The sequence below is a fragment of the Salvelinus fontinalis genome, chromosome 6 (genome assembly GCF_029448725.1).
Source record: "Salvelinus fontinalis isolate EN_2023a chromosome 6, ASM2944872v1, whole genome shotgun sequence".
In the NCBI taxonomy this organism is placed as follows: Eukaryota; Metazoa; Chordata; class Actinopteri; order Salmoniformes; family Salmonidae; genus Salvelinus; species Salvelinus fontinalis.
In genome coordinates this window covers 39,058,561-39,130,649 of record NC_074670.1, presented here as the reverse complement: position 1 = coordinate 39,130,649, position 72,089 = coordinate 39,058,561, and the positions used below count along the sequence as shown (strand labels likewise).

The 72,089-nt window shown below is 43.0% G+C and overlaps 1 protein-coding gene across 3 annotated transcripts; it reads left to right on the top strand.

Annotated features, from left to right (window-relative positions):
* Positions 1–33,400: 33,400 nt before the first annotated feature.
* LOC129857811 (vascular endothelial growth factor A-A) lies at positions 33,401–50,041 on the top strand. Of its 3 annotated transcripts, none has more exons than XR_008759943.1 (7): positions 33,401–34,134; positions 35,414–35,456; positions 40,207–40,403; positions 41,023–41,099; positions 41,628–41,660; positions 45,368–45,663; positions 46,998–47,078. XR_008759943.1 is itself a non-coding variant. In XM_055926406.1 (7 exons), exons 1-7 carry the CDS (start codon positions 34,066–34,068, stop codon positions 48,429–48,431), a joined length of 573 nt encoding a protein of 190 aa, XP_055782381.1. In that variant the 5' UTR covers positions 33,404–34,065; the 3' UTR covers positions 48,432–50,041. The 3 variants fall into 3 exon arrangements, 2 of the variants coding, with proteins under 2 accessions (XP_055782381.1, XP_055782382.1); XM_055926406.1 differs by lacking the exon at positions 45,368–45,663 and adding an exon at positions 48,410–50,041 and having other exon boundaries at positions 33,404–34,134; positions 46,998–47,129; XM_055926407.1 differs by lacking the exons at positions 45,368–45,663; positions 46,998–47,078 and adding an exon at positions 48,410–50,041 and having other exon boundaries at positions 33,404–34,134.
* The last annotated feature ends 22,048 nt before the right edge of the window (positions 50,042–72,089 follow it).

The window sequence follows — 72,089 nt, the reverse complement described above, 5'->3', positions numbered from 1 at the left end:
TATTCTGTGGACAGATGAAACTAAAGTTGTGTTGTTTGGAAGGAACACACAACACTATGTGTGGAGAAAAAAGGCACAGCACACCAACATCAAAACCTCATGCCAACTGTAAACTATGGTGGAGGGAGGATCATGGTTTGGGGCTGCTTTGCTTCTTCAGGGCCTGGACAGCTTGCTATCTACAATGGAAAAAATCTATTCCCAAGTTTATCAAGACATTTTGCAGGAAAATGTAAGGCTTTCTGTCCGCCAATTGAAGCTCAACAGAAGTTAGGTGATGCAACAGGACAACAACCCAAAATACAAAAATAAATCAACAACAGAATGGCTTGAACAGAAGAAAATACGCCTTCTGGAGTGGCCCAGTCAGTCCTGACCTCAACCCGATTGAGATATTGTGGCATGACCTCAAGAGAGTGGTTCACACTAGACATCCCAAGAATATTGTGGAACTGAAACAGTTTTGTAAAGAGGAATGGTCCAAAATCCCTCCTGACCGTTGTGCAGGTCTGATCGCAACTACAGAAAACATTTGGTTGAGGTTATTGCTGCCAAAGGAGAGTCAACCTGTTAATAAATCCAAGGGTTCATATACTTTTTCCGACCTGCACTGTGAATGTTTACACAGTGTGTTCAATAAAGACATGAATAATTATAATTCTATGTGTGTTATTAGTTTAAGTAGACTGTGTTTGTCTATTGTTGTGAAGATCAGATAAAAGAAGATCAGATAAAATGTTATGACCAATTTATTAATTCTAAATGGTTCACATACTTTTTCTTTCAACTGTATATGTACGCAAACAGACACACATGCACACACACGTGTGTTAATATTTATACATTTTAATAGACGAATTGCTTAGTGAGGTATATATGCATGTGAGGTACAGTGCCTTCGGAAAGTATTCCGACCCCTTGATCTTTTACACATTTTGTTATGTTAACGCCAAATTCTAAAATTGATTAAACCGTTTCCCCCCTCATAAATCAAAACACAATACCCCATAAGGACAAAGCAAAAACAGGTTTAGACATTTTTGCTAATTTATTTATAAAAAAACTGAAATATCATATTTACTTTACTTTTGTTTATTATCTACTTCACTTGCTTTGGCAATGTTAACATAAGTTTCCCATGCCAATAAAGCCCTTGAATTTAAAGAAATCATGGCTTGTGCCATATCCGATTGCTCATGGGAGAGGGAGAGAGAGAGAGACTAGGTATCTCAGCAGAGCAGGCCAGGAACAAAAAAGAGAAAGAGACAATGAGCTAAGACCCTTTCATAACCATTAAAACATGTTAAGATTAAAAGTCTGTGTTGTTGACCAATAGCATTACTGTAAATTTAACCTCCAATCAGATATCAGACCTACAGACCTGTAAAGACAACATAACCTCTGCTTCTCAGGAGTGTGAAAATAGGGGTTGGAAAGAGCAATACAGAGAATGCTGAATTCCTAAGACAGTACAAAGGAAATCCTTGCAAACAGTTGAAGCACTTCCAGGGCTACACACTTACAGTGGCTTGCGAAACTATTCACCCCCCTTGGCAATTTTCCTATTTTGTTGCCTTACAACCTGGAATTAAAATAGATTTTTGGGGGGGTTGTTTCATTTGAACAAGAGATTATACAAAAAAAAACAGAAAACTTGAGCATGCATGACTATTCACCCCCCCCCCAAACCTAATACATTGTAGACCCACCTTTTCACCCTTTGCAGCAATTACAGCTGCAAGAGTCTTGGGGTATGTCTCTATAAGCTTTGCACATCTAGCCACTGGGAGTTTTGCCCATTATTCAAGGCAAAACTGCTCCAGCTCCTTCAAGTTGGATGGGTTCCACTGGTGTACAATCTTTAAGTCATACCACAGATTCTCAATTGGATTGAGGTCTGGGCTTTGAGTAGGCCATTCCAAGACATTTAAATGTTTCCCCTTAAACCACTCGAGTGTTGATTTAGCAGTATGCTTAGGGTCATTGTTCTGCTGGAAGGTGAACCTCCGTCCCAGTCGCAAATCTCTGGAAGACTGAAACAGGTTTCCCTCAAGAATTTCCCTGTATTTACCGCCATCCATCATTCCTTCAATTCCGACCAGTTTCCCAGTCCCTGCCAATGAAAAACATCCCCACGGCATGATGCTGCCACCACCATGCTTCACTGTGGGGATGGTGCTCTCGGGGTGATGAGAGGTGTTGGGTTTGCGCCAGACATACGTTTTCCTTGATGGCCAAAAAGCTACATTTTAGTCTCATCTGACCAGAGTTCCTTCTTCCATATGCTTGGGGAGACTCCCACATGCCTTTTGACGAACACCAAATTTGTTTGCTTACTTTTTTCTTTAAGCAATGGCTTTTTTCTGTCCATTCTTCTGTAAAGCCCAGCTCTATGGAGTGTACGGTTTGGCCTAGTGGTCCTATGGACATATACTCCAATCTCCGCAGTGGAGCTTTGCAGCTGCTTCATGGTTATCTTTGGTCTCTTTGTTGCCTCTCTGATTAATGCCCTCCTTGCCTGGTCCGTGAGTTTTAGTAGTCGGCCCTCTCTTGGCAGGTTTGTTGTGGTGCCATATTCTTACAATTTTTTATAATGGATTTAATGGTGCTCCGTGGGATGTTCAAAGTTTCTGATATTTTTCTAGAACCCAACCCCAATCTGTACTTTTCCACATTTTTGTCCCTGACATGTTTGGGGAGCTCCTTGGTTTTCATAGTGTTGCTTGCTTGGTGGTGCCCCTTGCTTAGTGGTGTTGTGGACTCTGGGGCCTTTCAGAACAGGTGTAAATATACTGAGATCATGTGATAGATCATGTGACACTTAGATTGTACACAGGTGGACTTTACTTAACTAATTATGTGACTTCTGAAGGTAATTGGTTGCACCAGATCTTATTTAGGGGCTTCATAGCAAAGGGGGTGAATACATATGCACGCACTACTTTTCATTTTTTACATTATGATATTTTTTTTTTTACTTCACCAATTTGGACAATTTTATGTATGTCCATTACATGAAATCCAAATAAAAATCGATTTAAATTACTGGTTCTAATGCAACAAAATAGGAAAAACGCCACAGGGGATGAATAGTTTTGCAAGGCACTGTATGCACACCAAAATGCATACATTTGAGTCACTAGACAGCCTACTATCTACAGCACTATGCAGTGGTGTAAAGTTCTTCAGTAAAAATACTTTAAAGTACTACTTAAGAAGTTTTTTTGGTATCTGTACTTTACTATTTATATTTTTGACAACTTTTACTTCACTACATTCCTAAAGAAAATAATGTACTTTTTACTCCATACATTTTCCCTTACACCCAAAAGTACTCGTTACATTTTGAATACTTAGCAGGACAGGATAATGGTCCAATTCAAGCACTTATCGAGACAACCCATTGTCATCCCTTCTGCCTCTGATCCGGCAGACTCACTAAACAAAAATGCATCTTTTGTAAATGATGTCTGAGTGTTGGAGTGTGCCCCGGCTAGCCATACATTTTAAAAACAAGAAAATGGTGCAGCCTGCTTTGCTTAATAGAAGGAATTTGAAATGATTCATAATTTTTACTTTTGATACTTAAGTATATTTAGAACCAAATACTTTTAGACATTTACTCAAGCAGTATTTTACTGGGTGACTTTTACTTGAGTAATTTTCTATTAAAGTAAGTCTATAAGTCTATACTTTTACTCAAATATGACAATTGGGTACTTTTTCCACCACTGGTACTATGTCTGATTCATCCTGCCGGCCAGGTGAAACAGATAACAGTGTAAACAAACGCCTACCTGGAATGGGCGTGGCACAGACACTTATATCAACTACGCTATGACTTACCCCATTACTATTCACCTCTCCTCACTCACTTTTCTTGAATACATTGTGATGCTGAAAGGTAGAGATGGCTGTTCATTCAAGTGGGGAGGGGGAGAGGGGGGGGGGGGGGGGGCATGGGGGGTATGTGGATGCCTCTGATATGCGAAGCATGTTTTAATTTGTATTATTTATACACAGCTTTATTTACACAGTCTATTTATTGGCCATTTTCACAAATTCTCCTGAGAAAGAGTTGTAAGAAATTAAAACAACAAAAACAAAACACAAAGTTCAATGATGGGAAGTTTATTCCACGATTCTGTTTTCATTGAAACAAGATACTGCGGTAGAGAGAGAATGTATGTTCTGTGTCGTCTCCATGTCTAATGATCAGTTTGTTTGACTTTTGTTCAAATGGAACTGAACAGAAACTCTGTTCTAAGAGATGTTAGATGTTAGATGCCACACGTTTGATGCCACATGCCTAAAAGTGCAACATTGGAGTTTGATTAAGACTAAGTTCATGTGCGGTGGGAGCTCAGGCCTGATGCAAAGCTTAGGCAGGTGACAAGAGGTACTCTACAGCTCAAGAGGCCATAGCTCTGCGTTTCTGTTCCCTCACATATGCACATCTCCAGCAGTACAGTAGCACTGCTCAATGTGTTGTTTTAGGTGGGGCATTAGCTGGTGCTGTGTGAGTGTGAGCATGTAGCAAGAGCCATAATGAGCGGCCATCATAAGCAGACCAAAGAAGAGAGTCCAAAAGCCCCCCTAGTTCCATTTTCAATGGTGTATAGAGTTACCCTATCTAAACGTAGGCCATCCACCTCTCTGTGTTGTATTGAGATCCTGACATTATAATTATAATTACATGCTGATGTTTCAGCTCTGACTTTGATCGGGTTATTTTCACCAAGATTACTCCAAACCCCCTCCCCCCACACACACACACACACACACACACACACACACACACACACACACACACACACACACACACACACACACACACACACACACACACACACACACACACACACACACACACACACACACACACACACACACACACGTGCTTGAGTGCACAAAATGTGTGATTGTTAAAGCACTTCACCCAAATCCCCAATTCCTGGTCCTCTTGGGCAAAGCAATTTACTTCAATTTGCTCCAGCAAATAACCAGCTGTACAAACGAACTGCAGGATGTATGGGGCGGAAAGAGCTCTAACACATTGACCACATCACAGAGAGGGAAGGGGGATGGAATTTCAGAAATACCTAGACAAAGTAACTAGCAGCATTCTATCCATATGGATTGTGTTTGTTTCAAGAAACTTTTTTCATCGTTTCCAACAAGAACAAAAAATGAAATTGAAGGTATTGGATTATATTTCAATGCAGCGGTATAGGGTATGGGGTATGGGTATAAGCGTTTGTAAATTGAGGATTTGTGAGGTTGAGTAACCTACATTGACTGATCTGGTCACCACCCACACTCAGACGTGTACAGCCTTAACACTGGCCCGGTCTGTTGCTAACCAGGGTCAGGGGTCACACAAAAAGGAGGGGAAATGAAGATGATTTATTTCCTCCATTATCATTAGTGCAGGAGGCATCACAGAAGAAAAAAATGTTTATGTTTGGGCTTGTAACGAGTGTGCTGAGAGTCGGGGAGCAAGTTCAGGGAGCGAGTGTTTTAATAAATAAATGCAACATAATACAAAACAAGAAACACGAACAACGCACAGACATGATACTGAAACAGAAACAATGGGGAAGGAACCAAAGGGAGTGACATATATAGGGGAGGTAATCAGGGAAGTGATGGAGTCCAGGTGAGTCTGATGTCAGGTGGTGACAGGACTGGTAACGATGGTGACAGGTGTATGGCGTAATGAACAGCCTGTTGACCTAGAGGCCGGAGAGGGACCACACGTGACAGGGCTGGTAGGTAGGTTATGTTGAAATGGCACAAATTATGTGCTGAGGGACAGATTGGCTTGAAGGAGTCTGAAGTCTGGAGACAGAGTTCTAAGGTATCCGAGGTCTGCATACCTGTGAGAAAGACTTTCTGAGTTATAAGTAAGGGTTACACCTCATGTCTCCTATGTGCTGTATACAGTACTATAGGTCATTGCCTGCACTCACTGTGCCAATTTGTTTGTAGGCGCTGACAAAATGTACCTTAAAATAACAGCAAACAGAATGAATTTATGCAAGATTATAGGGAGGGAGGGTAAACATGCCACTCAGTATTGCATTTATAGTTCACAGCGCATCTCCCACAATAAACCAGATGTTCACTTTGACAACTTTACATCTCCTGCCAAAAGTCATTGACATTGAGCAGTGCTGACAACTCTCACACATTGGCCGTTAGACAGATGCGTTTGACCCTCTTCACACACTCAGACGCCACACCTTTAATTTCTCACGCAGTGAATTATTAAGTGCCGCTTATATTTTATAATGAGTCCACTGTGCAGTAACTTTTCAACCGTGCCTCCAAATCGTTTTTGAAATCAGAGCATATAATATGTGCCTGCAATTCTACATCACCATCATTTTCCTGCCACCGCACTGTGAACCGTGACAGATTGAAGCTTGTGATTGGTTTAGTAAGGGTCAAGGACCAAGGCGATTGGAATGCGTGTTTGTAAAGAAATTCCCCTCACGATGAGAGTGGAGTGCAGTCATGGCAAACTGTACAGGCGCGTTCATTCTCCACTGATCAAATTTTATTAACTCAATTGTCAAAAGAGCAGAATGGCAAGTTGTCTTGTAGCGCTGTTTTGTACACATAATTGTCAATAAATTATTTGCTGCAACTCCTGTCCCTGTCGCAAAATGCTTCCTTATGACTGCATGTGATAATATAGCCTACAACTAGTGATTTAATCCACCACTTGCATAGAGCCCCACAGTGCAAGTGTCATAATACCCATAAAACCTAGCAGTCAAACAGCGAAATGGTTCCAATCATTTTTCCACCATACATTTTTCCCATAAGGAATTTTAGAAACACTTAAAGGGCTGTGTTTCGTGTAGGCTTACCCTGGCGTGACATTTTGATAACCACTTAAATCTCCCCCGGACAAGTTTACTTTAATCAATATATTCGGCTCTATTTACCCTCAGATTCAAAAATGCTAATTGCATCAAAGTAGACATCATGCAAGACTACAAATCCCTGCAACTCCTGCACGTCATCGCTAGTTGACACCTTTGCTAACAGGTATTGTGTCGATATAAAACTCACAATTTGTCAATTTCAAGATATTTTGCCAATTTATTCATTACTAAATTTAGCTAACATTAGATAGTTAATTCAGAGATTCTTACCTTTGCCTCGATTCGGCAGTCTCGTCCAGATCATCATGGCATTTATAGATATTTATGATAGCTACATTTGCAGCTAATAAGCATTTCATTTTGGCGGGGGGTAAGTACAGGAAAATATATTGATAAAAGTCACTTGTCCTAGAGAGATTTACACGGTTATCAAAATGTCATGCGATGGTAAGCCTACACAAAACACAGCCCTTATTTGAAGGGTTTCTAAAATCCCTTATTGGAAAAATGTATGGTGTAAAAATTATTGGAACCATTTCCTTGTTTGACCACTAGTTTTTATGTGTATTATGACTCATACTGTGGTACTCCGTTACATTTACATTGTAGTCATTTAGCAGATGCTCTTCTCCAGAGCGACTTACAGTTAGTGCATTCATCTTAAGATAGCTAGGTGGGACAATCACATATCACAGTCATAGAAAGTACATTCCTCAATAACATAGCTGTCAGTAGAGTCAGAACTAGAAGGGGGGGGGGGGGTCAAGTGCAATTGCTAGGGCCGAAGGCGAGGAGGGTTATTTAAGATACTGTTTGAAGAGGTAGGGTTTCAGATGTTTTTGGAAGATGGGCAGAGACTCTGCTGCCCCAGCTTCAGGGGTAAGCTGGTTCCACCATTGGGGTGCCAGGACAGAGAAGAGCTTGGACTGGGCTGAGCGGGAGCTGCCCTCCGGTAGGGGTGGGAGGGCCAAGAGACCTGAGGTGGCAGAACGGAGTGCTCGGGTTGGAGTGTAGGGCTTGAGCATAGCCTGAAGGTAGGGAGGGGCAGTTCCTCTTGCTGTTCTGTAGGTAAGCACCGTGGTCTTGTAGTGGATGCAAACTTCAACTGGAAGCCAGTGGAGTGTGCGGAGGAGCGGGATGACATGAGAGAACTTGGAAAGGTTGAAAACCAGGAGGGTTGCTGCGTTCTGGATAAGTTGCAGGGGTTTGAAGGCACAAGCGGGGAGCCCAGCCAACAGCGAGTTGCAGTAGTTCAGACGGGAAAGGACAAGAGCCTGGATTAGGACATGCGCCACTTCTTGTGTGAGGTAGGGTTGTACTCTATGGATGTTGTAGAGCACGAACCTGCAAGAACGGGTCACTGCTTTGATGTTTGCAGAGAACGACAGGGTGTTGTCCAGGGTCTCCCCAAGGTTCTTTGCACTCTGGGAGGGTGAAACTGTGAAGTTGTCAACCATGATGGAGAGGTCTTTGAGCAGGCAGGCCTTCCCCGGGAGGATGAGCAGTTCCATCTTGTCGAGGTTGAGCTTCAGGTAGTAGGCCGACATCAAAGTTGAGAAATCTGCCAGGCACGCAGAGATGCGTGTCGCCACCTGGGTGTCAGAAGGGGGAAGGAGAAAAGTAGTTCAGTGTCATCTACATATCAATAATAGGGTAGAGGATATGATGGAGCCTTGTATAGAGAGAAGAGGAGAGGACCTAGAACTGAGCCTTGGGGGACACCAGTAGTGAGAGTACATGGTGTGAACAGATGCTCTCTACGTCACCTGGTAGGACGGCCTGCCAGATAGGGTGCAATCCAAGAGTGTGCATAGTCTGCGACGCCCAGCCCTGAGAGGGTGGAGAGGAGGATTTGATGTTTCATGGTGTCAAAGGCAGCGGATAGATCTAGGAGGATGAGAACAGAGGAGAGAGTCAGCTTTGGCGGTGCGGAGAACCCATGTGACACAAAGAAGAGCAGTCTCAGTTGAGTGACCCATCTTGAAGCCTGACTGGTTAGGGTCAAGAACAACTTGAGCCACTTTCAAGGCAGAGGGGATGCCGCCAGTGGTCAGGAATGAGTTGATGAGGGAAGTGAGGAATGGTAAAAGGTCTCTAGAGATGGTCTGGAGAAGGGAGGAGGGGATGGGGTCGAGCGGGCAGGTTTTCGGGTGGCTAGACCTCACTAGTCGCAGGATGTCATCTGGAGAGAGAGGGGAGAAAAAGGTCAAGGTGTGGGGTAGTTCTGTGTGAGTGAGACCAGTGGACTCAATAGGCTGAGTGAATGAGTAGTGGATGTCTTAAACCTTTTTTTCAAAGTGGTTGACAAAGTCGTCCGCAGAGAGGGAGGAGGGGGAGGGGATTAAGGAGCGAGGAGATGGAAAAGAGTTTCCTAGGGTTAGAGGCAGAAGCTTGGTAGAAAGTGGCTTTAGAAGCAGATATAGATGAAGAGAAGGTAAAGAGGAGGGAGTGAAAGGATGATAGGTCCTCCAGAAGTTTTGTTTTGCTCCATGTTCGCTCAGCTGCCCGCAGCCCTGTTCTGTAAGCTCGCAATGAGTCATTAAGCCACGGAGCAGGAGGGGAGGGCCGAGCCAGCCGGGAGGAAAGGGGACAGTGCGAGTCATAGGATGCGGAAAGGGAGGAGAGTAAGGTCGAAGAAGCAGAATCAGGAGACAGAAGGGAGAAATATTTAGCAGAAGGGAGAGGATAGGATAGAAGAGGAGAGAGTAGTGAGAGAGAGAGAGAGAGAGAGAGGGAGAGAGAGAGAGAGAGAGAGAGAGAGAGAGAGAGAGAGAGAGAGAGAGAGAGAGAGAGAGAGAGAGAGAGAGAGAGAGAGAAGATTGCGACGGTGCATCTGGGTGGGGACTGAGTGCTTAGGGTTGGAGGAAAGGGAGACAGAAAAAGAAACGAAGTAGTGATCAGAAACTTGGAGGGGTTTGCAGTGAGATTAGTAGGCTAGCAGCCTCTAGTAAAGATGAGGTCAAGCGTATTGCCTGCCCTGTGAGTTGGAGGGGATTGGGAAAGGGTGAGGTCAAAAGATGCAAGGAGGAGAAAGAGACAGTTGGAAAGAAATTAATTGAAGGCAGACGTCGGGAGGTTGAAGTCGGTGAGCCATTGTCAGGAAATTAGCTTATCAAGGTGTCAAGCTCATTGAGGAACTTTCCAAGGGCACCTGATGGGCAATAGATGACAATAATGTTAAGCTTGAGTGGACAAGTGACAGTGACAGCATGGAATTCAAATGAGGAGATGGACAGGTGAGAAAGGGAGAAAATGTTAGACCTGTGCCACCACCGCGACGACCAGATGCTCATGGACTATGAGAGAAAACATAGTCGGATGAAGGAAGAGCAGCTGGAGTAGCAGTGTTCTCTTGGATGATCCATGTCTCCATCAGGGCCAAACAGTCAAGGGACTGAAGGGTAGCATAGGCTGAGATTAATTCAGCGTTCTTGACCGCAGATTGGCAGTTACAAACGCTGCCAGAGACCCTGAATTCCACATGGGTTGTGCATGCAGGGAACATTAAATTAGAAGGGCTGCAGCAAAAGGGTGAGTGTCTGTAATGCCTACAGGGAGAGGTGTGAACAGGTATATAAAATACACACATAGATGACAAAGCTACAAAAGGGCAAAATAAGATAATCTGTAAATAACTAGGTAAAATACTCAAGTGAGAGAGTGGTGTGAAGACCCCTCTCTTTCCTTCCTTGAATAACTCGGCAGAACCATCTTTATTTCTTAAAGCTCTTGTGTCATCTCCTCCTTGATCTCCTCTAATTTTCTCATTGTCACTATCTTCATTTCAGAAAATTCTTCTCTCATTTCCTTTCTTTCTCTCTGGAGAACTCTGACTTCTGACGTCAGGTTTCCATTAACATTCTTCACCTAGCAGAGTTGGTCATGAAGCTGCTCCATCGCTACGTCAGTGCTGGTGGAGAACTGGTCCAGGACTTGTTCTTTTAACTCTACGAGTTCCAACTCTAACATAAGATAAACTGGTTGAGAGAAGGGAGCTACCAATGCTACCATGTTGCAGGTATGGGTATGCTAGTGAGGTTAGTTTGCCTCTCAGCAAGCTAGCCAAGTTAGCCTTGCAGCGTGGGCTAACCAAGTCTAAATAGCTATCCATGAAGCTAGCTAACAATGGAGACTGACAAAATAGAAAATACATTTTTACACGAAACAATATACCTTTCCAGTCAAAAACCTTCTGAAGACCTACACTCGGCAGCGATATCCTTCACGGTTCACTTGTAAGCAGTTAAGCAGGAAACAGTCAATCTGAAGAGAGCTAGAGAGTAATGCTCTTTGGAAGGAAGAGAAGCGAGAATAACCATAGGGTGGGAGAGTGGCAACCTTGAAGCAAGGTGAGGGGTTCACCTCATTCGGCACTCTACCTGTCTGTCTCCAACAAATGCTTCAGATAGCTTCTTCGGAGAGTAAGTGATCCTAGCGAATCTCCAATTGAAGGAGAACTGCTGTTAATCATGCCCATTGTTTATTTCCGTTCTGCTCTGTTCGAAGGAGAGGAAGGTGCGACCACATAGTTTATAAACCCAGAGTCACAACATCTCGATACTTCCAGGAATGCTTTGCGAAGCAGACTCGACAGATCAGACCAGGGTTTGGGTTTGAGAAGTCAATGAGAGATGTGGAAAAATAATAACCATAAGTACAGGCTTACAGACTAGTGGTGAGCGGGTCAGCTATTTGTTCACCCACACCCACCCGCAATTGCTAATAACCCATCCCCAACCGCCCGACTATATGTGATAAAGTGAAAATCTGAGGCCAGCACCTGACCCTAACCCGCAAATATAGAAAATGTGCTATAGGCTACAGTCAAAGACAGTGAGACATGTGGTACACAGCCTAATGAGCTATTGTAGCATGACTGGAAGCACCTAGGCTAGGTGGCTAGAAATAGCATGACGCACATGGAGGGAAAATACCTTATAACATTACAAACATGGTAAATACTGTATCTCAACAGCCTTAGCAACACCCAACTAAAATATGCAATGAAATGTAGGACAATACTTACAAGTAGATGTACGCACTAAAGCACAGGTCAAATGCAGATTGGTGAAAAACAGTACAGTTAGTTAATTCTCTTCAGACTCACTCTAACGACAGGAGCAGCATTCAGTGAGGTGCACGGGGAATGGTGAACTGTGATTAGCCAATACAAGTGGGGTAACGTGCCGGTACCTCCAAAAACAAAATAAGGGTTGTTGAGCAAGTACAATAAATGAATAGTTCAGGTGTGCTGAAAAAGCTAAGTAAGAGCTGGCCTTTAAACAAAGGATCAAATATATATGAAAAATATTAGAAAAAGGTTCAGAGCACACAGAGTCCTATTTGCTTAGTGTGATTCTCTAAAGCACTATAGGCTTGATCTTACTCTCAAGCCACCGCTCAAGGCCATGCATTTAAGTAAAGGTAAACCCAACAACTCTAATGAATCAGAGAGTATGGAAATTTCAAGGTCCCATAAAAAATTGGGTCGGAATTTTAAGGGGTCCATATTACAGTGTAATTACACTGTAACAAGTATTGTAGTTATGTGTAATAACGGCTAGTTACACTGTAATAATATGTAACTGATGATAATTGCAGTCTAATTATAGAGGTGTAACATGCTTGTTACAAATGGGCAAGTTTCCACTAAATTCAACAATTTTGTGTTTTGTTTCTTCTCAGTTGCGTCCGATTCAATAATATTTTTTATTTATTTAACCTTTATTTAACTAGGCAAGTCAGTTAAGAACAAATTCTTATTTACAATGACGGCCTACCCCAGCCAAACCCTAATGACGCTGGGCCAATTGTGTGCCGCCCTATGGGACTCGGTTGTGATACAACCCGGGATCAAACCAGGGTCTGTAGTGACGCCTCTAGCACTGCGATGCAGTGCCTTAGACCGTTGCGCCACTCGGGAGCTATCACAAGGTTGTAATCTTTTGTAAAAAGATGTGCTTGGTGTCCTGGGATTATATTGGCTCTATTTACCTACCTGTGAATTTTCCCTCAAGGTTGTTGCTAGCACTTGCCCCCAAAATGTGTACCATTTGGCTTAACTTGGTTGAGTTTACAGAAACAGATATAGGTCAACCTCACTGACTGGGGTCTATCATATGGGTGTCATCTTCAAGTGGGTGTCCTCCTCAAATGGAGGATAAACACACAAGTACATCACAGAGTACATGTAAAATCTGCTTAAGTACAATGTTATTACTTGGCGTTAAACAGGATGTAGCTACTTAAAATGAAGTGTATCTTGAGGGATACTTACTTGTAATTAATGTGTACTTATATAGTAAATTACCCATCCTGACAACCTGACCCTAGTTGCAAAGCTTCTGGAAGCACCATCCAAGTGAGAAAAAAAAATACATTGCATAAGTAAAATGTAATTACTAGGTGTTACACAGGATTTAGATAGTTAAAATGAAGCACTTCTTGAGGAGTACTTAACTGTAATGTGTGTACTTATATAACATTACCCATCCTGACAACCTGTCCCTAATTTGAAAGCTCCATCCAAGTGAGAAAATAAACACACTTGTACACCACAGAGTACATGTAATATCTGCATACGAACATTGCAATTACTAGGTGTTACACAGGATTTAGCTAGTTAAAATGAAGTGTATCTTGAGGTGTACTCACTTGTATTTATTAAATACCTACAAAGTATGTTACCCATCCTAGCAATCTAATCGTCAGCTTTTGAAAGGGCCATCCAAGTGAGAAAATAAACACACTGACACACCACATAGTACATATCTGTAATATCTGCATAAGTACAAGGTCGTCACTAGTTGTAACACAGGATTTAGCTATTTAAAGTTAAGTGTAACTAAGTGTAACTCAGGGAAACATTGGCAGTAGAATAGCCCATGAGCTCATGAGCTGTTGGAGCTAGGACCACAATGCTAGAATACAGCAAATTAAATGAGTAAGAGTATGTAAACAATAACCTAAAACACAAGGACAAGTCTACACTGAAGTTGCCTACCAAGAAGACAGTGAATGTTCCTGAGTGGCTGAGTTACAGTTTTGACTAACTTAAAAATGTATGGACAGACCTGAAAATGTTTGTCTAGCAATGATCAACAACTAATTTGACAGAGCTTGAAGAATTTGGGGCAAATGTTGCACAATCCAGGTATGGAAAGCTCTTAGCAACTTACCAGAAAGACTCACAGCTGTAATCACTCTCAAAGGTGCTTCTACAAAGTATTGACTCAGGGGTGTGAATACGGAAGTGAGCGCTCCGTCTTCTCGTTCAAGTGAAGGGCTTGTTGAGGTAATTTGTGGTAAAACAAGATTATATTTTGGCTTCTTATGGGGTACAAGTTATATTATTTGAGAATAAACAGGATCAATGGGTATTTATCATTAATGTATGTCCAAAAATGGATGTAGCAACTAAGGATTCTAGCTTAAACATATAAACGCACAGACACTGGAAATGTGTTGTTTTTTTATAAATATGGTGCCTCTCAAAAATCAGCCTTTGCTTCTGCTCAGCTGTTTGCTGCCTGCCATTGTTGCCATTCATCATCCTTGAGCTGTTTCTACAACTTGATTGTAGTCCACCTGTGGTAAATTTAATTGATTGGACATGATTTGGAAAGGGACACATCTGTCTATATATTATTCCACAGTTGACAGTACATGTCAGAGCCAAAACCAATCCATGAGTTTGAAGAAATTGTCCATAGAGCTCCAAGACAGGATCCTAGAGCTGGCAGCGCAACCAAACTGAGCAATCGAGGGAGAAGGGCCTTGGTCAGGGAGTTAATCAAGAACCCGATGGTCACACTGATAGAGCTCCAGATTTCCTCTGTGGAGATTGGAGAACCTTCCAGACATACAACCATCTCTGCAGCACTCCACCAAACAGGCCTTCATGGTAGAGTGGCCAGACGGAAGCCACTCAGTACTGCAATCAAATTGTTTGGGAACAGACTTGGTGGAGACAACCGAGCACTGAAGGTGTTCCTTGGTAAAGATTGCCACTCCACCACCTTTGGAAGATCTGTCTTGCCGAAAAAAAGTTAGCACCAGAAAGGTTAAAACTTCTTATGGCTGCAATCCCGTTAACGGGATCGATATGACAACAGCCAGTGAAAGTGCAGGGCACCAAATTCTAACAGAAATCTCCAAATTAAAATTCCTCAAACATACATGTATCTTATACCATTTTAAAGGTAATCTTGTTGTTAATCCCACCAAAGTGTCCGATTTCAAATAGGCTTTTCAGCGAAAGCACCACAAACGATTATGTTAGGTCAACGCAAAATCACAGACATAGGACTTCATGTTACACAATACATATATGTTTTGTTCGATAAAGTTAATTTTACATCCAAAAACCTCAGTTTACATTGGCGCCATGTTCAGAAATGCCTCCAAAATATTCGGAGAAATTGCAGAGAGCCACGTCAAATAACATAAATACTCATCATAAACTTTGATGAAAGATACATGTTTTACATAGAATTAAAGATACACTTGTTCTTAATGCAACCGCTGTGTCAGATTTCAAAAAGCTTTACGGCAAAACACAATATTCAATCATCTGAAAACAGCGTTCAGCCACAAAAGCAAGCCATACAGTTACCCGCCAAATTGTGCAGTCAACAAAACTCATAAAAACCATTAGAAATCTTCACTTACCTTTGCTTATCTTCGTCGGAATGCACTCCCAGGACTCCCACAAGAAATGTTCGTTTTGTTCGGTAATGTCCATCATTTGTCCAAATAGCTATTTTTGTTAGCGTGTTTGGTAAACAAATCCAACGTCAGGAAGCGCGTTCACTAAAAGCAGACGAAATGTCCAAAAGTTCCGTAACAGTCAGTAGAAACATGTCAAATGATGTATTGAATCAATTTTTAGAATGTTTTTAACATAAATCTTGAATAACGTTCCAACCGGAGAATTACATTGACTTCAGATGAGCGATGGAACAGAGCTCCCTCTCATGTGAACGCGCATGGTCAGGTCATAGCAGACATGACTAATTCCCCTCTCATTCGGCCCCCCTTCACAGTAGAGGCATCAGACACGGTTCTACAGACTGTTGCCATTGAGTGGAAGCCGTAGGAAGTGCAAACTCATCCATATCTCGCTGTGAATTCAATAGGATCTTGGTTGAAAATCAACCAGCCTCAGAATTCCTACTTCCTGTTATGATTTTGTCTGAGGTTTTTGCCTGCCATATGAGTTCTGTTATACTCACAGACATCATTGAAACAGTTTTAGAAACTTCAGAGTGTTTTCTATCCAATGCGGATAATAATAATATGCATATATTAGCAACTGGGACTGAGGAGCAGGCAGTTTACTATGGGCACCTCTGTGCACCTTTCATCCAAGCTACTCAATACTGCCCCTGCAGCCATAAGAAGTTAACATCAGTGTTCAAAACTCTCTTTCTTAACCACGTCTCAGTTATAATCAACACATCTGGATTGGAGCTGTGAACCTACACTTTCAATTGATCAATTTTAGGTAATAAGCTTCTAGTGTTAACTTCTCTCGGATAGGTGGGGCCTAAAATGTAGCGCGCCAAATTCAAATATATTACTATAAAAATCAATCTTTCATGAAATCACACATGAAAGACACCAAATTAAAGCTACACATGTTGTGAATCCAGCCAACATGTCTGATTTCAAAAATTTACGGGGAAAGCACACCAAACAATTATGTTAGCTCAGTACATTGCCACAGAAAACAGCCATTTTCCCAGCAAAAGATAGTAGAAACAAAAACCAGAAATAGAGATAAAATGTATCACTAACCTTTGAACATCTTCATCAGATGACACTCATATGACATCATGTTACACAATACATTTGTTTTGTTCGATAATGTGCATATTTATATCCACAAATCTCGGTTTACATTGGCGCCATGTTCAGAAATGCCTCCAATATATCCGGAGTAATTACAGAGAGCCACATCAAATAACAGAAATACTCATCATAACCTTTGATGAAAGATACATGTTTTACATATAATTAAAGATACACTTGTTCCTAATGCAACCTCTGTGTCAGATTTGTTTTTTAAATTACGTAAAAAGTACACCATGCAATAATCTGAGACGGCACTCAGAAGTAACAACATTTCTCCGCCATGTTCTAGTCAATAGAAATACGAAATTACATCATAAATATTCCCTTACCTTTGATTATCTTCATCAGAATGCAGTGCCAGGAATCCTAGTTCCACAATAAATCGTTGCTTTCTTCGATAATGTCCATTACTTATGTCCAATTAGCTAATTTTGCTAGCATGTGTAGTACATGTGTCCAAACACTCGCGCAGATGCAGGCAAACGCCGGACGAAAACTTCAAAAAATTATATTCCAGGTCGAATAAACTGGTCAAACTTAGTAGAGAATCATTCTTCAGGATGTTGTTATCATTTATATCCAATAAGGTTCCAATCTGAGAATTATTTTCAGTCTCTATAAGTAATGGAACGCAAGACGATATAATGAGGAAAGCGCGTGACCAAGAACTGGCAATCTGCCAGACCACTGACTCATTCCCCTCCCATCCGGTCCCACAACACAGCATAAATGTCACGTTCCTGACCGTTTTTCTGTTATTTTGTATGTGTTTGACGGTCAGGGCGTGAGTTTGGGTGGGTAGTCTATGTTATATGTTTCTATGTTGGTAATAGGGTGACCTGATATGGCTCTCAATTAGAGGCAGGTGGTTTTCATTTCCTCTGATTGAGAGCCATATTAAGGTAGGTGTTTTCACACTGTTTGTTTGTGGGTGGTTGTCTCCTGTGTCAGTGTATGTTACGCCACACGGGACTGTTTTGGTTTTGTTTGTTCGTTCGTTTTATGTAGTCAGTTTTCCTGTTCATGCGTTCTTCGTGTTTCATGTGAGTTCGTCGTTCAGGTCTGTCTACGTCGTTTATTGTTTTGTAACTATTCAAGTGTTCGTCGTGTTTTCTGTTTTGTTAATTAAAAATCATGTCATTTCACAACGCTGCGTTTTGGTCGAATCCCTGCTCCTCCTCTTCGGATGAAGAGGAGGAGGAAAGCCGTTACAATAAGCTTCATTCCACGTTCTACTGACTGGTGACATCTAGTGGAAGGCGTATGAATTGCAAACAGAACCATATATTACAGGGAATTGAATAGGCGATGACTTTAACAACGACCACTCTCAGAATTTTCACTTCCTGTTTGGATTTTTTCTCAGCTTTTTGCCTGCCATATGAGTTCTGTTATACTCACAGACATCATTCAAACAGTTTTAGAAACTGCAGAGTGTTTTCTATCCAATAGTAATAATATGCATATATTAGCATGTGGGACAGAGTAGGAGGCAGTTCATTATGGGCACGAAATTCATCCAAAAGTGAAAATGCTGCCCCCTATACCAAAGAAGTTAACGTGCAGAAAACCCAGGCTTTTACGAGAGCATAAATCAGTGAAGCACATATCAGAGTACAAATCAGAATTGGGGCTAGCAACAGTAGATGGGCCAGGGTGTACACACATTTCCAAATATAATCAGCAGTAATACAATCAGAGCACGGCAGAGGACAGGGAAACCTCTGCAGTGTTGATTTATAACATTTGAATGTGCTTTAGATGGCAACAAGATCATATTGTACAGCAATTTCATGGTCAAATTGCGCAAAGAAATCCCTACTAAAGGACACCAATAGGAAGAGACTCGGTTTGGCCAAGAAACATGACCTTTGGTCTGATGAGTCCAAATTTGAGATTTTTGTTTCCAACCGCTGAGTCTTTGTGAGACGCAGAGTAGGTGAAAGGATGATCTCCGCACATATGGTTCCCACTGTGAAACATGGAGTAGGAGGTGTGATAGTGTGGGGGTGCTTTGCTGGTGACACTGTCTGGTTTATTTAAAATTCAAGGTACACTTAACCAGCATGGCTACCACAGCACTCTGCAGCGATATGCCATCCCATCTGATTTGTGCTTAGTGGGACTATCATTTGTTTTTCAACAGGACAATGACCCAAAACACCTCCAGGCTGTGTAAGGACAATTTGACCAAGATGGGGAGTGATGAGTGCTGCATCAGATGACCTGGCCTCCACAATCACCCGACCTCAATCCAATCGAGATGGTTTTGTTTAACACGTTTTTGGTTACTACATGATTCCATATGTGTTGTTTCATAGTTTTGATGTCTTCACTATTATTCTACAATGTAGAACATGGTAAAAATAAAGAAAAACCCTTGAATGAGTAGACCTGTCCAAACTTCTGACAGGTACTGTATATATAAAGAAATCTTGCATATCTTAATTTATTTCCTCAATTAATGAATAATACACATAATAATGTAGGCTGTTCATAGGAAGGATTGTTACCTATTGCCAGGAATGGCATTACAAAAATGACAAACAATTATTATTTTGGAAAACAATTATTGTGATTTATTCCTGTATTGATCCTAACATAGCAAACATCGCTTGCCAGTGTAGAGATTTCTTTCAGAAAAAAAGTCACCACTGGCAGAACATTTCAATGATGAGGAATAGTCGCTTACCTGTGCGACATATTCAACTTGCTCAACAAACTAAATCTGTCACTTCAGGGTAGAATGACAACTGTCTTTAAATTGGCAGATAAAGTGGCTGCAATCAAAGCTAAACTGGAACTGTGGGGACGGCGAGTGGACAGGAGCATATTTGACATGTTCCAAACATTAGCGGGGATTTTGGGAGAGACTGAGACTGGGCCGTCTTTCTCCCAGCTGGTATGCGATCACCTAGCTTCGCTGTCAATTCAGTTTGAGCTTTACTTCCCAACCGCCAAAGACCCACGATGTACGATGGAATGGATCTGCGACCCATTTGTGAAGGTCCCAGGTGAATCGTCCATGTCCGTGCAGGAAGAAGATCAACTCCTGGAGGTTGCAAATGACGGTGGCCTTCGAACTTCATTTCTGCCAACATTCTGGATTAAAATCAAGGCTGAATATCCTGAGATAGCCACAAAAGCACTGAAAACATTGCTTCCATTTCCAACATCCTATCTCTGCAAAGCGGTTTTCCACAATGATGGCAACAACAACAAAATTACAGAGTAGACTGGACATAAGGAACACCCTTCGGGTGTCACTGTCTCCCATCACCCTTAGATGGGACCGTCTTGTTGCCGGGAAACAAGCTCAGGGATCCCACTGATTCAGCGACATGGTGAGTTGCAATGTTGTTATTAAATGGTCATTAGAGAAAAATATGCACTTTATGCTTTTATAATATCATCACACTAGACCTACTTAAACTAAAATGTTATGATTAAGCGGCCATACTAAACTTATAGGCCTAATCGATAATCCGGTCGTACCGGTCTATATGACCTGTACGACTGGTACGTGGTGCAAAAAAGGTTGGGGACCTCTGTTTTATGCCACCAGGGCCACAATAATTTGCCTTCTCTCTGATTATCCGAGTGTGAGCCCCTCCCCATGGGTTACTGCAGCTAGTGTTGCGAGCACTGCCGCTACCTGGGTGGGGGCACGCCACCAAAATTCCCACCGCTAGGTACAAAGTCTTCAAGGTCCTCATTAGCAGCTTTGAGAAATTGCACCCATCCGGGGGCTTTGGCTTTGTTAGACCAGCCCTGCCAGGCAGGCTGAGACACATGAGGGGGCAGTGCTGCTTTAGTCAGTCTCTGATCGTGTTGATCTTTCTGTCTTTGCTGCGAATAGGCTGCTTACAGTATAAACTTAACCGCACGCTAGCATGCCTAAACTTAACTTCGTCCTAACCACTTGCACTTTCGTGTAAATACTTGTGGTTTTACAAATCGTGAATGTGACAATTTCTCAGGCTGCTGCGATTTGGTCAATGTCACTATTTCTTGTGAGATCAAGTTGCAATGGACAGTTTTCTATCAGAGATTACATGAGATCTCTGTCCATACAGAATGATCTGATATGTATGAATGAGTTAAGTTTGGCATGCTCTGCCAGCATGCCTTTTCATCCCTAGTATAATCTAATTGCCACTGATTAAATAATGTGTGACATAACATCTGCCTTGTCTGGACAATTTATCCTTAATATTCCTTATCACTTCTTTTAGGCCCATGTTTTCAACTGAGGGTGAATGGATTTTAAACTAAAGGGCTGGTAGTCAAGATGACTGTTTTGATGTGTGTGACGCTACTGTACATGAAAGATTAGTGGAATCTGTGTGGGTAGCTGGACAGGTAGGATGACTGACAGTGAAGGTGAATAGGTGGTCACGTGTCAGGTGACAGAGGAATGGATGAGACTGAGGCAGGAATTCCTTTAACCGTAAAGTGGTACATTTACTGAGTAGTCTGTGCTGCATAACAAAGGAAATGTATCCGATCAAATTCATAATCACAAAGATCATATCATAACAATCATTCATGATTAACATAATTAGGGAATTCAACAATCCAGTTCCTTAAGAAGTCAATAGTAATCATCTGTGAGTCATTTAGGCTCGTAACTATTTATCATAAATCATGAAAGAATACAAACAGTTGAATGGTTATTCAATCTATAATCCCCATTAGTTCTATATCAAAGTCGATCAGTTAGCAAACAATGACGTTTCTCATTTCACCCTTTCAATTGTCTTCATGTGTACATGTAATTAATTTCATTACATATTAACCATATCAATTGCATTATTGGCCTATGAGGATCCGTAGGGCCGTGATCATTGACCATTCACATTACACAATATGTTTGAAGCGTGCGCTCCAAGCCGCGCTCCGCGGTAATAAATATAAACAATAACTGATGGTCCACTCTCCCGATCGCAACAGATAGTTCAGATGAAAGGTAACAGAGTCGGTGACTTACGTGGATTCATGGACGCACAGACCTTCTGGAGCAGACGGAGTTAAGGAAGAGAAAGCAGCGAGATCAGGCGATGGCGTTTCCTCCTTTTTTGGGGATGAGATCTGTCGGTCATTGCCACCTGACCTAATTAAAGCGCCCCTGGCCCAGCTGAGTAAGTGGCCATGAATTAAAGAATTATTCCACCAACTCCATGGGCCTTTTCTACAGCCACCCTGGAAATTTGTTAAATTCCAAACTCTTCAAAAAGGCTCATTGCTCCCCGTCCTCTGTCATCTCAGGGAGAGGAATTAGTCGAGCAACTGGCCGGATATATGTCCGGTTCTTTACCTGGATCTCCACTGATCTAACGTGACCATCGGTCCCAGGCATGGTCTTAGTGATACGTCCCACCGGCCAGGAGACTCGAGGAAGCTGAGGGTCCACCATCATTACTACATGGCCAGTTTCCAGGCTGGCCATTTCTCTCCGCCATTTCCCTCTGTGCTGTAGGCTTGGTAGGTAATCCCGAATGAATCGGGTCCAGAAATGGTCAGCCAAGATCTGGCTGTGTCGCCACCGGTGTCTGCCAACGAGGTTGGTATCAGCATACATGGCTTGAGGAAGTGACGCTTCTCGGGGTCCCATCAAGAGCATATTCGGTGGAACCGGATCGGGGTCAGCGATGTCTGCAGAGAGATATCCCAAGGGATTGGAGTTCAATATCCCTTCCACCTCTATCAGGACGGTCCGTAAGAAATTTTCAGTGACAGTTTGGTCCCCCAGGATGACTTGTAAGGCCGTCTTTACAGATTCTCTCGCTCCCATGTTCCTCCAAAATGAGGAGCTCATGGAGGGTTAAATTTGAATAAGATTTGTTGGTCCATCAGCTGATCCTGGAGGCTGGGTTCCATGGCTTGGAAGGCTTCCTCCACCTGGCTTCTCCTGCCTTGAAGTTTGTGCCTCTGTCAGCCAGGATCTCGTAGGGTTTCCCCCGTCGGGAGATAAACCGCCGTAGGGCCATGAGGAAGGCTTCAGTATCCAAACTCTCCAGTAGGTCCAGGTGGACACACCTAGTTGTCAAACACTTAAATAGAATGCCCCAGCGCTTTTCCACTCGACGACCTAGCTTGATCGTCAAGAGGCCAAAGCAATCTACTTCTGTTTACCAGAAGGGTGGTTTGAGGAGGCGCAAGTGAGCAGGGGGTAAATCTGCCATTTTGGGCACAGTGGCTCCGGCCCGCCATCTCTGACATTCTATGCAGGCGTATTGGTGCTTACGAATGGCTCCTCGTCCTCCAAGTATCCAGTACTTCCGCCTCATCTCCCCATAGACCCTCTCTGGCCCTGGGTGGAGAAGCCTCTCATCATAACTCTTGACGAGGACCCTGGTAATAGGGTGTCTGGAGTCAAGGATAATTGGGTGGATAACATCGGGGTCCAAAAATTCTGCTTGGCGCAGCCTCCCTCTGACTCTGATCACTCCAGGGATTTGATCATATTCTGGTGCGTTAGAGAGAAGACGGCTCTCCTTAGCAACTTCCCTACCGGCTTTCAGAGCTTTTAGCTCCTCAGGGAAGTTAAAACTTCTTGAGAATACAGGGGGTGCTGTTTTCACATTAGCATAATTGCCTCTACAGATAAAACTGCCTCTTATTCAATTATTGCTGTTACTATATGCATATAACCATATACCATTGGATAGAAAACAAGCTATGGTTTCTAAAACCGTTCCAATTTTGTCTGTGAGTGAAACACAGGTCATTTCACAGCACTTTCCCTGAGCCAGAAGAAGATTGCAAGATGTGTATGCTCGCTTCAACGCTCTGCCTATATATGGTCACGCCACCTATGACCCGAAACACACTTCCTTCTTCTTCTTCTGGGTGTCTGGAAGACGTCAGAGGAGAAATTTTTTGTTTATCTTGTACTGACGTGAAATAAGACCTATTTCTTTAGCGTGACCGACAACTTCCGGTTTCCTGAGATGCGCGTTTTAGAGAAGCCATTGACTTTTGTTATGCTGACGTTACGGATGAAAACTATCTCCGTGTCGAAGTTTGTTTGATACATGTGACCATATCACCGTAATGTATGTTTTTTCAATATAGTTTAATCAGATTATTAGAATTTTTTCGGGAGTTTTGCCGTGTTCCGTTCTTTGAGTTTTTTAACTTTGGACAGGGGCCGTGCCAGTCGACCAGTACCCAGGCTAAATGAAGAGGGGAAGTTGCCATTGTGAATGGATTGAACGACTCATCAGGACTAAGGACACCTTGATCAACATTCTGATGAAAGACCAGCAATAGTAAGACCCAATTTACGATGTTATTTCATATATCTGTCGTGCATGTGAACTGGTCGGGCGCGTCCAGCTGGTTCTGGCTGGCCTGGTTATGCTAATTTAGCGCTACATTTTGTTTTCGCTATAAAACATTTAAAAAATCTGAAATATTGTTTGGATTCACCAGATGTTGGGCTTTCAATGTCTGTACGCTGTGTATTTTTTCTGAAATGTTTTAAGACAAGTAATTAGTTATATAACGTTGGTCTCTGTAATTGTTCTAGCTGCATCAGCACTATATCAGATTGCAGCTGCAATGTAGAACTGTGATTTATACCTGAAAAATGCACATTTAAAAAAAAAAAACTATGCTATACCATAAATATGTTATCAGACTGTCATCTTAAGAATTTGTTTGTTGGTTAGTGGCTATCAATATCTTAGTTTAGCCGAATTGGTGATAGCACCTGATGGAGTAAGAAACTGTTGGAGTAAGAAAATGGTGTCATTTTGCTAACGTGTTTAGCTAATAGATTTACATATTGTGTCTTCCCTGTAAAACATTTAAAAAATCTGAAATGGTGGTTTTATTCACAAGATCTGTGTCTTTCATTGGGTGTCTTGGACTTGTGATTTAATGATATTTAGATGCTACTATTTAATTGTGACGCTATGCTAGCGATGCTAATCAGTGTGGGGGGTGTGGGGGGTGCTCCCGGATCCGGGTTAGGTACTCTGTAGAGGTTTTAACTGCTTGTGCATGCTGGAGGAGTAGTGTCTCTGCCGTGAGGGAGGTGGGTATAGAAGTCACCCCATCTGAGGTCTGGTTTGTGGCGGCGATCAGATCCGGCAGTGTTTGGGATTGTGCTAGGTCAGGGAGAGCTGTTGTTGGTTCCGTAGAGATGCTGTAGCATTGGGCGGACTTCCTTAACTCATGAGCTTCAGTAGGTGCGGAGGGGCCGCACGCCTGGGGGCTGTCGGCCACTAGTTCTCTGGTTGGGACAAGAATGGTGGTCACAAGCTCCAGCGATGGGGTTGAGCCAGTTCCTTAAGGGTTTTACCGCGAGTAACGTCATCAGCAGGATTGTTTATGCTATCAACATACCTCCAGTCCTGGACTTCTGTTAGTTCTTGGATTTCCGCAATGCGAGTTCTGACGAACACCTTATACCTGCAGGTCTCTGACTTGAGCCAGTCAATACAGTGGTCGAATCACTCCAGTATATGAGCCTTTGGATTGGCAAGGTGAGCTCGGCTCGCAAGATAGAGGCCAACTATGCTCCGGAAAGGGCAGCACTGAGTTCCAGCCTAGGCATTGAAAACCGCTTCTTGGGTGCAACCCTGGACCTGGCCATGACAAAGGAGACATGGGTGTGGCCTGCCTTATCCTCCACGCTTAGATAGGAAACCGACCCATAAGCTCGCTCCAAAGCGTCACAGAACACATGCAGTTCCAGGCATGATCCCAGTTGGTCAGCACAGGGTGGTACATAACATCTTGGCATTTGGACTTCAGAGAGCTCCGATTAACTGTGTTTCCCAACAGATCCATCGTTCCACTAGATCACCCGGGTGGATCGGTTCATCCCAGTCCCTCTTGGTCTGCCACAGGTCCTGGACTAAGACTTTGGCCCGGGTTGTGTATGGCAGGAGATACCCAAGGGGATCGTATTGACTGGCCAGGGTCCGATAGATGGTGCGTAGAGTGGGGGTTTCGGTACTCAGGGCTGAGTGGTGTTTGTACCCAAGGTTATCCGGTATGCAGCTCCATCTCAGTCCTAGAGTGGGCTCTTGTGGGTTAGCGCCAGACTGCGATAGCCGTAGTTCACTGCTACTGGACCTGGCTTGTGGCGGGAGGTGCTGGATAACCTCCGATCTGTTACTCGCCCACTGTCGGACCTCAAATCCCCCTTTGGACAGGAGATTCCGTACTTTATCAACGATTGCTTTCGCTTCAGCCATGGATGGGATGCTCTGTAAGCAGTTATCCACATAGAAGGCATTTTCCACTGAATCCCATACTTCTGGGTCACTGTCTGGGTGCTCCCGTGCGTGTCTCTGCAGAGCATATATGGCACAGCAAGGTGGTGCACTGCAGGTGGTGCCAAATGGGAGTACTTGCCATTCATAGATGGTGGGCTCTGCGACTCGTTCCATATCTCGCCATATGAACCGGAGCAGTGTGGTGTCGGAAGGCAGTAGATGAATCTGAGGAAACATGGCTTTGATGTCTCCGCTGATGGCTGTAGAGTGCTGCCGGAACAGGAGAAGGACACCGAGCAAGGAAGGACCTAAGGTTGGTCCGGCAAGTAGACAGTCATTCAGGCTTTGACCAGCAGCTTGGAATGAACAGTTGAAGACAAGTCGGTACTTCCTACCGTGTTGCTGGATAACATGGTCAGGGAGATACCAGGATTCGCTAGTGGGTTTCCTTCTTCATGAGCGGTCACTTTTGTGACATAGCCTGCCTTCACAAGGTTATGAATCTCTCGGTTCTAAACTTCAGCAAGCTCAGGATTCTTCACAAGGCGTCGCTCCGTTCCATGCAGTACAGCCCGTGTTGTGGATGCCAGAGGAGCAGTGGGGTCCCGTAGCAGTGGGGTCGCGTACCCCTGAACGCCATCCAGTTCAGTGGTGGTGGTGCACTTCTCCAGGAGGTCTAATGCATAGGAGTCATGTTTTGAGTGGGTGACCTCCTGTAGCTTCCGGTTGGAGAAGGTGTCCATCTTCCAGATCATCTCTACATTCCGAAGGAGGTCAGTGGCTGCACAGGGGGATGGAGCTGGATTGCTTCTGGTGAAGAGGACTTGCTGTGACTGTACAGCTTGGGTGGAGAGAAGTACTGTAGATGGGCTGCTCCTTGCACAGCCCAACCCAAGGATATATGGACAGCAATGGGCCCTCCTTCTGGTCCAGCTCGTATAGGCTCAGTCGGGGTGACAAGCTGTGGTTGGTCTGTCCGAATCAGGATAACTGGCGCTACTCTGGCCAGGTTAGGAAGAGGCAATCCTCGTAGATGACAATATTGTTTCTGTAGAAAACTTACCGGGCAGGAGTGCTCTGCGAGATTCAAGTCATCTGCCGTGAAGGCATTGGTGATGTTATATACGCCCCTGTTTCCTGAAGGTGAAATGATAAAGGTCACAGCAGAGCCTTTCATTTGGATAACATCATGTCGCACCGTTCTGAGATTAAGGGTCTCGGGGGTCCCCTCCAGGTTAAGCTGACGGGTGGCCGCCGTGAGAATGATTGTTCTTTCTGACCCATCATCTAGAACGGCGAATGTATCAATGCTTCTCCCTTCACTTTGCAGAGTGACCTTGACCACCTTCAACATGACCCTTGGAGACCGGTTCCGCTGGTCGAGGTACAGCTCCTTTGCAGCTCCTACCATGAGCATACTCTGCTCCTTCTGTGCTTGGGGAATTACATCATGCAACACTGTGAGATGGATTTCCTTACAGTGATTGCAGAGTTTCCTCAATGTGCAGGTCTCCGCCTTATGGCTATGGGCAAACTTGTAGCATCGCTCGCCTGAAGTGATCCAGACCTTTAACTTCTTCTGGCTGCAAACCCGAGGCTGGCCACAATATGACAACAGCCACTTCAAGTGCAGGGCGCGAAATTCGAAATATATTTTTTGGGAATATTTAACTTTCACACATTAACAAGTCCAACACAGCACATGAAAGGTACACATCTTGTGAATCCAGCCAACATGTCCGATTTTTAAAATGTTTTACAGCGAAAAAAGCACGTATATTTATGTTAGCTCACCACCAAATACAAAAAAGGACAGACATTTTTCACAGCACAGGTAGCATGCACAAAGCCAACCTAACTAACCAAGAACCAACCAAACTAACCAACAAACAACTTCATCAGATGACAGTCTTATAACATGTTATTCAAAAAATCTATGTTTTGTTCGAAAAATGTGCATATTTCAGGTATAAATCATAGTTTACATTGCAGCTACAATCAGGAATTGCACCGAAAGCAGATAATTACAGACACCAACGTCAAATACCTAAATACTCATCATAAAACATTTCTGAAAAATACATAGTGTGCAGCAAATGAAAGACAGGCATCTTGTGATTCCAGCCAATATTTCCGATTTCTTAAGTGTTTTACAGCGAAAACACAATATAGCGTTATATTAGCTTACCACAATAGCCAGAAACACAAGCCATTTACCAGCAGCAAAAGTTAGCGATCGTAACAAACTAGCAAAAGATATATAAGTTTTGACTAACCTTGATAAGCTTCATCAGATGACTGTCCTATAACATCAGGTTATACATACACTTATGTTTTGTTCGAAAATGTGCATATTTAGAGCTGAAATCAGTGGTTATACATTGTGCTAACGTAGCATCTTTTTCCCACAACGTCCGGATATTTTTCTGACACTTTTTCTGACACACATATTCTGACCAAATAGCTATCCATAAACATAACTAAAAAATACATGTTGTATAGGAAATGATAGATACACTAGTTCTTGATGCAATCGCCGTGTTAGAATTCTAAAAATAACTTAATTACGACATCCAGTTTAGGTATAGCGAGAGAGTACCCAAAAGCTGGGCGCAAACGACTAGCACAACATGTTCGACAGATATATGAAATAGCATCATAAAATGGGTCCTACTTTTACTGATCTTTCATCAGAATGTTGTACAAGGGGTCCTTTGTCGGGAACAATCGTTGTTTGGATTTAGAACGGCCTTTTTCCCTCTCGATTTAGCAAGCACACTTGCCAAGTGGCGCGAATCTCTCCATGTCAACAAACGGAAGAGAACGGCAAAACTCCCGAAAAAATTTCAATAATCTGATTAAACTATGTTGAAAAAACATACTTTACGATGATATTGTCACATGTATCAAATAAAATCAAAGCCGGAGATATTAGTCGTCCATAACGACAGCTTATCAGAAGGCAAATCCAGGTCCCTTGACGCGCTCTCCAGAAAACAGGAAACTGGTGACACGTCATACAAAGAGCATTTATTCGAGCCCAGATCAAGTTACACACTCCATTTCTTCTCTCACTCCTTGTCAACATCTAGTGGAAGACGTATGAAGTGCATCTAAACGAATAAATATCAAGGACTTTAATAGGCAGCCCCTAGAAGAGAGCATCGATTTCAGATTTTCCACTTCCTGTCAGGAAGTTTGCTGCAAAAAGAGTTCTGTTTTACTCACAGATATAATTCAAATGGTTTTAGAAACTAGAGAGTGTTTTCTATCCAATAGTAATAATAATATGCATATTAAACGAGCAAGAATTGAGTACGAGGCCGTTTGAAATGGGCACCTTTTATCCGGCTACTCAATACTACCCCTGCAGCCCAAACAGGTTAATTGAGGTTGAGTGAGCTTTTTTACCCTGGGGCATGAGCCAAGCCAGTTAATTTCATTACATATTAACCATATCGATTGCATAATTGGCCTATGAAGATCCGTAGGGCCGTGATCATTGAATTAAAGGATTATTCCACCAACTCCATGGGCCTTTTCTACAGTACATGAAGATCAGTCGTGGGTAATACGTATTAATAAAGACTTGGTTTATTGATAATAAGAAAGGACTATGCTTGGAGCAGCTTATTGGATAATAATTGCATGTAAGAGCTGAGGTCTCTGAAAAATGTAAGTGGCCATTGTGGTGTTAAAATCCTGATATTAGGGTTTAGTAGTTATACAAAAGGTGAATGTGGGGTGGATTTTCTTTTTTTTAGAAGTGTTAATTTTGTGAGTTTTTCTTCAATGGACATAACCTGATTGACATATCTTGGGTAGTGGGTATTCACTGTCCTGCTTGTTTGAGTCTCTGACTCTGATGAGGTCCTCTGATTATTACGTTTCAGGAGTGTCTAAATTACAAGTGGTTTTCAATGGTAGATCCAAATGCTGAATATCACTCTCCTGCTGTGACATGTAAACTAATCAGGAAGCATGTGTGCTTAACCAGCAGACAGAATTGTGTACACACAAACATGTGCCTCTGTGTGTGTGTGTTTGGTGTGGGTGTTATCGCTGATGGGACAGGAAGAAAGCTCATTAGGTTTCTTGGCCCAAAACTCTGAGGAGATTTTATAGAATCAGCATAAAGCAGGGAGGCTCTTATGGAGGCAGATGCACCTGCTTGTTATCTTTCAATTAAAATTCAAAGCTCCGCAAACGAAAGGAGTGACGCTCTGTGGACACGATGAGTCCTCGCCGTCCTCCGGCTTAGGTTACATCACAGCAAAGAGGGACTCCCTATGCCTCATTTCTCTAATCTCTTCTCCCCCCCCCCCCCCCCCCCCCCTGCACTCATGGTGTGATGGGTTTCCCAGCCCTAGTCTTGATCTGCGGATGCACATGTTATCATTGTGACTCCCCTGGATGTTGGGTCCAGACTAAAGATTTTTGCAGAAAGCATGTGACAGGTCTTATAGGCCTCCGACCGGCTCTCAGGATTAAGGACAGAGGTTATGGCCTAGGGTTGTGAAGTGGTTCAGCTTTGACCTTCAGGCTCACAAAATTTGGCAAGGTGAGGTTTTGATGCAATTCATTGGGTGGGGGAAGAAAACATTTTAATATCATCCTAACACCCTACTTGTATATTATGATTTCTATAAACATAGACATGAGTTTATCAGTGTCTTCCACTGGTACAATTTCATACATTATCGAATTTCTCAAATACGTAATAAAAAGGAGCAACAGACTTATAACCATGGCAGAAAATAAAAGGGGAGAAGAGACCTTGACAAAGAACAGGTCTGAGACTGTTAGACAAGACAGCTAAGATGGGACAATATGTGCCCACACATAGGGGTCAAGGCTCAGATTCCTTGTCAAAGACAAATAGAAAGTTACTTTTCATAGATTCCCTCAGCAAGTGTAACATCTAATCATATAGTGGATTAAGCATATATGAGTGGCAATAATGTTAATAAAATAGTGCGGTTACAGAGAGCAATGAGTTTGAAATAGACATGAGAGAGAGGAGAGCGAGAAAGAGAGAGAGCGAGAGAGCGAGAGCAAGCGAGAACAAGATTGACTTCTTGTAAATAATTATTCCCAAACATGTGAGCAGAGCGAAATGTACCTTTTCTTGCTATGGACACGTTTTGAGTGAAAAAAAATATGTTCTTGTCTGCTGTAAAATCATATTATTTCACTGGTAAATGATGAGTCTAATTACTCCACAGTGTCCTCTACAGGTTAACAGTATGAGTGCAATGAACAGAGGGTGAAATACATTAGCACCTGTGACTTGCCGGTCAAACCATAATCATCCCATAGAAGAGTAAATAACACTTCACTTTTATTGGGATTCTATTTAGATGACAAGTAATATAGCCTCTTCTGACTAAATTCACATGTAGCCACCACAGACACAAGCACATATAATGACAACTCCCCTTCACAGAAAATATTGAGGAAAATCTGAGGGAAAGCAGACATGTCAAGAATATGTATATTAGAATGAATGCAATATGCTGTTGTGCCAGATACACCCTTGTTATATCGATTACATATCCTATAGGATATATCTAAACCCCTGCGTAAATCTGTGTGAGTGTTTGTAAATGGTATGCATGTGGAGTATTTCCATTCGCCTCACCCTTTGCTCATTAAACATTAGTCACAAAACCTTCCTATGCTCTACAATAGTCATTTGAATGCCAGTCATACTTTGAATAACTGTACTTTTCCGTAGTTGGAAATATACTATTAAGTCTATTTGTTCTGTCTCCACAAATATAAATATTATATTTTGTATTTACAAATTCTAATTCTGTGTTTGACTATTCTCTAAAAAGTTACTTTTAAAACACTAATAACTTATCCATGTAGGGGAAATAAACCGTGTCGTTTTAATCTCCTTGCTTTGTGTATGGGTATCTGAATCATAGATGGGTAGTGCTGGGCTGGACAGAGTTTGCTATACTCTCATTAAACTGATATTGAAACTCCTTTAGAAGCCTCAGGAAGCTAATCAACACGACAAGGTCCTCAGCCCTGGGGCTGTCCTCGCTATGGATCCCGTCTCATGTGAGAAAGAAAGGAGAAAAAATAACAACGAATGAGGTGAGGGAAGTTGGAGACGCCAGAAACCATGGAAACTATGTGGAGTGCCTCCACTAAAGCAGTGTTTGAGAGAGAGAGCAGTGACCCATCGCTGTGATGGCGGAATTCTGGTACAATTTTATAGTGAATGGTGAACATGCATGCTTCTACTGGGGCACAAAGGGATGTAGTTGGTGCAGGGGAGATGGGATTTAGAGGATATGGATATTCCGTCTCTGTGCGTATTTTGAGATTGAGTGTGTCTTAGTGAGAGTATGTTTAGAGGGGCAGTATCGGTGAGATGTGGGACTGTGTGTGTGAGAACTGAAGCGAGAGAGGGTGGAGGTTCTCTGTATCTCGCTCTATCTGTGTGTGTGTGTGTGTGTGTGTGTGTGTGTGTGTGTGTGTGTGTGTGTGTGTGTGTGTGTGTGTGTGTGTGTGTGTGTGTGTGTGTGTGTGTGTGTGTGTGTGTGTGTGTGTATGTGTGTGTGTGTGTGTGTGATATCACATCCATACAGACTCATGCAGTCCCCTTATTAAAGTTTGACTTACATTCTAATAAGGACAATGTCTTGCAACATTCAGCACCTAGAAAGTGCTATGATAATGAGGCTATGGAATGAGCCCTTTATGATTCCTGAACTCGGCACCATGTGTGTCATATAACAAAAGCAAAACACTATACAGCCCAGGCCATTGCAAGTTCCTCTCCACTCTTTCATACCTGAATATTCTCACATACTGTACTCTGTATCCTTTTAGAGATCCAGGCATCTCGAATGTCCAATATAGGCTACAATCTCTGTTTAACTGATGAACTAAAAATATGTGTGCATCACCTCCAAGCGATGGAAGTTAACTTTAGGTGCAAAAGCAATTCCTGCACTAGTCCTGGCCTAGCCTGATTCTAATTGGGTATTTTCACAATATTTATGGTAACTGTCTCACTTGCCAATACTTATAACATACAAAAACCTTTGGTTGCAAAATAAAAAGTATGTAAATTATAATATTTACACAAAATGGTAAAGGCTATCACTAAACTATTATTTGCAGCTTTTGAATGATTCATTGTAGCCAGAAAGGCAAAAAGAGACCAACAACACAACTAATTATTGGACATTTAATACTTACCACTTTAAACGTGTCATGTATTATATTTTGAGTCAAAGTTGTGACTTAAACACTCACCAATTCGCACCATGTGAACATCACAGTTAAATGTTTTATGGGAGCGCGCCCACCACCCCTCGCCTGCCAACCAGTACCGCCCACATTGGTGATCTAGCCAATGAGCGCAAGCATCATCCTACTGTAGACACGTCCGATTGCTAAAGGCAATAGCTCATGATCATAGAACAGTAAACGCGCTACACGAGCGAGAAACGGAGGTGTATGACAAGATCTCCCTATTCTGCGCCTGGACGTCCTAACCTTGAAGAGAAACAAAGTCATAGTAAAATACATTTTAAAAATCAAGACAAGGAAAGGGAGACCGTTTCAAGGAGGATTGCTAACGGATCACTTTGCACCGGCAAACGCTCACACTACTCTGATCAATTTGTAATAACTCAGCCGCCGCTTTCACACGGTGAAGGCAATGCGTAAAGTTGCATTCAGAAGTTGGTGAAAGTTGTCATCCTGGTGAGCAGATAATAGGACGGAGATGTTCAGTCCATTATGGGGTTTCTAATGTGGATGTAGAATAGAAATCTTGGAAGAGTCTCCGGATGACCGACGCATTTTGGATGTTACCTTTCTTTGGGGCTATTCTCTGAGATTCCTTAGAGGCGGTTGCAATACAAAAAAATTAAAAAGGATTCCTCTCAGGTGGCACATCTGCCATGTTTGGATGGATTAGATTTTTACTATAACCAAGGTTATCAAGAAATTGTTGCATTTTTTCCCCCTGTTTTTTCTTTATTATTGTGTCTGATCCAAACGACAGCTGAAATTTTAGTACAACTGTCCAACTCACCTTCGGAATTACAATCATGAACATTGGCAGTTTTGTACAATTATTATTTGCAGCGCTGCTTCAGCTTCATTTGTATGCAGTTAAGGTGAGAATTATATTTAAATCGGAGGGGATCGGATGCGTCAGATGAATTAGGAATATAATGCTGTTCATGTTTCATTAATGAGGTGATCGCCCTTGTCTCTCAATCTCGTCACTTGCTGCTAGGTCCGTAGGTCACTTAAAATGTATTCACTTTCTGTGAATCATAGGCCTAAATAGAGGTTTTATGTAAATGTTGAATTGTTAATCCTGACGTTTGATATACATTTTGGTCCTTTTAGGAAAAAGTGTCATAGGCCTATCCAATTTACGCTGTATTTTCTATTATTATTAGGCTATTATATTATAACTTTTGAAAATGCACAATGCACCTGGCATTAATGTCAACAAAATAGTAGGATAGGCTAAATCGGAATTTTGAGTGATGTAAACGGGAAATGAGTTGCATCATTACACTAGCATAATCCAAAATCACGACAACGACATAATTCAATTGGATTCCTTTGTAATAAAATAACGACAACATAATGTCACTATTCCCACTGGGCACACACTGGTTGAACCAACGTGGAATAGAGGTTGAATTGATGTGTGTGTCCAGTGGGTTGATTCCAATATTGGCAATGTATTTGCTCTCATTTGTAGACTAGTCTACTGTAATGAAAAGCAAAGTCCAGACGACCTGTCTCTTGAGAGCGCAAGGATAGTGCAAACCTGTTGGCCCCTAACCGAATAGCCTAGCTGGTCGCAGAGGGTATAAAGTGTCAACATGTATTTCACTCCTTACTCAAGGCTAATAATATCCCGTTTCTATTAAACTTAGGCCTTGTTCATTAAAACATTCGCTCAAATGTTTATGATAATCAGTACAACCAGTAAACGCTAACAATGGGCAACCCACCTCACTGTCTTTCATCTATAAAATTAAATCGGCTTCTTTCTCACGCAATATTGAAGAGCTATTGCAACAGTCTACGTCAGGTGATACCGTGACTGAGGCGCTGCTGTGATGCCATTTTCTCTCTTCACTTGCCCATAGGCGGGAAAATATTCAATGAAGTAGGCTAGCTATCATAATAAAGGGGGAATGTATTAGACTCTTGCTGTATAATAAGCTAATCCCATACATTGATGCATGGCTTCATGACATACCAAAATGACTGTGCAATTACATTATGGAAATTATATATACATAATTCAGGGAGGCAAAACTGCATTGCCTTTTTAAAACGTGATGCATAGCCTACCATAGAAAAAATGTGCATGACATAGGATAAAACCTTAAGCTTGCTCTAATGGCTTACATGTTTGCATTTTTACAGACAGCACACATACCCAAGAACGGGGAGAAGAGTAAAAATGATGGTAAGTGCCGAATGTACAAATGTATTACAAGTGCAATATTGTAGAAGTTTATTCTCAGTGTTTACCTTTATTGGGGGATTTGGTGTGTGTATAGCCACCTAGTGGACATATTCTGAATCTGAATTTTCCCAGAGCAGACTTTTTCAAGTTTAGGCCTTCAATGAAAATTAGTTTTTGACAAATTGGCTGTTGCACATGGCTTTTGCACATGGCTATTGTCATAACAAAATCTTTACATTGTGTCAATGCTCCCTCTCTATCAGTGAGAGTACCTATGAGTATCATATAGGACCGAATTGTACTATATTGAAGTCTTAGTGGTCAGTCCCTGAGTGAAAGGCTTTACTTGGAATTACCATAAAAGTGTGTCTGATCCAAATAGTCTTCTATATGTTAACAGACAAGGTTACTGCATGAATTCAAGGCCACTGCTGAATTCATGTTTTATTTTGCCTTTTTCTTTCTCTTGTGATTTGGGAACATGGTAAACACATGGTCAGATTGTATCATTTATATTGGACAAAGCATGTATGCATGGTTATGTTTGTTTATTGACAGTGACAGAGTGTGTTTCACATGTTAGCTGTGTTCAAGGCTAGCCATGTTAGTCAATAGTGGACACAGACAGGTTACTCACTGTGATACGCCAGGGACTGGTCCTCAGCAGAGAAAACACGGAAATTGAATTGTGGATGTTTGTTATTCTCAGCACAAGGGCAGTGACTCCATTCCTCTTCTCTGACACCTGTGAGCGGCTTTTGACCTTCATTTCACACGCACGCACTCACACAGAGAGAGAGAGCAAGATACAGAGAACCTCCACCCTCTCTCGCTTCAGTTCTCACACACACAGTCCCGCATGTTAACAATACTTCCCCTCAAAACATACTCTCACTAAGACACACTCAATCTCAAAATACACACAGAGACAGAATATCCATATCCTCTACATCTCATCTCCCCTGCACCAACTACATCCCTTTGTGCCCCAGTAGAAGCATGCATGTTCCCCATTCACTATAACATTGTACCAGTATTCCGCCATCACAGCGATGGGTCACTACTCTCTCTCTCAAACATGATGACATGTTGATTAGCTTCCTGAGGCTTCTAAAGGAGTTTCAATATCAGTTTAATGAGAGTATAGCAAACTCTGTCCAGCCCAGCACTCCCCATCTATGATTCACATACCCATACACAAAGCAAGGAGTTGATTAAAACGTCACGGTTTATTTCTCCTATATGGATAAGTTATTAGTGTTTTAAAAGTAACCTTTTAGAGAATAGTCAAATACAGAATTTGAATTTGTAAATACAAAATATAATATTTAGATTTGTGGAGACAGAACAAATAGACTTAATAGTATATTTCCAACTATGGAAAGGTACAGTTATTCAAAGTATGACTGTCATTCAAATGACTATTGTAGAGCATAGAAAGGTTTTGTGACCAATGTTTAATGAGCAAAGGGTGAGGCGAATGGAAATACTCCACATGCATACCATTTACAAACACTCACACAGATTTACGCATGGGTTTAGATATATCCTATAGGATATGTAATCGATATAACGAGGGTGTATCTGGCACCACAGTATATTGCATTCATTCTAATATACATATTCTTGACGTTCTGCTTTCCCTCAGATTCCCCTCGATATTTTCTGTGAAGGGGAGTTGTCATTATATGTGGTTGTGTCTGTGGTGGAATGTGGTCAGAAGAGGCTATATTACTTGTCACCTAAATAGAATGTATTGGAGTCTTGCTGTGTAATAAGCTAATTCCATACATTGAAGCATGGCTTAATAACATACCAAAAATGATTATGCATGCAATTACATTATGGAAATTATATATACATAATTCAGGGAGGCAAAACTGCATTGCCTTTTTAAAACGTGATGCATAGCCTACCATGTCAAAAATGTGCATGACAGGCTAAGACGTCAAGCTTGCTCTAATGGGCTTACACACACACACATACTCACACAATCACTTTAAAACAAATGTTGCCTAGGTACTAGAACGCTGCTAGATAGAGTGTGAAGTAGCAGCTGTGCAGAGGGAGACTGTGGGGCTCCGCAGAGCCAGAACAGCACAGGGAGATGTGTTGGGCTGGTGACCTTGGGCTGTAGACTATGGCAGCGAGAAAGACAGACATCCCCCCCCCAACAGGCCTACATGCTGGCCTGGGCCTGGGCTTCTCCTCTGAGAGCAGGTGCTGGGAGGGATAAAAGGAGGTAGTGGACACTGCATCTGCTGACCAGGCAGGTCATCCAGGGGCTAGCAGCGGTGCATGGTTTGAGAAGGAGTAACAGCCAGCTACGGCAGGCAGTGGTGTTTCAGGATGTTGTAGCATTAGGACGTAACTAACCAGGCCGACTGGTTAAGGGGTGAGCTGCCGGGGGTCACATGTCAAAGGTGAACCCTGGCACCGCACAGCCTGAGGTCATGGGCTGCTCGGATGACCTGGGGGTCAGGAGGGGGACGGGGTCATTGGGAAACCAATCCATAGGATGGAGGGTGGGGGATTATTCTCGGATGGAGAAAGGTAGGGTTAGTCAGCATCTGACGATTTTTGGGTTGTATGTATATGGCGTGTGAGTGAGTTCAGATCAAATCAAATCAAATTTATTAGTCACATACACATGGTTAGCAGATGTTAATGCGAGTGTAGCGAAATGCTTGTGCTTCTGGTTCCGACAATGCAGTAATAACAACAAGTAATCTAACCTAACAATTCCGCAACTACTAATATGTAGATCATGTAGCTTAAACGTGTGGATGTGTTGTAATTGTCCCTGTCTGTGGGTTTGAATGTGTGGTGGTTTAGGGCTGGGCTGTATACCTTATTTGATGATATACCAGTATTGATGCAGGAACCGGTTTGGGTTTTTACTTTACCTTCTATACCGGTATTTGAATGTTTGGTTTGTTAAATGTGATATGCTATGTGTAATGTCAATTTTTATAGTTTACTTGCTACTTAAAAAAAAAAATGTTGAGTCATCTCTCTCCGGGCCACTTTCCACACAGACGTAGACACGCTCCCTGTCACTCAAGGAGCGCATTTGAGGTTAATCAACCACGAGACACTTGCGTTAAGTCTGCATGGTCGATGCAGCACCGTTAATTATAACAATGCTGTTTTCACTTTGCTTCTTAATATAAATCCACTAGCGTTCTATAATGACTCTATTAGTTTGTGTTTCCAACATCAGCAAACAGCTAGTTTGTCTTTTCTTCACAAGTTGCGCTAAATCTTGTGAGATGCTAATTGTTAGCCGCTAATGCTAATAGCTAGCTGATAAATGTACCGAGTAAGAGCAAACGTAGCTAGCTAATACAGCCTGATAATACCAGTGATGGTGTAGATCTAAAGCAGCATGTTGTTTGTGCAACAGTATCTTCTAAATCAAAGAGGAATATATTAGCTACATGAAGTAGCTAAGAGAAAACATGCAATGTAGCCAGCTTATAGGGTCCCCTAGGAAACAGTTATCAACACTTTAGTTCCTACCCTGTCACAATAACCTCCTCCCTGGCATTTTAATTCATTGTCATCTCAAACAACACTGTATTCAAAGTGCCAACTATTATATTCTAACTATAGAATTAGAACAGTCATTCTATTTCCATGATTCCAACAGTTTTGGAGTGCCCCTGGCTATCTGTAAATTAAAAAAACAAGAACATGGTGCCATCTGTTTTGCTTAATATAAGGAGTTTGAAATTATTTATACTCTTACTTTTGATACTTAAGTAGATTTTATCAATTACATTTACTTTTGATACACAGGTATATTTAAAACCAAATACTTTTAGACTTTTACTCAAGTAGTATTCTACTGGGTGACTTTTACTTGAGTCATTGTCTATTAAGGTATCAAAGCTTCTACTCAAGTATGACAATTGGGTACTTTCTCCACCACTACAACTGAGTGCAGGAAATGCAGAAATTATAAAAGTGCTGAAATTTGTTTTGGTTGAAGTTGAATTGAACAGTATAAAACAATAACAAAGGAGAAAGACCCATTGAAATCACTTAGAATGTATGTGTTGCCACCCTAGGATCACTCACTACTCATAAAGCAAATGTTAAACTTTTATTATTATCAAAAACTAAAAATACCGTCCATTTTTTTTTTTAAATAGCGTGATATAATATTTTGGCCATATCGCCCAGCCCTAGGTGGGCTTTAGACAGCTGTGAGCACATGCGCAGGTTTGACATGATTTTGTTTTGTTTTGCTGGGGGACATTAAGATCCTTGTCAGCACAATAGTCTTCTTTGTTGCATCTGAAGCCATATATATGTGGCTTTGTTTATCTGCTAAGCTGGCTTTAGTAATGGGAACCACTCAGGAAACAAATGCCTGTACCTTTTGACGACCACAAAGGCACACAAGTACTCTCTTCCACTGCCAAGCGGAACCAGAGCAGATGGGGGGGGATGACAGGGAAATAGGAAATAGAGGAGGCATGGAGAGTTAGGATAAAGGAGAAAAAGGCACACAACTGGGGAATGAGGGAGGAAAGAAGGATGAAAGAGAATGCATTGGAGAGTTTTACAATGTGGAGAGGTTGGATGTGCTGTACTCTACAGTATAGCAGTTTTGTGGTAGGGTTGCCACTGATGTTGCTGTCTTCTCCTCAAAGAATCTTACTGTTACTGACAGTTATCTATGGCACAGTGAGGATGAGAAGGAAGCAGTACTGATGTTCTCCCTCTGCTCTTCCTCCTGCAGTGGTCCCGTTCATGGACGTGTATAACAAGAGCATGTGTCGGACACGGGAGATGCTGGTGGACATCTTCCAGGAGTATCCAGATGAGATTGAGCACACCTACATCCCCTCGTGCGTGGTGCTCATGCGCTGCGCCGGATGCTGCAACGACGAGGCGCTCGAGTGTGTCCCCACGGAAACAAAAAATGTTACCATGGAGGTAAGCACCAACTCCAATTCTCGCCGGAACCGGTGAACAGGGGATTTGTTCAACCCTCTCTCTCTCCCCTCTCACTCTCATTCCATCTCTCTCCTATCACTTACAACCCCCTCTCTCTTCTGTATCTCTCGGTGTCCTTTCTCTCTTCCATTCCTCTTCTCACTGGTTATCTAGGTCTCTCTCTCTCTCTCTCTCTCTCTCTCATGCTTTGCTTTTCTCTCTGTCCCATGGAAAAAGTGAAGCAGCAGGGGCCTGGCATGTCAGCTATTTTGTTTACCCTTGCACACCCTGTTTACGCCCCTGTTTATGTGGTTGAAGTCTCTCTTGGCCACAGTCAGGAGTTAGGACTTACTGTTGGCATGAGCCTAGGGTGGAAAGGAATAAGCTATAGGAATGTGATACAGCACATACCTGGATATGGTGTCGGCCTATCTTCACCGACCGGTTAGCTACTAGTAGTCAGCTAGTAGTCAGACTGTGGCCACTATGTCAATGGTCAGAGCAATCACTCACTAAGAATCTCTGAGGTAGTAATGTTGCGGCAGAGGAATTTGGTTTGGGTGGATTGACCCTTTCTCAATGTGAATTTTAATGTTTCATATCTTATGTTTCTCTACAGGTAATACAAGTGAAACAGAGAGTATCGCAGCATAATTTTCAGTTAAGTTTCACAGAACATCGAAAGTGTGAATGCAGGTAAGAATCTTTTCTCAGGTCTATAATGATTTCAGGCTTCACTGTTTTGCTTACTGGTTAAAGGTCCAATGCAGCTGTTTTCATCTCAATATCAAATCATTTCTGGGGAATAATTAAGTACCTTACTGTGATTGTTTTCAATTTAAATGTTCAAAAAGAAACACAAATAGCTTCTTATTTTGCTATTACTGTTTGGGAGTGTTCTGAGTAGGGAGGTGAAAACTGAAAACTAGCTATTTTTGGCAGAGAGACTTGCAAATCTCTTTCTTATTGGTCTATTAACTAATTATTTAGGCCAAAACTCCCACCCACCAAAACAGGCTGACATTTCAGCCGGTCTTTTCAAACAGCTCTTACACTAAAAGGGCATTATCATAATTTTTTACAATTTTACAGTATTGTTCCAACCTCATAGTGTGGAAATATATATAAAACATAGGAAATCATGTTTTTGACTGCACTGGGCCTTTAATAAAAAGCTAAATATAAAGCTAAAGTTTTTGTTCTCTATTTTCCTCTTAATTTCAGACCAAAGCCAGAAGTTAAGACAAAGAAAGAAAAGTAAGTACATGTTTTGCGTTGTTATTGTTGAGTTATTTGTGGGACGAGGGGAGGGAGCTGTCTGTGTTCAGTTTGGCTTCCACTCTGATATTCAAACTGTCAAAACAACTCTATCTGCCAGCCCCAAAATATCTGAATATTTTGATTGACCAGTTTCCCAACCAATCATCAACCCGTTCCCACAGACACTTTAACTTAACACAGAGGGCTGGGACCTAATCCTCCCGGACCAATAAGTATTCATGTATTCAGTATTCCTCATTTTGATTGGCAACATGCAGATGAGAAGAAGCCAGCTGGACACTGTGGTACCAGCAACAATGTGGGGTAGCACTAATGCTAATAGTAATGGTGAAGCTACAGTATCTTTTACCCCTGCTGCACTGAGAAGTCAGCAGCTGCACTGAGAAGTCAGCAGCTGCCCTGCTCCTGCTGATAGGACTGAGTCGATCATTTTAAAGGGTGGTGAGAGGAAGTGTTAGGTTGCCTTCTACAAGTGATTGGGATTATCAGCACCTCATAGGCTCCTACACCACACCACATAGCCCTGTCTCTCTCTTTTTAACATAGCGAAGAAGGGGAGGAGAGGAGAGGCCTAGTTCTCCATGTTCCCTTCACACCTTTTGGGAGTTAGAGGACTAGCAGCACACCTTGTGGGAAAAACAGCCTCTCTTCTCTATCTTTACTGGTGCTGATAAGCTCTTTTTTTACGGGGTTTGTTTCAGTTTGTCGTCCTCCCAGGGTCTGTTTGTTTTATTTTCGGTTGGTTTAGTGCTTTACTGTGTGGCTGTAACAGTTGGGTTGAGGTAGTTAGCTAGCGCCAGACCACCCGCGACTGGCCGGGCTGCCCAGCAGCCTTCTTCTTAGCTCCAGTTGCTCATGCCTGACCCTCGGCCCTCGTGGCTACTTCCACACTGTAATCATTGCAACAGGTGTCATTCAGTTCACCCATTTTTTTTTTTAAAGTTGTAAATAGTGGATGAGCCTGGAGACGGAGACGCAGTGGACGTGGTTAGTTACAGGCAGTGTGGAGGGAGGGAAACAGACTGACTGTCAGTGTTGATGCAGGGGTGTGTGTGTGTGAGACGCGTGTGTGTGTGTGCATGTCTTTAGCCACCTCAGTTGCAGCTGGCACGTCAGAGGACGTCCCTTGTTTTAATTGGATAAGAACCACGCAGGGTTAAAGCCCCATGGATCAGTGGAAGAGAGATGGGATCATGTTAGCTACCTGAGAGGGCTAAATCAAATCCATTTGTCATGAGGCTGAGCTGAGCCTTGTCCCTGCGCTGTGCCACACACACCTCTGCCTGCCACCCAGCACGTAGGCAGACAGCTCACCCTAGCCAGGCCAGGGTGGGGTGCAGGGAAAAGACAGGCCATTCATGAGCTCAGCCATACCCTCAGTCATTCACTCAAATGCATACTGTACATAATACTAAAGACCAGGTATTCCCAAACTGGGGTACACGTGCAATGCCGTCGGGGGCACGACAAAGATTACATTTGTTTAATAAATAAATGATTATTATTTTATTTGTATTATTCTTCACACTTTCATCAAACAGTCCATTTATATTTTCCAACGGGGCTATACATTTGGCTAAGGTTTTTTTTCTTGCCTGAGTAGCCTCGTTTCACTGCCAAAAATAAAATGAAACCATCTAGTGTTCAGCGAAATAACAACACAATGTCAAATACATGTAGCCTAGTCAAATAATGAACATCTAATCACATTAACCGTTACTCTCTCATGGGAATTCCACTAACGGTCTGTATGTAGCCAAACGTAGCTGCTGCTCATTCCATTTATCTCGAAAATGTATAAATGCTTTTTAAAAAGTATGGCCCATAGAGACACATACCAGCTCTACTGGTATAACCAGCAGTACTACACCTGTCGGCGACACAAGTTGTTCTGCTTCCACGAGCACATCCAATGCTAGCATCAGTAATTCTACATTTATTGTTAGCCCAGCTAGCTCTTTGTCACTTCCTACGAGCCGGGTTGTGACGACAACTCACACTCATTCTTATGTTTAATACATTTATCGTATAGCGTGTGTGTGGCAGGCTTACAATGATGGCAACTGGTGCTAGAGAGGGGTACGCAGCTGGAGGTAGAATGTTTGAAAGGGTACGGGACTATAAAAAGTTTGGGAACCACTGCTCTAGACACATACTTGGGGCTCTATTTTAACAAACCTAACGCGATGGTAAATATAAGCGCAGGATGTAGCGCTATAGGTTTAGTGGCTTAAATGGCTTACAGAAACGAAATAACAAATGAAGACCTATCTTTGCTAAATATGTTAACTTTAACCCATTTGCAGTCCACATTGTTCTAAGTAATTGTATGGCTTAATAGCATTCACATTTAGGGGCTAGGCCTACTGTAAATAGCATTTTAGCAGAGCACGGACATGCCAAACATTGTCAATAAGCAATATTAAATTCATTATGGATTTGGCCTACAAAGAGAACGAATAGTTATAATCAAATTCTAAACAAAACAAGCAATCTTATTAGAATGCTTGTTTTTCTTTTAATGTTATTAATGTTAATTATATCATAAAATCTGCAGGAGAAAAAGAAACACATTGCTATTGAACCAGCCTTCGTTATAGTAGGCTTAAGAAAGGGCTTGGGTTTTGAACATATGAAACAGAAAACAGGCAATTGTTATAGGTTACAGATAACTTCTAAATACGAGGTTCATCGGTATTCAATGAGGTTCTCAGCTCTCGTTTCATGATGGGCATGACACATCATGGAGAAGGGTTTACACACATCCAAAATTGGACCTGCATGGCTAAAATAATGTGGACCTACTTACAATGCATAGATAACAAGGGAATGTCAGCTCACTGTTTTACTCCTTTCAAACTTTATATTTTAATAAAGTTTTGGTGATTAAGATTTATTTCCAGGTTATCTCAGGAGCCAAACCCTTTATCGACAGTCTTGACTACTTCACGATTGCATTGGGCAGGACTAAAAAAAGTCTTAATTGAGAGGAGGGGAGGCTATACTTGATTTTTAACCAAATAAAACAAAATGTTTTTTTTTATGTTTCTATATACAAAGTATACAGGAACATTAGGCTACTCTTGTTCCATGCGCATATTGGCAGTGTGCATCACTGAGTTTCCTCTGTCAACATTCATGCCATAACCAACTGCGTTACCGCTAAAACCAGCTTTTGGTTGGTCTTAAATATCCCTACCAGCGCTGCCTGAAATTAGCACTTTGGATCATGTTTTTAAGGACACGCCTAAAATATTTCCACCCCTTCCATCTTGGCGCAAGCGTGCTGATATAAAACGGGTACATTTTCAAATCTGGCGTTAGGGCCGGAAAATGCAAGTGCGCTAGTTTTTACATGACGGAATTGCAAACTAAAGCGCATTTCACAGTAGTACTGCCTTAATGCCAGCCGAAAATAGAACTCTTGATATGCATAGACTGATTTACAAAGGCAACAGTGGATGTATTTACATTGACACACGCATTTACATTGAGACACACACACATATACACACACACACGCGTTCAAACAGGGATCGATCCCACTGCTAGATTAGAAGGGAGATGCCCGACTTGATTGATTGTCTCCTCTTTGGCCTAACCTCTATTGATTGAACTCTGTATGATTGCCCCTGCCTCCACTTAGGTGTCTTTTCTCTTTTGCCCTGTTCTCTATTTTCTAGGGGCAATGACCAAAAGAGAAAGAGAAAGAAAGAGAGAGACACTGGCACGATGAGGTCTGAGGCCTATGCCAGCGCCTCTTCTGTGGCGTGTCTGCACATGGGCACTATGTCTCTCTTGATGGTTGGCTTGATTTTGGAGGAACTTGTTTGGATCTTGTAAAATGCAAACCTCTTTTTGTTTGGAATGAGGAGGCTCCATTTTTTTAAAGAAACGTTTTTTTTTTGTCTGACGTATGCACCACTTAAGTCCATGGCGAGGGCAGTAATGTGAAGTTGACGTGAGTGAGAACTGTCAGGTAATGATGATGTCTGTATGAAGCATGGCTGTCTACCACCCCTCACTAATCCATGGCAGCAGGGTCGATGCCATGTTGAGTCTACATGCTGCTAGGAGTTTGTTCTCTGTTTCTCTGTTGCCTTTTGTTTTAGCAGATAGGTGGATGAACCAACACTATTGTCTTAAATTTCTACCACAATAGTGTCAATTGGTTTGGTTACTTTAAGTACAGACAGGCTTGGCTCAGGTTATGTTTGGTTAGAGTTATTGTCACCTTGATTGGTACCCCCGAAAAGGGCTGCTTTGGGTTGCTTTGTTCATGCTTTTAGACGGGAAGGTCTTGAACGTGACGCAGGCGTGATCTGACCTCACGTAGCTAGTAGAAATACGGCCAACTGAGTTGTCTGAGACAAAGCGTAGCTTCATCTCGTCTGATGCATGACAGCACTCCCCTGTCTCTGTCCTTGTTTTGTCTCACATGTTCACCTCGATAAAAGATACTGCATCTTTAAGCACCAGCGACGGCATCTACTTTGACTTTGAACTAGGCTTGTGAAAATAATACGATTAGATTGTCTTTGATCTGTATTTTATAATCCTTACATTGTGCCCGAGCCTGCGCTTACTCAGCCAAGCCATCATTCTAATGTCATCCTAACATCCCATTAATTTGTGGCAATCATGTGAGCATGTCTGTAGGGTAATTGTAGTGGGAAATATAGGCAGATTTTTGGGAGGAATGGGTTTTTAAAGATGGCTGCTCCCTTGTGAGCATGTCATTGGATGGATCGGGAAGCAAATGCTATGTGTTCTTTGTTTCTGCTGTGGACTTTACCTTATCACCTGCACCTGTTTTGTGTGTGTGTGTGTGTGTGTGTGTGTGTGTGTGTGTGTGTGTGTGTGTGTGTGTGTGTGTGTGTGTGTGTGTGTGTGTGTGTGTGTGTGTGTGTGTGTGTGTGTGTGTGTGTGTGTGTGTGTGTGTGTGTGTGTGTGTGTGTGTATACAGGATCATGTGTGTATAAGTGCAAATGTTCTCATTCAATGTTGCTTTTCATAGACCCAATCACACATGTGCTTGTCATGCCATTAGAGAGGATGAATGAAAGAGTGTGTGAGTGTATGCAAGCATGATGAGGCCCATGTGTGTAGAAAAGTCTACATGTGCTCTCTTTCTAACCCGATCACAATGCTCCACAACCTCAAACAACTTTCACACCACCCAGCGGCTGCAGAAGTATTGAGCTAATGTTGCTCAAATGTTTGTCCAATGTTGGTGTGTTGGGACGGGGGCTCTATAGCTGGATACGCTCTATAGCTTAGACCTCTCTCTCTCCCTTTTTGCTTCCCTTGCAGCCACTGTGAGCCTTGCTCAGAGAGAAGAAAGCGCTTGTTTGTGCAGGACCCTCTCACCTGTAAATGTTCCTGCAAATTCACACAATTAGACTGCAAGTCCAGACAACTTCAGTTAAACGAAAGAACTTGCAGGTTTGTTTACGAAATATTATGATAAACATCGTGACTTGATCTATAATCCATTCATCTACATCCATCCACCTGTTTGCACTTCTGTCACTTGCTTGATTTTCTTTCTCCTGCTGAGAAAGGCATGCTTCTCACTTGCTTATAGAATATGTTTTTGTTTGTATAGAGAATTGTGTGGGACTATATTTGCTTGTACGTGTGTTTGTATTGTCTGTTGTCGTGCGTAATATTCTGATACTCTTCTTAACATCATCCTTGATGTTAGAACTGTGACTCTATTATCGTGTGTTCTATAAAGGTAGTATATTATAGCTAGCTAGTGTAGTGTATTCCCTTTGCATGGTAGACACTTAAACTAGACAATACACAAAAAACAGCCCATTTCTCGCTTTAGATTCCCTTTATATTAATGCAGTATCTATATTATATATACTAAATTCTAGCACCAAGCAAGATGTGTGTAGGGGGTTGGGTTTTATGTGTGTGAGACAGTCCACACCATATTTGGTCAGTCTGTAGTAATGCCCATTTATTCTGACCCACACTTATCATCCTACTTATCATCTCCCAACATAGTCTCCTTATCTCTTTCCCATCACTACATGGATATATATAACCATCTGCGTAGGAGGGGAATTTTAGCGTCCATTGTTGTTTTTAACTTCGACCAGTCTTGATCACACAAATGGACAGACATGTTTATAAGTCAGCACAGTACAGGACTCAAGACAGAACTAACTCATGCATGACACTAACACTCAAAGGGAAAGTGTTTCCCTTGGTTCGTAACCGTGAACCCAACAGGCTCTTAATTGAGTGAATGTAGAGCTGGTGTCCATGCTGCTCGTTTCTAATGGTCCTACTCATAACTCCTACGAGGCGAAGCCCTAAACTCAATTACTAATCGGGGATTAAAACTCCATCTCCATTGGTTGCAAATAACGTCTGTATTCAGTCAGTGGCCCAATGGAGATCTGACTGCTTCCGGTGAAACTCCCACAAGGCCCTGTGTTGATGACCTCCCTTGACACTACTATATACATCCCTGACCTTTGAACCTTAGGGGCCCCCCACACAGTGTGCTGGATTTAGAGAGCCACACATGAGTGGGGTGACCAGCAACATGATTCCAATTGGTCATGGGTCAGAGGAGGAAGAGGGAGGGGCTGCAGGAGTTTTCCACATTTGCGGTAATGTGATTGGCTCAAGGCTACACCCCTGCTGGGAGGAGGATTTGTTGCCCATTTTCTAACCTACTGTCTGTCATGTCTTGTCATCCACAGATGTGACAAACCAAGGAGATGAGGAGAGGGAGAGGGGGACAATGAAAATGAAGGAATATTTTCTTGGCACAGCACTTTGAAACCTGAGGACGCATTCCCTGGATGGACAGAAAATGACAACGCAAGAAAGAACGAGCAAGAGTGAACGATGGAGAGAGACTGAGATAACAACATGCCGTTGTATATTTCTAAGATATATATATTCTAAAAGGACAATGACAATGTGTATTGCTGCTATAAAAAATGAGACATTATAAAGTGAACGAATGCGCCACTGTCTGGCGTGTGAATGGGACAAATGTTTAGTTTCCAGGGTGTTTGGGCCTTCGCGTGGATAGGACTGAGAGTTTTTGTCAGAATACATTTTATTTTATGTAACACTTCACTGGATGTTGGTCTGCTGTGGATATGAGTTTCTTAAATATATCTATATAAAAACGAAGCGAAATTTTGACCATAACTTCACTGAGGGGTGCAACGGGAACATGGTTCTCCTCAGACCTCTGAAGGTCTGGAGAACTGTCAGAAGGCATAACTATTTCCTCTATGGTGTTAAGTTTTTGTCACCACCGTATCGACTAACACCAGATAGGACTCGGTGTGACAATACTTCTAAAGGGATATTAAATGTAGGTATATATGGAGACGAGAGAATACTGAACTTGATTCCATCTTCCGCCAAGGAACAGTGGCATTCAACTCACCACTGTCAAAATCAATGATCTCTATTTGCTTTGTTTAATGTCTTCATTTGTTTTCCAAAGATATAATTGCACACATACATGAAAGAATAGTCCATTATGGAAAAAAATAACGATCTGTATATACTTACCTAATATCCCTTTGTCTAGTACACTACATCTAATTTATAATGCTAGAATATTTTCAGTTTTCTGTGCATTTAATTTATATATTTATATACAGTGTTATGGTTGATATTGATATTACTTCTTCACCTGGCAATGTTATCACCAATCTGTTTGGCCATGGAAAACATTGAAAACTGTAGACGTATTTCTTTTTTTTTAAAGAAGGGGAAAAAGAACAGAAAGATAAAACTTCAACATTCCTGAAAATTAGATACTGTATGTTTTTTTGGGGCTAGAGGGGCTGGTAGCATGTGTCTTGATTTTGTTACAAACAAACCCTGCCACAAACATGTTTGTGAAAAGACGCACAGCCAACGTTGCAGTTTTAAGCTCGAGTCGGGACACGTGTTTTTGCACTTGAGTGCCCGAAGACACGTCATGAGGAGGACTGAGGGCGTCTCACTGACCTTTGTCATCTTGGGCAAACTCCACAGTGAGAGACTGAGACTCTGGCCAGCCCAGTTTAGGCCAGAACATGACTTGGTATAGTGGGGAACCAGGAGCAGTAGAAGGAGATGATGCTCTCTGCCCTTTTATGAAAAAAAGAAACATTCTATTTGTATGTCAGTGTCAGAAATGCTTTTTTGTTTGTTGTATCATGCACAGACACATTTTTAGTATATTTTCACATTAATATATTTATTGGTGCTGTAAAATTATCCATTTTACAGTAGTAACATCTTTTTTTTGTTTTTAGTGTAACTATTAACTATATTTATTTAGAAAATATATTGTTTTTTATTAAACAGAAAATGCAGTTCTCTTTGGAAGCCTATCTTTTCAACTGTTTTGAAATTACCTCTGACATTTGGATCAATCTAAAATAATTTGATCAAGTAACAATACAACACAATCCTACTTTATTAATCATTCCTAAGCCAATTGATAAGGCATCATAAGAGTACAAGACTACATTAAAATACATGCAATGCAACATACAGGTATCTGAGAAAATAAAGGAAACACCAACATAAAGTGTCTTAATAGGGCGTTGGGCCACCACAAGCCAGAACAGGTTTACTGCACCCTGGCATAGATGCTACAGTTGTCTGGAACTCTATTGGAGGGATGCAACACCATTCTTCCACGCAAAATTCCATCATTTGGTGTTTGGTTGATGGTGGTGTCAAATGCTGTCTCAGGTGCCACTCCAGAATCTCCCATAAGTATTCAATTGAGTTGAGACCTGGTGACTGAGACAACCATTACATCGTTTTCATGCTCATCAAACCATTCAGTGACCTGTGGATGGGAGGATTGTCATCCTATGGGGGCATAGCCATGGTTTCCAAAATAATGGCTGAAATAATGGCCTGCCCAGCATGACCCAAAGCATAATGGGATGCTAATTGCTTAATTAACTCATAAACCACACCTGTGTGAAAGCACCTGCTTTCAATATACTTTGTATTCCTCATTTACTGTACTCAAGTGTTTCCATTACTTTGGCAGTTACCTGTATGTAGGCCTACATTCATAAAGATTCAGAAATTACATTACATTAAGCACTGATGCAATACAAAGTGCAATACAGTTCCTGGAAGTTGACATTTTTCCCACAATGCCCCAAATGGAACCATAGGTCTCATGGTCCTTTGCATGATCAAAATAGGTCCAACTGGTGCTTAAACCATAAAATTAATATTTAAACAAAAGAAGCCACAAAAGGTTTTGATCTATTCATACTTAACAGTACATGAAGGGCAGATGTACATAAAAAAGTGATAGATTCACTTGGGGTTCGATTCAATCCGTATCGCAGAAGTTCCGTGCTATAGCGTGATTGAAATGTAAAGGTAATTTCTGATTGAGCCAACATATGCAGTGTTTACCGTGAATGCAGTTCTTGTAAACATTACCTTTACATTACAATCACGCTATAGCACTATAGCCCTTGTTTAAGTAGTCAACACCTCAACACAACTTACAATGAACAACAGAGGAGAAGAAAATAAACTCCCTATTAATGTCAGAACCGAGCATTGACTTTGTGCCATATTTCAAATAATTTACCCAAATTGTTCACAAAGAATCTCTGAAACAGTGGAGTTTTGTTTGTCATGAGTGGTTTGTGATTTTTAAACCGAACCTCTCTAATTAGAATCCAAAAATACAAATGGCTATGTGGTTATGTCATTTCATGCATTCTACCTCCACTAAGAAAAGATTAGCAGTGGCTCTCTCTTAAAATAAACCCCAGAGAGAGCGGGAGGAAGGAGGAAGGAGGAAGGAGGGAGCCTATTGTCTTGGATTTTATTTGACATCTTCCTCTTATTCATCTTCCTCCCTCCATCTCTTCCTTCTTCCTCTTGAGTTGGTCAGCGTCAGCATGCCTGTGTGTACTACTGTAGGTCATTAATCACGTTTAGTAAGGTAAACTGCACACTGGCACTAAGAAATTGCTTAGTCACGGAACAACATGGAAACGCTGACCCGACCACTCCAGGAAATGCCTAATGAGGCCTGTATTTGAATAACGTTCAAATAACGTTCAGGTAATGGCTAACCACCAGGTTCCTGCCCAGTTTCACTTTGTATACTTAAAAGGAAGTTTCAACTTGATTCCATAGAAAGTGTGGTTTCATCTAATGTTTTACAAGTGACTCCCTCACCCTAGTATTGCATCATGAGGCCTACATGAAGGAAGTTTCTGTTGTTTGTGGGTGTTGTCTTCCAGGGAAAGAAATATTACATTTTCCAGTGAAATGGACTTAAAAACTTCTTGTCAATAGGGGGGCGCTGTTTTCACTTTGGAAAAAACCGTGCCCAAATTAAACGGCCTCGTACTCTGTTCTAGATCATACAATATGCATATTATTATTACTATTGGATAGAAAACACTCTGAATCTTCTAAAACTGTTTGAATTATATCTGTGAGTAAAACATAACTCATTTGGCAGCAAACTTCCATACAGGAAGTGAAAAATCTGAAAACGAGGCTCTGTTTCAGGGACTGCCTATTCAACTGGCTTTTATTTATCGATATGTAAGCACTTCATACGCCTTCCACTAGATGTCAACAGGCAGTGGAAGGTTGAATGGGGTGTCTAGCTTGATCTGAGGCCGAATAAGAACTTTTGGAGTGGCAGGTCCGGTTATTTTGTTTGTTGTCGGCGGTGCGCGGGGGACCTCAACATTGTCTTCTGAAGAGCGTTCGGTATACACGGCGAATTGCTCCGGGTCTGATTTTATTTGATACATATGAGAAAAACATCATAAAGTAGGATTTTTCAACCGAGTTGTATCAGTTTATTCAACGTTTATTGGGACTTTTGGAATTTTCCGTTCTTTGCGCCAAGAGATGATGGACACGTGCGCTCCACAATGCTAGCCAAGGTTGCTAATTCAACAGAAGAAATGGACATTCTAAAACCAAACAACGATTTATTCTGGACCAAGGTTTTCTTGCACAACATTCTGATGGAAGCTCAGCAAAAGTAAGTGTCACGTTCCTGACCTGTTGTCTGTTATTTTTGTATGTGTTTAGTTGGTCAGGGCGTGAGTTGGGGTGGGCATTCTATGTTTTGTGTTTCTATGTTTAGGCCATTGGTAATTAGCCTTATATGGTTCTCAATCAGAGACAGGTGTTTGTCGTTTCCTCTGATTGGGAACCATATATAGGTAGGATGTTCACACTGTTTGTTTGTGGGTGGTTGTCTTCTGTGTCTGTATGTTCGTTCGTACCACACGGGACTGTAGCGTTTGTTCTGTCGTTTGTTATAGTCTGTACCTGTTCCTGCGTTCTTCGTGTTATATGTAAGTTCTCATGTTTTAGGTCAGTCTACGTTCGTTTTGTTATTTTGTAGTCATTCCAGTGTTTGTTTTCGTGTTCGTTTTCGGAAGTTATTAAATTCATTATGTTTTCAAAACCCGCTGCATTTTGGTCTGATCACTACTCCTCCTCTTCGGATGAAGAGGTGGAGGAAAACCGTTACAGAACCACCCACCAATCCAGGACCAAGCAGCGGCAACAGGAGAGGCTGAATTATTTGGAGAAACGGACATGGGAGGACGACCTAGAAGGCAAACTATCCTGGGCACAGCCAGGAGAATATCGCCACCCCAAAGAGGAGCTGGAGGCAGCTAAAGCTGAGAGGCGGCGATATGAGGAGGCAGCACGGAAACAAGGCTGGAAGCCCGTAAGTCAAACCCATAAATTTCTTGGGGGGGGGGCTCTCGGGAAGTGTAGTTGGGTCAGCCAACTCCTCCTGCTTACTGTAAGGAGCCTGTGAGGGCGGAGTTGGAGGTGAGTGACGCAGAGACAGTAAAGGAGTTAATGGAGAAATTGGAGGAGAGAGTTATGAGGGATGTACTGGTTTGGTGCTTTAGGCACAGCATTCGTCCGACTGAACGTGTTGGTGAGTTAATGTCACCGGGAACAGCTCTCCATACTCGTCCTGAGGTGCGTGCTAGCCGTCTGGTTAAGACAGTGCCTACAGCACGCACAAAGCCTCCTGTGCGTCTCCAGAGTCCTGTGCGTCCTGTTACTGCTCCTCGCACTAGCCCTGTGGTGCGTGTCTCCAGCCCAGTACCACCAGTGCTGACACCACGCACCAAGCCTCCTGTGCGTCTCCAGAGCCCTGTTCCTCCTCCACATACTCTCCCTGTGGTGCGTGTCTTCAGCCCAGTGCCTCCAGTTCCGGCAACACGCATCAAGCCTCCTGTGCGTCTCCAGAGCCCTGTACGCACTGTTCCTTCTCCCCATACTCGCCCTGAGGTGCGTGCCCTTAGCCCAGTACCACCAGTGCCGGTACCACGTACCAGGCCTATAGTATGCCTTGAGAGTCCAGTGTGCCCTGTTGTTGTTCCCCGCACTAGCCTGAAGGTGCGTGTCCTTAGCCCGGTGCCACCAGTGCCGGTACCACGCACCAGGCCTATAGTATGCCTTGAGAGTCCAGTGTGCCCTGTTGTTGTTCCCCGCACTAGCCTGAAGGTGCGTGTCCTTAGCCCGGTGCCTCCAGTTACGGCACCACGCCCCAGGCCTACAGTGCGTCTCAGCCGGCCAAAATCTGCCGTCTGCCAAACGGCACCTGAACGTCCCGTCTGCCAAACGGCGCTTGAACTGTCGTATTTCTGTGGAATATGTTCACTCCAACAGGGGGTAGAATATGTGAGCGCTGTCTCACAATAATGCATTTTGTATGTTGTAGTAAAGTTATTTAAAAAAATCTAACACAGCGGTTGCATTAAGAACCAGTGTATCTTTCATTTGCTGTACAACATGTATTTTTTAGTAAAATGTATGATGAGTTCTTTGATTAGACTAGGTGACTGTCCAAAATATCTCCGGAGATTTTGGTGAATTGTTGCTACATATTCACAATGTATAACCACGATTTGCAGCTCTAAATATGCACATTTTCGAACAAAACATAAATGTATTGTATAACATGATGTTATAAGACTGTCATCTGATGAAGTTGTCCAAAGGTTAGTGATTCATTTTATCTATATTGCTGTTTTTGTGAAATCTATGCTGGCGGTGGATAAATAGCTTTGTGTGTTTGGCTATTGTGATGAGCTAATATAATTCTTTCCATATTGTGTTTTCGCTGTAAAACACTTAAAAAAACGGAAATATTGGCAGCATTCACAAGATGTTTATCTTTCATTTGCTGTACACCATGTATTTTTCATAAATGTTTTATGATGAGTATTTATGTATTTCACGTTGCTCTCTGTAATTATTCTGGCTGCTTTGGTGCTATTTGTGATGGTGGCTACAATGTAAAACCAGGATTTGTAGCTATAAATATGCACATTTTCGAACAAAACATAAATGTATTGTATAACATAATGTTATAAGACTGTCATCTGATGAAGTTGTTCTAGGTTAGTGATTAATTTTATCTCTATTTGTGGGTTTTGTGAAGGCTACCTATGCGGTGGAAACATGGTGAAAATATGCCATTGTGTGTTTGGCTATTGTGGTTAGCTAATATAAATACATATTGTGTTTTCGCTGTAAAACATTTTAAAAATCGGAAATGATGGCTGGATTCACAAGATGTTTATCTTTCATTTGCTGTATTGGACTTGTGATTTCATGAAAGTATATTATATGTGTAAAGGCAGTCATTGTTGTTCTCCCCCTTAGACGAGAAGGAGCATGGATAGGACCAAGATGCGGATTGAGGGAAATAAGCCATCTTTTAATGAAAAAACAGCAAACAAGACACTACAAACTACAAAACAACAAACGTGACTAACCTTCAACTGTCCTGTGAGGACACAGGAACAAACACCCACAAAACACCAGTGAAACCCTGGCTGCCTTTGTATGACTCTCAATTAGAGACAAACAATACACACCTGTCTCTAATTGAGAATCATACCAGGCCGAACACAAAACCCCACATAGAAATACAAACATAGACAAACCCACCCAACTCACGCCCTGACCAACTAAAATGAATACAAAACAAAGGAAAACAGGTCAGGAACGTGACAGAACCCCCCCCTTAAGGTGCGAACTCCGGGCGCACCAGCACAAAGTCTAGGGGAGGGTCTGGGTGGGCGTCTGTCCACGGTGGCGGCTCTGGCGGTGGACGAGGTCCCCACCCCACCATAATCAATCCCCGCTTCTTTATCCCCCTCCCAATGACCACCCTCCCACTAACCCCACCTAAATGAAGGGGCAGCACCGGGATAAGGGGCAGCACCGGGATAAGGGGCAGCACCGGGACAAGGGGCAGCACCGGGACAAGGGGCAGCACCGGGACAAGGGGCAACACCGGGATAAGGGGTAGCACCGGGACAAGGAGCAGCACCGGGACAAGGGGCAGCACCGGGACAAGGGGCAGCACCGGGACAAGGGGCAGCACCGGGACAAGGGGCAGCACCGGGACAAGGGGCAGCACCGGGATAAGGACCAGCACCGGGATAAGGGGCGGCAGGTCCTGGCTGAGGGACTCCGGCAGGTCCTGGCTGAGGGACTCCGGCAGGTCCTGGCTGAGGGACTCCGGCAGGTCCTGGCTGAGGGACTCCGGCAGGTCCGGGCTGAGTGGCAGCTCCGGACTGTAGGGCAGCTCCGGACTGTAGGGCAGCTCCGGACTGTACGGCAGCTCCGGACTGTAGGGCAGCTCCGGACTGTAGGGCAGCTCCGGACTGTCGGACGTCTCTGGCAGCTCCTGACTGGCGGGCGTCTCTGGCAGCTCCTGACTGGCGGGCGTCTCTAGCAGCTCCTGACTGGCGGGCGTCTCTAGCAGCTCCTGACTGGCGGGCGTCTCTGGCAGCTCCTGACTGGCGGGCGTCTCTGGCAGCTCCTGACTGGCGGGCGTCTCTGGCAGCTCCTGACTGGCGGGCGTCTCTGGCAGCTCCTGACTGACGGACGGCTCTAGCGGCTCCTGACTGACGGACGGCTCTACTGGCTCGGGACAGACGGGCGGCTCTAATGGCTCGTGGCAGACGGATGACTCAGATGACGCTGGGCAGACAGATGGCTCAGACGGCGCTGGGCAGACAGATGGCTCAGACGGCGCTGGGCAGACAGATGGCTCAGACGGAGCTGGGCAGACGGGCCGTTCAGGCACCGCTGGGCTGACGGCAGACTCTGGCCGGCTGAGACGCACTATAGGCCTGGTGCGTGGTACCGGAACTGGAGGTACCGGGCTGAGGGCACGCACCTCAGGGCGAGTGCGGGGAACAGGAACAGGGCACACTGGACTCTCGTGGCGCACTCTAGGCCTGGTGCGTGGTACCGGAACTGGAGGTACCGGGCTGAGGGCACGCACCTCAGGGCGAGTGCGGGGAGAAGGAACAGTGCGTCCAGGGCTCTGGAGACGCACAGGAGGCTTGGTGCGTGGTGCCGGAACTGGAGGCACCGGGCTGGAGACACGCACCATAGGGAGAGTACGTGGAAGAGGAACAGGGCTCTGGAGATGCACTGGAAGCCTGGTGCGTGGTGTAGGCACTGGTGGTACTGAGCTGGGGTGGGAAGGTGGCGCCGGATATACCGGACCGTGAAGGAGGACACGTGCTCTTGAGCACCGAGCCTCCCCAACCTTACCAGGTTGAATGGACCCCGTAGCCCTGCCAGTGCGGCGAGGTGGAATAGCCCGCACTGGGCTATGCAGGCGAACCGGGGACACCACCTGTAAGGCTGGTGCCATGTACGCCGGCCCGAGGAGACGTACTGGAGGCCAGATACGTTGGGCCGGCTTCATGGCACTCGGCTCGATGCCCAACCTAGCCCTCCCAGTGCGGCAAGGTGGAATAGCCCGCACTGGGCTAAGCACGCGTACTGGGGACACCGTGCGCTTTACCGCATAACACGGTGTCTGACCAGTACGACGCCCTCTTACTCCACGGCAAGCCCGGGGAGTTGGCTCAGGTATCCAACCCGGCTTCGCCACACTCCCCTTTAGCCCCCCCCCAAGAAATTTTTGGGTGAGCCTCTCGGGCTTCCGTGCTAGCCGCGTACCCTCATACCTGCGCTCCTGGGCTGTGGCTGCCTTCTTCTCCTCCCGAGAGCGGCGATTCTCTCCCACCTTAGCCCAGGGTCCTTCTCCATTGAAAATTTGCTCCCAACTCCATTCCTCTTCTCTCCATTGCTTTAGTTCTTGTTCTCTCTCCTCAATCCGCTTGGTCCTGTTGTGGTGGGTGTTTCTGTAAAGGCAGTCATTGTTGTTCTCCCCCTTAGACGAGAAGGAGCATGGATAGGACCAAGATGCGGATTGAGGGAAATAAGCCATCTTTTAATGAAAAAACAGCAAACAAGACACTACAAACTACAAAACAACAAACGTGACTAACCTTCAACTGTCCTGTGAGGACACAGGAACAAACACCCACAAAACACCAGTGAAACCCTGGCTGCCTTTGTATGACTCTCAATTAGAGACAAACAATACACACCTGTCTCTAATTGAGAATCATACCAGGCCGAACACAAAACCCCACATAGAAATACAAACATAGACAAACCCACCCAACTCACGCCCTGACCAACTAAAATGAATACAAAACAAAGGAAAACAGGTCAGGAACGTGACAATATGATATCCCTGTCCCGTTAGGCTAGGCTATGCTAGTCAGCTTTTTTGATGAGGATGCTCCCGGATCCGGGATGGGTATGAAGTAAAGGTTAACTGAAAAGAATATGGAGGAATTACATGATACAGTGTAGGAGCATGTTTAATAAAGGTCCTGTCCAGTCAGCGGTCAATAATGTTTCAGTTTGCAGATTATCGATAAAGCCATGAGTGATTATTTGATCACATTTCTGTGACTGTTCAGTGTTATCAATCGATACAGGTTTGAATGTAATGGGTTGGGTCTTTTTATATGGATTCAGCCAGCTAGCTGTTTACCACTGATATACAGCCATTTTGTATGATCTGTTTTACGAGGGTTGATTTGGTTCAGGGCTTTCATTATTTTAAACACAACACTCTGGATTGGTTTGTTGTCTTTTCACAAAAGTAATTCAGGTTCACTTGACATAGCTCAAATTATTTAGGGTCTAGTGAACCTTGCTCCGGTTGTTGAATGAACAGGTGATTACAGGAGCGTGTTATCACGCTGTAGAGTCCCAGTAACATTGACTTGCTGCCATTATGAGGCAGAGATCATATATTTTTTTTTATTTTACCTTTATTTAACTAGGCAAGTCAGTTAAGATCAAGATTAATGCCATAAAACAGGGCTGAAACACTTCTAAATCTCAGATTTAGTTCCATAAATGATGCAGAACCTATAATCTTCCTCCAAAACCAGGGACGTTGTTGGGCTAAAATCTCAGAAGAATGCTGTAAATGATTTAATTTGTGATTAGAGAGGAATTTTAAAAATCGGGCCAACTTTGACCCTGTGTTAACTTCAAGGGCTAGTGTTGCGCTGGACTTAAAGTGCTGCTTTAGAAACTATAAGCTGCTGTTGCTAACATTAAACCTCTACCTCTGACTTCTTTTTTTTTAAATGTGAGTGTGTGCGTGCGTGCTTGCATGCGTGCGCGCATGTATGGCTGTTTGTGTGTGCGTGTGTGTGGGTGGGTGCATGTGTGTGTGCATGTGCGTGCATGAGTGTTTGTACGTGTGTGTGTGTGTGTGTTTGTGCTCGTGCGTGCCTGCGCGATGGTGCTTGCGTGCGTGCTTGTATGCTTGTGCGTGTGTTCATCTCATGGAGTCCTCCTGAAATAATGTGGGGGAGGAACCCAAATGACCAAGCCTGTCAGACTGACCTGTGTGCACAGAAAGATTTTGAAAGGTTTTGGCAGTCTAATTAGGGAAATACCACTGGGAATTTGCTATTCAAAGCACACATACAGGACAACATGAAGAAATGAGGTGGAATAAAAGTGTACCTTCTATAATGCAACACCAGCAACCTGCTCAAAAAATTTGTGTTGAATTAATAGAGAAGAGGTTGTATAGCTCGGGCTACCTTTCTCATTTCACTTCTGTATTGTGAATGACTGTAGTGAGGGCTATTGAAATGAATAGAAAATGAAGGGCAGAGGAGCTGTGCGTGCATGCGTGCCTGTGTGCCAGTGACGTGCAGTGAGGTTTGGTGGCTGGGTAAGAACTGGCTATTATGAAAGCCAGATTTACTCAAAAACAAATCTTGATGAAGCCCAAATTCACCATACAACAGATAGCGCCAACAACCAATGTAAACACCAATGTAGCCAAGAAACACATTCGATAGCTTCTGATGGCGACATATTTCATGTCATCTGACAAAATGACAAACTGCTCAACTCAGCTCAGCCATAGACCAATGTAGTATCCACAGTTACAACTGATAGGTGGCACTAAAAGACCAATATATGGACATATTTCATCCGAATCATACATTTTCATTGTAGTTGGCGTTCCACTCTTTGCACCCTCCAAAGTTCCAAACGGCGCATTACATTATTCTAACTAGGAAAATTGTTTGAGGTGCAGTATGCTATACTGTCAGGTTGTTTTTGCTAGCTAGCTAGCTTCAAGTTTGTTCAGTTCAAGGGATGTGAGCGCCAAATTAGGCAGACACCCCCAAATTTGCACAACTTCCCCAGGCAATAACCACATAACATGTTTAGGCAATATACATGTGCAAAATATGGAATTCGCTCAATGTAACAAATGTCAGCTCGGCAAAGCAGCGAGGCCTATGCTGACCCTGTCCATTAACAGTCATTGGAGTCAGGATCGGCCGTGCGAGTCAACAATTAGAATGGATAAATGGACATTGGGAAGGCATGCATAACTTGGCGCTTTTCCTGATGATGCAGTTTTAGAAAATGTTTTGTATTTTGAGCATAGAAACCATCAGAATCATTTAGAAAAAACATTACATAACAAAAAAGGATGACAATTTTGTTTTGGGCCTTTCATAACAGTTTTTTAAAGTAGATTTTCACAGGCTAAGCACTCCCTCCTCTGAATGCATGTCACTGTGTACTGTAGCTTTAAGAGTCCCACTGTGCTGTATTCAGTTCACACGCTGTCACTAGGACTAGGACAATGTGCCTCTGATCAGGTAATCTTGGTCTTCTGCTACAGGCAGTAGAAACTGCCCACACCACCAGACCCCACACTACGTCACCAGTCTCACCCTCTACCCCACTCAGATGTTGTGTGTGTGTGTGTGTGTGTGTGTGTGTGTGTGTGTGTGTGTGTGTGTGTGTGTGTGTGTGTGTGTGTGTGTGTGTGTGTGTGTGTGTGTGTGTGTGTGTGTGTGTGTGTGTGTGAGAGAGAGAGAAACAGAGAGAGAGGTTATTGTGTGATAATGAGAGGCGTATAGCTATAGCTGAGCGTGACTTTGAGGGATGGAGAGTGAGAGATGACGCAATCATCAGCTGATTGCTGTTGTCGGTTAGTTAAAGCATAGGGTAGTTCAAGCTTCAAGTTTTAATGTCACGTGCACAAGTACAGTCAAATACTTTTCTTGCTACCTCTAAACCCAACAATTCAGAAATCAATAACAATGTCTTACTAAAAATAACATAAGGTGAAACAAAAATACACAATACATTTTAAAAAAAGAAATAAGATCACACGAGAAGAACGCTACAGTGCCTTTAGAAAGTTTTCATACCCCTTGATATTTTTTACATTCTGTTGTGTTACAGCCTGAATTATATATTTTTCACGCATATTTAACCCCTTTTTTTGGTTAGGCACAAAAGTACCTTCAAATCAAATCCAATGTTATTTGTCACATGCGCCAAATACCGTGAAATGGTAACTTACAAGCCCTTGTAATTTGTACATGTAGGTAGGGGTAAAGTAACAATGCATAGATAATAAAGTCATTCAATACTTTGCCAAGTTAAACAGCTCTGAGTCTTCTCCTGTAATGCGTAATGAGGTTGGAGAACACATGGCAAGAGATCTTGAGACCATTCTTCCATACAGAATCTCTCCAGATCCTTCATATATCCCGAGGTCCACACATGTGGACTCTCCTCTTCAGCTCATCCCACAGGGTTTCTATGGGGTTTAGGTCAGGGAACTGGGATGGCCATGGCAAAACCTTGATTCTGTGGTCAGTGAACCATTTTTGTGCTAATTTTGAGGTGTGCTTTGGATCATTGTCCTGCTGGAAGATCCAACCACGGCCCAGTACATGAAACCATGTATCGTAACAAGTTGTCCAGCGGCTTTGGAAGAAAAACAGCCCCCCAACATCCAAGATCCAACACCATACTTCACATTGGGGATTAGGTACTTTTCTGCATGGCTATCTTTCTGTCTACGCCAAACCCACCTTGTTTCCAAAAAGCTCTCTTTTGGTCTCATCTGACCATAGAACCCATTGAAAGTTCCAGTAACGTTTGGCACTTGAGTTTGTTGCTTGTTGACAGCAAAGGCTGTCATTTTGTATTGCAACCCTCCCAAACAACTTGTGGTTATGTAGGTGGTGTCTGGTCATAGTTTTGAAGACTTTATGACCCCAAGACCCAACCGTCCTCTTCACTGTGCGTGGGGTTGATATAAACACACATCCTCGTCCAGGGCCGATTGTTAACATCTCCAGATGCTTTAAACTTCTTAATTAATGCCCTTATTTAATGCCCATCGTTGAGCTATTTTCCTATAGCCATTTCCTGATTTGTGCAGCTCAACAACCTTTGTCGCACATCATAATTGCATTCTCGGGTCTTTCCCATTGTGATTGATGACTTTGGGAACTTGGCATGTGTGTCACCTCATATTTATACAACAGTGAAACAGGAAGTCATGGCTTACCACTTGAGTATTCGTAATCACTCAGGTGACCTTAAAAATTTACAAAAAAATATGAATGAGAATTTACTTCAGGTAGATTTGACTCAATCATTTCTATGGGTGACAATAATTGTGCCACACATGTTTCGGAGAAAAATATTTATTTAATTTCTTCCACATTCACTTCAATTAAAGTTTCGATTTTTGTGAATATTTTGAATGAAAGACCAAGAGGATAAACAGCAAAGATACTTTTTTTCACAAGGGTTTGCCCAAGGGTGCCAATATTAGCGGAGGGCACTGTAGGTCTTGGATGGCAAGAAGCTTGTTCCCAGTGATGTACTGGGCCATACACATTACCCTCTGTAGCGCCTTACGGTCATATGCCGAGCAGTTGCAATACCAGGCGGTGATTCAACTGGTCAGGATGCGCTAGCTGGTGCAGCTGTAGAACTTTTTGAGGATCTGGGGACCCATGCCAAATCTTTTCAGTCTCCTGAGGGGGTAAAGGCTTTGTCATGCCCTCTTCATGGCTGTCTTGTTGTGTTTGGACCATGATAGTTTGTTGGTGATGTTGACACCAAGGAACTTCTCGACCTGCTCCACTACAGCACTGTCGATGTGAATGGGGCCGTGCTCGGCCCTCCTTTTCCTGTATTCCACGATCAGCTCCTTTGTCTTGCTCACATTGAGGGAGGGGTTCTTGTGCTGGCACCACACTGCCAGGTCTCTGACCTCCTCCCTACAGGCTGTCTCATCGTTGTCGGTGATCAGGTCTACCACCGTTGTGTCTTCAGAAAACTTAATGATGGTGTTGGAGTCATGTTTGGGTGAACGGGGTATACAGGAGGGGACTAAGCACGCACCCCTGATGGGCCCCCGTTTTGAGGATCAGAGTGGCAGATATGTTGTTGCCTACCCTCACCACCTGGGGGCGGTCCGTCAGGAAGTCCAGGATCCAGTTGCAGAGGGAGGTGTTTAGTCCCAGGGTCCTTAGCTTAGTGATGAGCTTCGTGGGCACTATGGTGTTGAACGCTGCGCTGTAGTCAAGGAACAGCATTCTCACATAGGTGTTCCTTTTGTCCAGGTGGGAAAGGGCAGTGTGGAGTGCGATTGAGATTGCGTCATCGCGTCATCTGTTTGGGCGGTATGCGAATTGGATTCGGTCTAGGGTTTCTGCGATGATGGTGTTGATGTGAGCCATGACCAGCCATTCAAAGCACTTCATGGCTATCAACTTGACTGCTACAGGGCGGTAGTCATTTAGGGAGGTTACCTTTGCTTTCTTGGGCACAGGGACTATAGTGGTCTACTTGAAACATGTTGGTATTACAGACTCGGTCAGGAAGAGGTTGAAAATGTCAGTGAAGACACTTGCCAGTTGGTCCGCACATACTCTGAGTACACGTCCTGGTAATCCGTCTGGCTCCACGGCCTTGTGAATGTTGACCTGTTTAAAGGTCTTGCTCACATCGGCTATGGGGAGAGTGATCACACAGTTGTCCGGAATAACTGGTGCTCTCATGCATGCTTCAGAGCTCCTTGAAGCAAGCATTAAAGGTATTTCAACCCTCTGGTAGACTCGCATCACTGGGCATCTCGCGGCTGGGTTTCCCTTTGTGGTCCGCAATAGTTTGCAAGCCCTGCCACATCCGACGAGTATCAGAGCCGGTGTAGTAGGATTTAATCTTAGTTTTGACGGTTTGCCTGTTTGATGGTTCATCTGAGGGCATAGCGGGATATCTTATAATTGTCCGGATTAGTGTCCCACACCTTGAAAGTGGCAGCTCTAGCCTTTAGCGCGGTGCGGATGTTGCCTGTAATCCATCGCTTCTGGTTGGGATATGTACGTACGGTCACTGTGGGGACTGAGGTGGTTGAAGTCATTGGATGAATCCCAGAATATATTCCAGTCTTTGCTAGCAAAACATTCCTGTAGCCTAGCATCCGTGTCATCGGACCACTTCCGTATTGAGCGAGTCAGTGGTACTTCCAGTTTTAGTTTTTGCTTGTAAACAGGAATCAGGAGGATATAATTATGGTCCGATCTGCCAAATTGAGGGTGAGGGAGAGCTTCGTAAGCGTGTCTGTGTGTTCATACTTCCACAAAAAAAATTAACTGCTACTTGCAGTTACCTTCAGACCAGTCCCCTCACACTTGTGGGAGTTGTAGAGTAAAACAAAAACTAACATTGTGTTCATAAGATTCCCATAATATTTTGTAGGTCAAACCGTTCAGACGCTACAGACATTTTCGATGAGAAGATGTTGCATAGTCTGACAAACACCGCTCTAGATCTGCCACCTTTCAATGCATATGCGGTAGTGCGACATCCAAAGAGAGACATCCAATGCAGATAAAGTGGTTTGTGAAAGTATTCAGCCCTCTTGGCAATTTTCCTATTTTGTTGCCTTACAACCTGGAATTAAAATAGTTTTTTTGGGGGGGTTGTATCATTTGATTTACACAACATGTGTCACGACTTCTGCCGAAGTCGTTGCCTCTCCTTGTTCGGGCGGTATTCGGCGGTCGACGTCACCGGTCTTCTAGCCATCATCGATTCATTTTTCATTTTCCATTGGTTTTGTCTTGTCTTCCCACACACCTGTTTTCAATCCCATCCATTACCTCTTGTGTATTTAACCCTCTGTTTCCCCTCATGTCTTTGTCAGAGATTGTTTCTTGTTAGTATTGTTTTTTATGTGTATACATACGCGACGGGTCTTCGTACCCATATTTGTTTATGTTCGTTTCTTATTAGTGTTATGGAGCATGTATTTGGACATTCATTAAAAGGCTCCATTTTACACTCCGTTTGACTCTCCTGCGCCTGACTTCCCTGCCACCTATACACACGACTCTGACAACATGCCTACCACTTTGAAGATGCAAAATATTTTTTATTGTGAAACAAACAGGAAATAAGACAAAAAAAACGGAAAACTTGAGCGTGCATAACTATTCACCCCCCAAGTAAATACTTTGTAGAGACACCTTTTGCAGCAATTACAGCTGCAAGTCTCTTGGGGTATGTCTGCTCCAGCTCCTTCAAGTTGGATGAGTTCTGCTAGTGTACAGCAATCTTTAAGTCATACCACAGATTCTTAATTGGATTGAGGTCTGGGCTTTGACTAGGCCATTCCAAGGCATTTATATGTTTCCCCTTAAACCACTCAAGTGTTGCTTTAGCAGTATGCTTAGAGTCATTGTCCTGCTGGAAGGTGAACCTCCGTCCCAGTCTCAAATCTCTGGAAGACTGAAACAGGTTTCCCTCAAGAATTTCCCTGTATTTAGAGCCATACATCATTCCTTCAATTCTGACCAGTTTCCCAGTCCCTGCCGATGAAAAACATTCCCACAGCATGAAGCTGCCCCCACCATGCTGCCACCACCATCCACTGTGGGGATGGTGTTCTCGGGGGGTGATGAGAGGTGTTGGGTTTGCGCCATACATAGCATTTTCCTTGATGGCCAAAAAGCTCAATTTTAGACAGATACTCAAATCCCTGCTGTGGAGCTTTGCAGCTATCTTTGGTCTCTTTGTTGCCTCTCTGAATAATGCCCTCCTTGCCCTCTCTTGGCAGGTTTGTTGTGGTGCCATATTCTTTCAATTTTTTAATAATGGTTTAATGGTGCTCTGTGGGATGTTCAAAGTTTCTGATATTTTTTTGTAACCCAACTCTGATCTGTACTTCTCCACAACTTTGTCCCTGACCTGTTTGGAGAACTCTTTGGTCTTCATAGTGTCGCTTGCTTGGTGGTGCCCCTTGCTTAGTCGTGTTGCAGACTCTGGGGCCTTTCAAAACAGGTGTATATATACTGAGATCATGTGACAAATCATGTGACACTTAGATTGCATACAAGTGGACTTTATTTAACTTATTATGTGACTTCTGAAGGTAATTGGTTTCACCAGATCTTATTTAGTGGCTTCATAGCAAAGGGGGTAAATACATCACCACTTTTCAGTAATTATTTGGACTATTCAGTAATTCAGTAATTTTTTGGACTACCAATTTGGACTATCTTTTGTATATCCATTACGTGAAATCGAAATAAAAATCCATTTAAATTACACGTTGTAATTCAACAAAATAGGAAAAATGCCAAGGGGGTGAATACTTTTGCAAGGCACTGTATCTCTATCTTACACTGATGGATTTTAAATGGGATTTTTTTATTATGTTACTTAGATTGATGCACTGGTGCATCAATACACTCTAGGGGGTTTTAACATGATTTTTGAATGACAACCTCATCTCTGTACCTCACATATAATTATCTGAAGGTCCCTCAGTCGAGCAGTGAATTTCAAACACAGATTCAAATACAAAGACCAGGAAGGTTTTCCAATGCCTCGCAAAGAAGGGAACCTATTGTTAAATGATTTAAAAAAAAAGAAATAACACATTGAATATCCCTTTGAGTATGGTGAAGTTATTAATTACACTTTGGATGGTGTATCAATACACCTAATTACTACGAAGATACAGGCAACCTTCCTAACTCAGTTGCTGGGGAGGAAGGAAACAGCTCAGAGATTTCACCATGAGGGCAATGGTGACTTTAAAACAGTTGCAGAGTGTTTTGTCTGTGATAGGAGAAAACTGAGGAAGGATCAACAACATTATAGTTACTCCACAATACTCAGTGAAAAGAAGGAAGCCTGTACAGAATAAAAATATTACAAAACATACATCCTGTTTGCAACAAGGCAGGAAAGTGAATACTGCAAAAACTGTGGCAAAGAAAATCACTTTTTGTGTGATGCAAAGTGTTATGAATGCAAAGTGTTATGTTTGGGTCAAATCCAATACAACACATTACTGAGTACCACTATCCATATTTTCAAGCAAAATCCTAGAGGAAAACCTGGAAAAACTGACTTGCCTAGTTAAATAAAGGTTAAGACGCTGCCAAAATTGTTTCTAACATGTATTGACTCAGGGGTATGAACACTTTCGTTAATTCAACATTTCTGTGTCTAAAATAACAAAAAACATGTTTTCACTTTGTCGTTATGGGGTATTTTGTGTAGGTTAGAGGTGAGAAAAACATCTTAATTTCATAAATTTTAAAAACAGGTTGTAACACAACAAAATGTGGAATAAGTCACGGGTTATGAATACTTTCTGAAGGTACTGTATATACAGTGTCAGTTCCAACACCATATTTTGAGGGCGTCCTGGTAAACATGTCTGGGAGGACGGTCACACATTTTCAACTTTTACCCTTCATATGTCAGGCTGGCGCTGTCTCGCTATGAGGTTAATGTCTACCCGCTTCAATGTCTACCCGCTTTACACACACACACACACACACACACACACACACACACACACACACACACACACACACACACACACACACACACACACACACACACACACACACACACACACACACACACACACACACACACACACACACACACACACCTCCCAGGGAGAGAGCAAGAGTGTGAAAGAGATTACAGACGGCATTTTCCATTCCGTCCTGTCTGTGTGGTGTAACTCTGCCCCTGATTTGCCTGAGTAATTATTTAAGTGGAAAGTCACTGGTTGGGAAATTGCTGAGGTTTGGTATTGCAGTGTTGCTTCTTTCAGTCTGGATGCAGATGTCTGCCCTCTTTCAAATGTCAAAGGACATATCCCAAATAGTTTATAATAGCTTATTCTATCTCACATGATGATTGTACAAGGGCCACTGTGGCAATGGTTTTCAAGTGTCACCCAGACCAGACAGTATACTGTATCTTGTTAACTACTCCCAAGTGTCTTGACAGTAAAGCACCTCTGTTGCCCACTGATCAGTTGTGCCCTCACTGACACTAATTAGCTAAACCAATGTAGATTACAGTACTAGTATCCAAGAGCGCTAATGAAATCTGTTAACGGTTTCTCTTTAAAAACTTTGCCCTTTGTGTCTGAGTATCTGAATATGTGTTTGTGCCATTGATTAAAAAGATAGTGATGTATATTGGTTGTGAAGAATAAAATAATAGAGTAGAAAGAATAATTGTGACAGATGAGGAGACAGCCAGACATGGTGCTATAGGTCCAGGGTGCACATGCACATTGTCGGTCCTTTTGAATTTACCTACGCCACAAAAAAGAGGGCTCAAAAGTTTTACAAATGTTAAATCTGTATAATATAAGACAGTTAAAGAGTACAACCAACATTACGACCAGGAATACTACTTTCCCGAAGCGGATCCTCTGTTTGGTCCATCACCCAGGACAATGGATCGGATCCCAGCCGGCGACCCAAAACAACGGTGCCGCAGAAGGGGCAGACGGAGCGGTCTTGTAAGAATGCTGTTCATCGACTACAGCTCAGCATTTAACACCATAGTACCCTCCAAACTCGTCATTAAGCTCGAGACCCTGGGTCTCGACCCCGCCCTGTGCAACTGGGTCCTGGACTTCCTGACGGGCCGCCCCCAGGTGGTGAGGGTAGGTAAAAACATCTCCACCCCGCTGTTCCTCAAGACTGGGGCCCCACAAGGGTGCGTTCTCAGCCCTCTCCTGTACTCCCTGTTCACCCATGACTGCATGGCCATGCACACCTCCAACTCGATCATCAAGTTTGCAGACGACACTACAGTGGTAGGCTTGACTACCAACAACGACGAGACGGCCTACAGGGAGGAGGTGAGGGCCCTCGGAGTGTGGTGTCAGGAAAATAACCTCACACTCAATGTCAACAAAACAAAGGAGATGATCGTGGACTTCAGGAAACAGCAGAGGGAGCATCCCCCTATCCACATCGTCAGGACAGTAGTGGAGAAGGTGGAAAGTTTTAAGTTCCTCGGCGTACACATCACGGAACAAACTGAAATGGTCCACCCGCACAGACAGCGTGGTGAAGACTGGGCAGCAGCGTTTCTTCAACCTCAGGAGGCTGAAGATATTCGGCTTGTCACCAAAAACACTCACAAACTTTTACAGATGCACAATTGAAAGCATCCTGTCGGGCTCTATCACCGCCTGGTTTGGCAACTGCTCCGTCCACAACCGTAAGGCTCTCCAGAGGATAGTGAGGTCTGCGCAACGCATCACCGGGGGCAAACTACCTGCCCTCCAGGACACCTACACCACCCGATGTCACAGGAAGGCCAACAAGATCATCAAGGACAACAACCACCCGAGCCACTGCCTGTTCACCCCACTATCATCCAGAAGGCGAGGTCAGTACAGGTGCATCAAAGTGGGGACCGAGAGACTGAAAAACAGCTTCTATCTCAAGGCCATCAGACTGTTAAACAGCCATCACTAACATTGAGTGGCTGCTGCCAACATACTGACTCAACTCTAGCCACTTTAATAATGGAAAAATGTATGTAATACATGTATCACCACTTTAAACAATACCACTTTATATAATGTTTATGTGTGTATAAGGTAGTTGTGAAATTGTTAGGTTAGATTACTTGTTAGATATTACTGCATGGTCGGAACTAGAAGCACAAGCATTTTGCTACACTCACATTAACATCTGCTAACCATGTGTATGTGAAAAATAAAATTTGATTTGATTTGACCCAGTAGTCTATCTTTTTAATCTTTCTTATACTAATGTATCTTCCTTGCCCTGTTTCACCCAAGTCTATCATGTTTAAGGTAAGACGCAAATGCAGACTGTCAAAGTAATAATGTTTATTACAACAAAGGCAGGCAAACGACAGGTCAAGGCAGGCAGGGGTCTATAATCCAGAGAGGGTGTAAGACACAGGAACAGCAGGCGGGGTCAGGTCAGGCAGAGGTCGGTAATCCAGAGTAGTGGGGCAAAGGTACAAGACGACAGGCAGGCTCAGGGACAGTGCAGGCAGAAAGGTCAACACTGGGAAAACTAGGAAACAGGAACAAAACGAGAGACAGGAGCAGAGGGAAAACCGCTGGTAGGCCTGACGAAACAAAACGAACTGGCCACAGACAAACAGAGAACACAGATATAAATACACAGGGGATAATGAGAAGATGGGCAACACTTGGAGGAGGGTGGAGACAAGCACAAAGACAGGTGAAACAGACCAGGGCGTGAAAAAAATCAGTCCTTTGGCTTTCTCTCTCTCTCTCTCTCTCTGCTTCGCTGTCTTCTACTCGCTCAGTCTCCACTCTTGAGAATCTCTTTCTGGAACGGCTGAAGTGCAGGAGACCTCTTGTTGAGTCAGGATGCCTGAGAATTATGGGCAGCTCAGCTACTTCATTTCTATTCCCAGCATGCCCCAGGGGCTCTGAGGGAAACATCCAGTGGGAAGAACAATACAAAGCAGGGTGCATTACGGCAAAGGGACCTCATCCCACAGTAAAGCATATTGTGATATATGGAGCATGGTAAGATTAGGGGTAGGCCACTGTGGGGGGTTAGGGTGACGTGACCGGTTTCTTTCTTAACTGGTGTCTCTTTGCTGCTATCTGTCTGTGGCTTAGTTCCCCTAGAACATCAACACGTCTGATGTATTTATGATCATGAGAAGTATGAGGCTGGGCCCTGAACAGTGTTGCTGTAAAAAATGTTTGAGCATTATGGCTACCTGTGTATTCCCAATGGAACTGTTGTGTAAATACATGTGGAAGGAGAAGTGTTTAGGGGGTTAGCGTGGCGGGGAGGTGGGTGTCTTGTATCTGCTCATGTGAACACACTCATCTTATGTCAAGCTCTCTGCTGGAGTTGTTTTTACATTTGACCCAGTTCTATTTTTTGTCTATGCAATTTTACACGATGCTTTTGCAATTTCACACTCACAGACAGATAAAGTCGCAGACAAAGAGGAATATGCAAATGTGCAATTTACCAAATAGAAATATGAAAGTAAACACATTATGGATGTATGTAGATCCTCTGTGTGTGTGTGTTTATGTGTGTGTGTGTTCCTACACATGCATTTTTGTCCACCTGTTGTCACGTGTGTATATGTGTGTGTACATGTACATGCACGCTTGTGTCTGCGTGTGCATATCAATGGGGGTAGGTGTACATTCCAATGGGAGCCCAGACTTGTTGCTGCATTCCAGACTCCTGCTTCAGGAAACAATCTCCTCTGAGAATCCCGTGGGGATTTCCACCGATAAGAGTCATAAAAAATGTATAATCTGTTGGGACAGGACACAACATAGCGAGTGAATGGAAAAAGTGTAGTATAAATAGTGTAGTATGGGAAAAATAACTGTAGTAACTATATACTATAGTAATTACTGTGGTGTTTTTCTTTTATTATCTTTGACATAGCAGTGAGAACCTTGTCCTTGAGGAAACCTACTGGGCAAAATATTCAAAGTGCATTTAGGATAGGTAGGACTGAATGGACACGTCAGAGCTTCTGCTCTTTTTTTAATATCCTGTAGCGAGCACAATATATGGTCTATACTTGGCATGTCGGTTTCTCACTTATGGGTGGCACAAATTGAAATATAAAGAGGGGAATGGGCAGGGTATATCCACATTAGATAATGTAGTATATACTATAGTATTTACTATAGTGTTTTTGTTCTGTATAGTACACTGTAGCATTTACTATAGTGTTATACAGTATACTACAACATTCTATAGTAAGTACTACAGAGGATTGAGGTATACTACAGCGTATACAATAGTATTCTTTAGTATACTACAGTTTGCTACAGAATTCAACAGTAAGTACAATAGTATT

Bases quoted from the DNA above. Each gene is read 5' to 3' on its own strand.
- LOC129857811 (XM_055926406.1), top strand. From the start codon at position 34,066: ATGAACATTGGCAGTTTTGTACAATTATTATTTGCAGCGCTGCTTCAG. The intron at 34,135-35,413 runs GTGAGAATTATA...GCATTTTTACAG, and splicing joins TTCATTTGTATGCAGTTAAG to ACAGCACACATACCCAAGAA. The intron at 41,100-41,627 runs GTAAGAATCTTT...TCTTAATTTCAG, and splicing joins CATCGAAAGTGTGAATGCAG to ACCAAAGCCAGAAGTTAAGA.